A 72,089-nucleotide genomic window follows, 5' to 3' on the forward strand; every position below is an offset into this window, starting at 1 on the left:
ATCTTTTCTTTATATTGCCCTGCTGTTAAGCCCTTTCACCTCATCAGCAACAGTAGTCTTCAATTACTCTCTGAGAGTCAGGAACACAGATGAGTCAACCATTAGGATGCAGACCAGGATGATGGCCAGGGACCACTCTTACTTCCTCTTAGACTCATGTCCTACCTCACATCTGTTTCCAGACAAAGCCACTAGCAAACTCTTGCCCATGTAATGTCTGGGATCAAGCCTATCCTTTAACCCACACCAGTTTATGCCTATTTACCTCCCAGATATATTTTGGGAACAGGCCTTATTGACAGAATTTATTATTAGTGGTGGCTATGCCTTAATTTTCACACAAAGGAAAAGTGGGAGCCAGGGCAAAAGGCAGCTGTAGGGAGGCACTGTGCTGAGAAGCTACTCTGATTTAGAAAAGTGAGAACCCAGGATCACAGCCCAAGGTACAAAGCACATCATATCATGGTCAGAAGTTAAACTAAGAGTTTAAAGGCTCTAAATTTTTCTGAGAGCTCCAGAAAACTACAGAGGAAACTGAAGAACACATCACCTGTGGAGGGAAGATCACTGACAGCAGGCATCTGCCCCAATTCACCTTCCTTCTCCCAAGAGACCAATCTCTTCCTATTCCCAATACCTTCCTACAGTTTATCAGAAACCTGTGGAGCCAGATTTTGTGTGATGAGGCACAAAGTTGCTTTTAAGTATTATGGCATTGATTTCTTGACCAACAAGTGTGCAACTCTTGGAAATTTGTAATTCACATTTCTAATAAATCTCTAAAATTATATGAAGCATTATGCTCATTAACATTTACCTTTAAAAATACTTCCAAAGAGCAATCTGATTCAAACTTTTAGCAGCTGTAGGCTTGAAGAGGAAATTACTAATTTAGGGCCTTACACTACCCTCAGAACCCCTTTATCTGTTTTATGATTTCTTAAAAATATTAATACAAAGGCAGGCATGTGGAACTCTAATTGGAGAGCAGCAGACCCTTGCCACACTCAATAAAACCTCTCATGGGTGCAGTGTAACTGAAATAATACACAGAGAGCCCTTCCTGAAAATTCCTCCCTGTGGATTCCTACCAAAACCAGAAAGACTAACTTAACTTTTCCCAACACAAAATGAATGGGGGTTGACCAATCTGTAATTAGAATGGGGGTGTTTTGTGAATGAATTTGTTGTTATAATTAGATCTAGTTCTTAAGACACAAAACTGTTGTAAGTATTTTTACCAGTGGGGGTTTTTTTTTCTTTCAAAGCCAAGCCTAGGAAAAAAAAAGTCTGATAAATGTTGAGACAAATTTACTAACTTAAATTCCTCAGTAGTAGTAGTATTTATATGACTAGAATTTCACTGCACAAGGCAATGCTTGAAAGAACAGCAAACACAGGAAGGGAGCACGGGAAAGGGAAATAATGAACTTTTTGGTGGAGACATTACATCATTTGCTTTGCAATGTATCTGTATTTCACAGCCACAAGAATATCAGCCAGGTCCAAGATAAGGAACATGTTTATTTAGCGAATAAATCTACTTCAGATTTCATCATAATGTCAATATTTGCCATATTAATACTACAGTTCCTGTTAGTTAACACTCAGTAGTTAATAATATGTTATATGCAAAGGGAGAAGATCTTCTGAATGAGCTGTGCACATAACCTGAGAATTGTCAGGTTTGGAACGTGGTTCACTCCACTTTTGGAGGGTTCTTTCATTGCTGGGTGCAAGGAGAAAAGAACAGACCTTCACCTGGCAGAAACCAGTTGACTTCCATCTCACAGAGCTTTGTTTTATTTTCCCAAGCTTTTAGTACCAAACCTGACAACTAAGACAAATTATCAGGCTCCTGTCAAAAACTGCAGACAGTCCAACCAGGCCACTGCAGGCCATTGCGGCAGAGACTTGTCCTGCCCTGTGGTATCATGCAGATCAGTGGGAGGCTGGGGTCTGGTAATCGGGTGTTGGGGCTGGGCTCTAGCTGCAGCTGCTTGGGGAGTAACTGCTGAAGGAAGAGGGGCAGCAGCCAGTGAAGCTGCTACATGCACATGTTGCAGACACTGCAGGTGGAAAATATGGTTTTGGCCAGCACTAAAATCTTGAACCCATTGTATAGATAATGGGGTTATACTTCATCAAATGTGGGTGAAAGATAGAGATAACCCTAAGAAACGTAAGTTTCTCTAAGCCCAAGGAGCAACATGCTGATTGCTACTCTGCTAAGCCCAAAATGAACAGATGACCTCATGGTGGGCTGCTTGCATTATATTTTCAGTGCATTTATTGCAATGCATGCTGCCAAGCCTTGTCTCCAAAGGAAGCATGTGTTTCTGCAGTATGCCCAGTTACAAGCACATTAAGTGGTCAGCAGTATCTGGTCCCCCTCACCCAGCTCACATGCAGAGTGTGGGTTTGTCCTGTTGTTTCTGCTGCCCCCAATATACACATAAATTACTCAGAGGGCTCGTAACTTGTTCCTCAGCAGCAGCTCTCCCCATAACCCTTGACAAGGTGGGTTAAGGATGCCTTCTGACTCTGCATTTACCATTGCCTGGAAATGACTTTGTGACGGACGATCGACCTGCTCCAAGGCAGTGGCGTCCCCTTTGTGAGCCCTCAGTTTGCATCTTCACTGTGCCCCAGACTGGAACTTGCCATCTGTGCCTTTGGGGTTCTTCCACTGACACAGATCTCTGCAATGTCCCTCATGCTAGGACAGGGGACCTCACTAATAGCTCCGGTGATCAAAGCCATTGCCTCCCATATTACTGACTCTGTCCTTCAGATCTTGGTGTTTCTCAGGAATTAGAAGCTATGAGGTTGACTAGCTGGCTCAGACTACCCTTGCCTTATCTTCTCTGTCAGATAAGTCATGTGTGGCCCAGCATGGCAATGCCCATGCTGTGCAGTGAGCTCAGGACATGCAGAGTAAGTCCCCAGACCACCATCCTCAGCAATGTACAGAACAAACAGAACTGTCATAATTCACAGGAGAACAATGGCTGATAATTTTCTGCCTGAATTGAACACTGTGTCGTGAAGTTCCATGGCTCACCAAATAGAAAATAATCCAGACAATTCTGTTTATTGTTGTATTGGTTAATTTTACTTAGTTCCAAACTGTCCTTTATTTCAGTAAGGTTCCTAGTAATGCAAGTATCATTCAGCTTTATTCAGATAAACCATGTCAAGTGCATATGTTTGGCAGAGAAGTGCTGCCTTCTGTCAAAAAATTAATTCTGAATTTGTATAATACTCTTTGTGAACAAACAATGTTTTTATTACCTCTGTGGAATGCATCTCCCCTCTACAGAAAATATGGCTACTGACAGCACAAGAGATGATACGGAATAAAACTAAATCTAACATTCAAAACAATAATGAGTATTTCTACATATTAGCATTCATACCAAGCTTAAAATCAGTATTATTTGGATCACAGATGACTATTGAATGCTATGGCATAGTAGCTATAAAAGCAATGATAATGACAATTTAAAAATAGTTAACAGTGTGAATTGGAAGATTTAATACGTTTTCTTCTTTAATACATTTTCTTCAGCCCATTCCCAGAATTTCACTGGACCATGTGGACAGACCAACTGTCACAGCTGTCTATCAAGGCTGAATTAGATGAAGACAAACAATACAGGCTTTGTGGTTCAACTGAAGCAGCAGGCTCAAAAGTTTCCATTTCTCATCTGTGGGCACTGTGGGAGCATTGTCTTCCCCCTCTCTGAAAAGAGAATGGAACAATTATGTTACTGAAATTCCTCCGCAGTGGGTCTGAAAGACTGTTTATGTCCAGCCAGGGAGACAGGGAAAACTAAAAGCTGGGATTTCATGACAGCAGGTGGGAGCAGTTTCAGGGTATATACTTCAGTGACATAATGGTACTGATTCTTCTCTTTTAGGGTAAAGCCAGTGCTGCAAGATTTACTAGCAATGGAGGAAATGGCAGTAAAAATGCGAAGTTAAAGGCAGTGGTAAAATTATTAATTTGAAACAAAGTTTTACAACTGGCTTTCTGAATCAATCTGGTAATTGATTCTAACCTGGTGCTCATGATAGTAAACTAGAAAGCAAACTACACTGGTCACAGAGAACTTTTTACCATTTACTATTTTAAGGGCCTTACTAAGTGAAGTGCTGAGTACCAGCTCTCACAGGAGTCAGGTGGGCTCAAGGGATAGAAAGCAATCACCAATAAGTAATATTCTTATTCATTAGAAGCATTAATCAATACTTGATTTCATGCAAACACATATTCATGTGCTTTGGCATAACCTTAAGAATCCAGGTGCTCAGATTGCGCCAGTGCTCTCAGTTCAGAAGCAATAGGTATGAGAACGCCAAACCACTTCATTCTGTTGTACTAATAATTTGCCTTTTTTTTTTCCCTGAGGTTATTTTAGTGCTAACTATAGCTCAGTATATACACACAACCAGTCTGAAAGTGCTTGTGTGCAAATGGTCACCTGGGGCTACAACTGCTTGCAGGAAGAGTCAACATATTCTAGAGAGTTCCCACTCTGGTCCTGACAGCAGAAGGGAGAGTAGAGATTTTTAGGTACCAGCAATGCTGTTAAGAAGTCAGTGCCTACCCACAAGACAATCAGTGTTGTGATTTCCACGTACTCCCTGGTTATCATTCAATACCCCCCAAAAGTCATGTTGTCTGGCAGCAGCACCATTTGATGGTCCACTTGAAGAGCTTTCTACCAGCTGCCTCCTAAGGGAGGCTGTAAGGCATTCACAGAGCAGCAGGTTTTACACTCCACATAACAGCACAGAGGATTCCCAGTTCTTCCTGGGGCTTGGTATAAAGGTGTAACATAAAAAACCAAACAACAACCAAGTAATAATAACAACTAGTATTCTCCATATCTGGAAAAAACTCTTGGCATGTTTTTCAGTGGGCTACTGACACAAGGGTGCAGGGACCAAACCCCTCCCTGAAGTGAACAGAAAGTTTCCATTTGCATGGCTAGAAGTTACTGGATCAGTGAATAAGACTGAGCAATCCGAGTGAGAAAGTCCAAAAGAAGCCAAAACCTTTGTGTTTTTAAGGTTCCGTTTAGGTAAACTAATGCTGTGGCACAGTGACACTTCCTCAATCTCAATTAGTGCTAAACTAATTAAGAAAATTGTTTTACACACTGCAGTGAGTAGTACCTCTCCTCTTTCTTGGATAATCCCTAGTGTGATATAAGGGTGATTGAGTATCTAATTACTCCTTAATTGAATGCACATTTTGTACATTTTTAGCTAGTTCAAGCTTAATGCTTTTAGTCCGAAAGTCAAAGTCAGTGAAATTAAGTTGAACTGGGATTTGGGTATTAATGAATTACTTTTTGAAAGGAGCCTAATTATGAGCCAGTCTGAAGATTTCAGTTGTGTTTGTTACAGAAATATTTAATGTATTGTCTGACAAAAGACTGATTGTATATATTGGTAGTGTTGTTACTCATGTTTACCCCTTATTCTTGTTTAACAATAACTTTCCTACCATGCTAAATCAATAGCACCGTTCCATAATATATGTGGTCAAGTAACACTCTATTCAGGCCAGAGGTTTATGTAGATATGAAGACACATGCTTCTCTTCTGAAAAGTTTTTGGAAATGCAATATTTCAGCTACCATTGTACAAATGGGCATGTGCATTATAACCACAAAATTCTTAGATGCCTTGTTTATAGATTATATTTCTGCCCCTGAAATTTCCTTTGCTTGGGTTGAGTCCTACATATATTTAGTAGAGACCCACTGCTTCTGGTGAAGTCCTCTATGAATCAAATAACCATTCCCAAAGAAAACCTTCCAGGATCAGTGCCATAAAGTATAAATACCTGCAAAATCTAAGAGTTCTTCACAATACCCATGGTTTGAAAAAAAAATATTAACAAAGTTAATCAAAACTCAGAAATCAACCTCAGAATGTAAAAAAATCATTGTTTTCCCAAGAAGATTTATATCTAATTCTTTCATATAATAGTTTTATGTACCTATATTCTTCACAGAGAAAATTTGCTTGTACAAAACTGAGATAAATGCAACACTATAAATCTTATCTCTGAAACAAGGAGCAGAAGCACAAGCAACGATAAGGAGCAAAGCTGGTATATTTCTAAGAACCAAAGGTCCCAATGTTCCTATAGCAATAGAGAGAACATATTTAAAAGAAGATATAAGAAAACTTTAGTGAAAAGAATTATTTTTCAAAGTCTTCCAAAAGTGTTGAGAAAGTGCAAATAAAGAGACTAAGGAGAAATTAAATAGGATGGCCACTATAATATGTCTTTCCATCAGATAGGGAGGAAGTAAGATGTCCCACTGCAGCAGCTTTAGGTCAAGATCACTACATAAGATCAAAACCTTTATTCTGGTGCTTAAAAGGAGGCAATCTCCTTTCTGGAGAGCTTTTCCACCTCTTTTGTCTTACCATATTCCTTACCACCAGTCTCACACAATGTCCTATCTTTTTCTTTACAGAAGGATCTTGCCTTCTCCTCCTTAATATTACGATAAATCAAAATGTTTAAGAGTTTAAAACAAAATCAAAAGACATGGGGGGGCAAAACCAGTATAATACTGATAAAACATTACCTTTCTCCTACACCTTCCTAAAAACAGCACCTGAAAGTACAGCCAGGAGTAGTTTTGGAGTGTATCAGAAAAGAAAACTGAGTACCTTATCAAACCTTATCTTTCTTGAAACGCTTTGCATTCCTTCCATGAAAACGTTACAATTTATTTCATCTACATCAAGTTCTGTGGGCATTTAGCTACATCTAGATAACTAAAATACACCTTTGTTTGCCTTGAGCTATGGGGATGCATAAATGTTTTTAAATGAAGTTTTATTGGGTAGCACTGCTCTGTCATAAACTCTGGTCTTATCCATAAAACATTGCTGACAACAGTCATTGCTGACATTCTGTTTCTTGAGTGGCAAGTGTCAGTTGCAAAAACACTTTCAGTAATCCAAATAACTTGGTAGTTTCAATTTACTATTTATTTACAAAACATGTCTGTCTGCTTAGCAAGAGTTTGCATATTTTTCATTGCATTGTCTTTATCTGTATGAAATAATCAGAATTAAAAATTCCAATAAGAGTAAGGATCTGTGACTACCTGGATCTTCAGTTTCAATGGAGTAATTATCTTGTGCTTGAATCTGTGTGATTTCATCCAGGTAAAACAGAGTGCACTTCCAGTGCCTGACTTGTATATCATTGCTGAAGGAGGAGAGCATATTTCAAGCTCTCTTCTCTGTAACATACAGACACATGTACCTACATGTCCTCCTAGTACCTTTGACATTTGAGAGCCTATTACATTATATTTTATATGCACTAATCTCTTTTCCTAAGAATGGGTATAGTTTTATCAATGATGATTTAAGCTTCCTACTATTTTGACTCACCACTAATTTGCAGCATTTTCCCCATATGAAAATACCACGGCAGAGTTTCAGTGCGTGTTCAGACTCTAACTTGTGTGTTGTGATTGCTAATGAACATGTTGTGAGGGTGTTTTGTATGACTGGCACTCCTGGCTCTTGGCTCCATTATCAGTTCCCAAATAGAATTCTACAAACCATACACGGCTTATGGTAAGCAGCTGGAAATTATATTCTCAAAAGTCTTTTTATGAGAAGCTGATGATAACAGTGAATTATGAACAGGAAAGAATGTGTGATGCTGATAGAAACTCACAGGTCACAAAATTTAGGAACACTTGTCAGCATGAAGTATCTTATTTGAAGCATAAGTAGGGATCTGATTCCTAGGTGTCATGGGTTAGCAAGCACAGTCCCGGAAGTGATGTTCTTGCAAAGGGGTGCTTACAGCTTCCTCTATGACCTGACAGAACCTATCAGCTGGCCAGCTTGAATATGGACAATTCTTTAAGCCGCTTAAAGTTGTGACCGCCTCTGTGATACAGACTTAAGAACAGGGAACTCTGAGGCAGAGCCTCTCTGTCTCGTTTTCCAGTGCTGGGACAGGTGGCTATGGGCCCCATGTGGGGCCAGCGGGCCCGGCCCAGGCCCTGCTCGGGCCAGGCTGGGCCAGGCCATGGCCATCCTGGAGCTGATGGGCCCTGTTCCACCCACAGAACCCCGCCACAGCCCTGATGTGGGCAGCCAGAGCGGCTCGGCTCCCCCCCCTCCAGTGTGGCCAAGATTCAGCTGAAGGTGCCCTGCTGTCCGGCAAAGGATCATGTGACCAACAGCGATAATCGACATTCCAGCTGCAAGGCCGAGGTGAGATTTACCCTTTTAGTGCTGTGAAGAGCTGAAAACCTGAGGGAGAAGAAAGAGGAGATGCTTAAGGCTGAAATTCTGTTGTGAAGCTATGATATATCAGAGTATCCCGTTGTAATTTCATGAAGATATGGTCGGTGGAGTGTTCAATTTGTACTTGTGAGCAAAAGCACCTGCGCTGAGATAGGCAGATGCTGAAGCTGCTGTAATTTCATGAGAAGTTTGAACAGGGGGAGATGGAAGCGATGAGGACCTTTGCTCCAAATGGAAAAGGAGAAAACCTCAGTTCCTAGAGATGCTCCCAGAGATAGTCTTAAAGATGAAGATGAGGAAGACCCTTTGCTCCCAGGGAAGGAGAAGGGCCTCTGTTCTTAGAGATGAAATGCTCCCAGAGATGGGTGAAGAGAACTTTTGTTTCTGAATGGCTCAACCTTAAAATTTTACCATGGTAATTCAAGAGTGGACCCTTGAAAGCAGCTGTGGGAAAAGCTGCAAGTTGGGGGAAGGGACTCTCACATGTGAGCAGAGAACCAACCCGGGCGGCTGTCTCATTGTGATAATGTTTCCATAGCATGGGCAAGAGAGACTCCTCTTCCAAAATGGACTGAACAAGGTTATTATGGAAGTGGTAAACAGACTGAACATCTCAAGGGTTGTCTTTTTACATTGTCACTGGGAGAAGGGAGAAAGGTGAGGGGAGGAGAAGTGTTCTGGAGGTGTGGTATGATTTTATTTTCTTCTTTTAGGTCTGTTAATAAACTTCTTTATATTCTTTCAAGTTTGGTGCCTGCTTTGCATTTCTCCTAATTCTTATCTCACAGCAGATAAACAGTAATGAGTATTTTGGACCAAACCACTACACTAGGCTCCCTTATGACTTTATTAGCTTTGAAAAGGAAGCACAGTAATCTTTTCTCCATGCTTCTTTACATGCTAAGGGATTTGGACCATTTTCCATTCCTCCACAGTTTGTGTATTTCTAACAAGAGCTCAGTAAGGAATTGAACAAGGACAATTCCAATATGATACTAACTCTAAAAACTCAGAATGGTTTTCTTTCTCATTTTAGGGCTTGATCACTTGCTATACTGATGCTCTGGCCTGGACACATAAATACCTACCACAGCAAGGACCAGTCTATGACTCTTGGCTGCCTCTGGCTACCAAGTTCCTACATTCTGGCCCCCATGTCAGGGATAGGTCACATAAGCTACAAAAGTGTTTTTCTACTCACTTATTTGAAACATCAGCAGTGGGAAAAGAATTTAGGCTGATATTACAGGGTTCACTTGCAATCTCAGTGTACACCCTACTCCCTGGTACTACAACGAAGTAGTGGAAAACAACCTGAAAAGGCACTATTTTTCAGCCATTCCTGCAGCTTTTGGTTGCCTGGAGACTCCAAAAGTTTTGTTTTGTTTCCAGTAAGCCTCTGATTATGGTGTGTGGCTCACAAGCCAAAGGTGTTTGGCCCTCTGTCCTACAGTCATGCACTCAAGTGCAAGCACATTCTCGAGTACTCTGAAGTGGCAGGGGAGGGTTGGGCAGTGTACATAAGACCTTAAATATAGAAGAACAATAGTCAGTTTTGGTGATAACATAAAGTTGTTTCTTTAAAAGACTGAAACTTAATTAAACCAACCACCTTTTAAGCACAAACTCTAAATTTATGGAGACAAACAATAACCAATAAAAAAATTGCTCACTTAGAAGCAGCATAAATACTCATATTTCAACAAATCTAGGAAATCAGTGTTTGCATTTCTAAAGAACTACTGTTAATAATCTTTGTGTCAGGTTGATTCGGGTTTTTTTAAACAGGAAAATGATAAGAATGGTCATAGTAGCCTAATGATGCATGGCTGCTGACAGCTCATTCCAGCTCTGGATCTACACAACAGGAAAGGATAAAATCCCCAAGTGTTAGAACTTCTGCAGAGCAACTTGTTTGTGAACTTCACAAACTGCAAATGCTACTAGTAACTGAGAATAAAGACACATGGATTGCTAATGTAAATGTCCATTAAAACGTAAATTTCACTGAGATCTCTTTAAACATAGAAATACAGTCCACAGCATTGTATCACACTTCCCATTTCTCAAAGGCAAGGTTCAGCTCCACGGCTCTCTCTGTGTTTGAATGTTCCTTCGTATTCTATGATCTGTTACCATACAATTGACAATTCCATAAAGGGAAGAGTGCACCACTACCTGTTTAGTACTAGTTCATTCCCACTGGCAACACCATATCCCCTGTTCAATATTCTGGGGGAAGGGCAACATAGTTTTGGTGCCACAAGAGCTGCTCAGCAGCTTCAAAAGCAAGGAATTTGCACTATCCATTCACAAAACGCATCAGATACAGTCACCACATTGCCCTCTCTCCTTGCTGTGAAACTAATGCTGTACCAGTTTCTCCGTGTCTGCTCAGACTTCTCAGTATCATGCAGAGAGTTTCTGCAGCATCAGAAATGCAGTCCCTGTTCCTCCCACCCTACATTACACCTTCCTGTTCCCCAGGCCTAGCACAACATTGCTATTTTAATGATGTCATTTATTTTTTCTCTAATCGTGAATGTACAACTAGGAAAATAGTAATTATATTAAGAATGTTCTTAACCTGAATTAATTTCTGCTATCATAATTTACAGGATATTGGATAAACTTGCAGCTACTTCCAGTCTGAGGTGTATGTATGAGTGTGTATATGTAGTTGCATATGTAAAAATTGATGCTTTCTCAGGAATTTCTGAATCAGTCACAAATGAAAAAATGTTCAGGAGAACTTGAGTAATGTATGTATGTAGATGGAGTAGGTATAATACATCATCACACTTGGAGGATAATTCTTTATTTATGAATACAAAATAAATTGTGTCTGAGATGGGGAGTTTTGAGACAACACACTGGAAATCAAATTCTTTAGTTTATTAATTATTCTCAGAGGAAAGCAAATTAAAGTTTAGGACTTTAAAAAGAAAATATTCTTTCAATATAATTTTAGTAAATTATTTTTTAGAAAAAGCTCTTACTGTCTTCTATTAAAAGAGCCTCATGGATTTAAATGACTTCTGTAACAGGCACCTATTCCTCTTAGAAAATAGGAGCAATGCCATTTACCTACTCCATGTCTGGAATCATGTGTATACCCCTTGATGTATAAAGGGATAAGAACATTGTAGGCATGCCATACTGAATTCACTATCATTACAAATTCAAGTTGATATTCAAGTGTTTGGGATCAGACATCTTGTTCATTCACATATAAAGCTGTTCCACTGATGTAAAAGAGAGGAAAGGCATGTCTATCACAGCAGCTACATGTAAAGCAACAAGAATTAAAGAGGGAGTGATAAATCCATTGGAAAACACAAATAAGGCTGTCCTCAGTGAAGAATGCAGTACTGGAAAAGTACTTATCCATTAGGAAAGGCAGTAAGCCCCAAAATTCCAGCCAGCCTTCTGGAATACTCACAATTCACATACTGAGAAATAGTGTGTCAAGCCTAAAACTGTCAAAAAATTAGCCTTTAATGAAATGGGTGATTTAAGGTTTTTCTTATTTGATTTCTCGGAGTGGTAACATTTGTTGTCCCCACTGTGAGGCTTTGCTGTATAACAATAAGAACTATAAATCTTATTCCAAGATCATCTGAAATTATCAAGAAATAGCTCGATGCCCATAGCGAGGGTTCTGAGTCAAGCAGGAAGTATAAAAGAAACTAGTGTTAACACTGAGGAAGTCACAATGTTATCCCTTCTCTTTTCTTTCACAAAAGGACCTGGGAGTCCTGGCAAACATCAAGTTCTAGTCAGTAATGCACCCAAGGCAACAATGAAGTTCCACAGCCTTCTGGGCTGCACCAGGAAAAGCACTGCCAGCAGGTAGAGGGAAATGCTTCTACTCAGCACTGATAGAACACCTGGAGCACTGGGTCCCATCCTGGGTTCCCCGGTTCAGAAGAAACACAGACATACTGAGATCAGCAACAAGCTACAAACATGGTAAGGGATTGGAGCACCTGTCATACAAGTATGGCTGAGAGAGCTGGAACTGTTCAGCCTCCAGCAAAGATGCTTCAACAGGGATTTTATCAATGTGTATAAATACTTTATGAGAACAAGTATAGAAGGCGGCACCAGACTCTTCAGCTGCATCCAGTGAAAGGAGAAGAGGCAATGGGTACAAACTGAAATACAGGAAATTTCATTTTAAATGAAGAAAAACCTTTTTCCCTGCAAGAGTACACAGGAACACTTTGCTTAGAGAGATTAAGGAGTCTTCACCCTTATGATATGCAAAACCCAGCTGGACATGGCTCTGAGAAACCCACTGTAGTTAACACTGCTTTGAGCAGAGGATCAAACTTAATAAATCTCCAGAGGCACCTTTCAATCACAACTACTCTGTTATTCTATTGTTCTTCACTGTATAAAGCTGAACTCAATTTTTTAACCTTCCATGTCTGAAAGCAAATCTGTACTGAGCTTTTCCTCCAAACTCCTTAACACCTGACTGGCTCTATTGAATATGATTTTAAAAGGTTAGAAAATTTTTAAATGGCTTTTTCGAAAGAAATGTATTTGAAAACTTCAGCAACTGCAGAAGAAGAAGGGTGAAAAGGTCATTTAATGGGACGTGATTGGGACGCATTTCAAAAACACTACCAAAACGGAGTCCAAAAAGTCATTAACCCCAGGCTATATGAGAGAGATATGTTTTCAGCAGAAAAAAGCAGAGCCAGATGAGGCCAACTAAATAGCAACAAACTTATTCTAAAACCCACTGGGTTAAAGACAACAGAGAAGCTACAAAGTTCTGTTTTGTAATCCTGAAGGCTCCCTTTAGAGGCTGGCAAAACTTTGTCTTAGAACTGGAGAGAAGTATTTTGAGATCTGGGCTTTCCCATGATGGAGGAACATTAAAAAAAAATAGTTCCTTCCCTGGTACTACACACCATGATATTCCATGCTTGTGTCAACTCTGCTTCTTTTTCAACAAACTAGAACAAATTACATCAAAGATCAACATATGCCATTTGATCATAAGCCACAAAGAGTCCAGTTTTGTCAAGGTTTAAATCAAGGCTGAGGAGCAGATGTTCTGAAGCTTTGGGAGCATGGTGTGCATAGAGCCTGCATTCTGCTTCAGTCAAAATTAATTAGACCTTTCAAACAACCCCTTTCTACTCCTGTGGCTACACTTACAGAAACATTTGTCTCCTTCTTTCCCTGATAGAGTAATGAGGTCATGGCAAACTAACATTCCTCAAGGTTCTTCAAGTGGCTGGTGCCACACTGGCTTGGAATAAAAAAAAAAGTGTTGAAAACTTTACTGACAGGAGTTCCAGCAGCCTTGGCAGAGAGGCATTGTGTAAGAAAATAAGTCAACCAGTGTGTTCGTAACTGTAATATTCAAGACATACCAGAGCTCTAAAATAAAAGGTAATCTGCTCTTTAAAAAGAAAAAATGTTCCTCTTGAATCACTAGGAAGATGCTGCTCTGAAAATTATTACTTCCTCATCTGCTACTGAGTCTTCATAGCAACATTCAGTTGATGCCAGCCGTCCCAGCTTAAGGGACTTCCCTCATTCCTGTGAAGGAAGGAATCTTTTTGAAGATTTCTGAGGTATGTGTGAGGAGCTACTGTTCCTCAACACCTTCCTCCCAGAGAGGTGTGAGGAAATCACTACAAAGTAAGTAAGATTGTTTCCTTCCCTTTTTACCTCTTTGCATAGAAGAAATGCGAACAAAGCCATGTGATTTCTTTTTATACTTCATTTTTTTCAGCTCCCTAAACTCAATAGCAAGGATATATAATGAAACCTTGATTAGTTCAGTGCTACTTGGACTGATGCACACAAAACTGAAAGGACCTGACCAAATGAATTTCTGATAAATAATTCAATCAGGTGCAGAGAAACAAGTGTCATTTCTTCTGTGAGCTACACTGTGCCAGGAGTCACAGTTCTTCCTCAGTGCTTGAGTGCCCATAATTAGCATAGCCCTACAGTGAGGACTATTACTTTGTATTAAAAATTCCATCATTTGGGAATTAAAACTGCAGATTATTTTGTGAAGCAGGGCCGAGATAAATCTTATTATATAGAACAAATCTTTATAAGTATTGACAAACGTAATAAAATTTCAAACATGAAAGCAAAAGGGAAATTTTTACATTTCTATTCCAACATTGTAAAGGAAAGTCTTTCATGCATAAAATTCAAACTCAGCATGTCAAGTAATTTCACTGTTACAGACTTGAATTACCTGCACTGGCCTGAGGGCATTTTTCACTCTCTGAGAAAAATTGTACTTTAATATTGCCACGATTTTCCCGAGTAATTTTTATGCAGAAGCTGGGATAAATTTGAAACATCCATTTCAAGATTAAAGCAACAACAATTGGTTACTGCAGAGAACCATGCAATTGAGGACTGGGCTTAGGGATAGGCCCAAAATTAAATATGAGAATGAGAAAATAATATTTAAAAAAGGGATCAGTGTTTTGGTTTTTTTGTTTAACTTCTCAGATATTAAATTGGGTTATAAAATACAAATAAACCCTTACTTCCAGAATGTTTAGATGCAAACACTATATTGAATGTTTATGCTATATGGAAAGACCATGAAATTGCTGGTCACTGTCCTAGCCAATGTAATAATTTCTATCATATGCAGGAAGGAGGATAATCTTCTTGCTTAGTTTTAATGGGTCCATTTTTTGGAAGCATTGAATTATCAATCTTTTTTGCAGGTTATCTGCTGCCTGGTCATTTGTTACTTCACATGAAACTGGGGACTGGACCCAGAGCATGCTCTGATGGGGCATAACTCCACAACAGAGCCTGACATGAACTAGAGAGGGCAAGAATTTAAAGAACACATAAATATCCTTACCCAAAACTGTTTATCAAAAACCTTTTAGCGGCATGCTTTCCAGATGAAACCCTAGATGAATCAGTTATTTTGTAGCGTTGAAGAAATGTGAAGATAGAAAACCTTATGCTTTTATATGGTGTATTTCAACAGTAAATAGGGTAATGGGGAGTACCCAGTGTTTTTATTATTTAAATAAAGTTTTTTTTAAGAAACTAGATGAAAAATTTTACTATGTTAAAAAACAGTAGCATTTATTGAAAAAAGCAATCATACAGATTCTTTTCTTGAAGATTTCCCAGATTTGCTGTCTTATTTTTTGCATCAAGGCTGGGGCACTTCATTTCAAAATCAACCATAAAGCTGGTGCCTCGACTCACTACTTTCAAGGCAACAATTTGTCTTAGGATCATAGAATTGTTTAAGCTAGAAAAGACTTTTAAGATCATCATGTCCAACTATTAACCCAGCATTGCCACGTCCACCACTAAACCGTGCCCCTAAAACTCACATCTACACATCTTAACTGCCTTCAGAGATGGTGACTCAGTTACTTCTCTGGACTTTAATTCTCTTTGAATCTCATTGCCAGGTTGTTCATTACAGTAAAACATCCATTAACTAAGTATAACGAGGTTTAGGAGTAACTAGAGCATTAAGGGGATTTATTTTGTAACTGATAGAGGCTAGGGGAACGTAACATGAGAGGTTTTAGTAACTGAAGCAGGGATAATGTAGGTTCACATGTGCATTACTCTTATGTCATCCTCAAATTCTTGCTCTGTGAGTCAATGAAGGTGGGAAAGAAGCAGCAACTACTTAGATGAATGAAATATGAAAAATTAGCCATGAGAGAAGTTAATTTGTTTCCTCCTGTATCTTCACTGGAGTTGCCCAAAATTTGGTCTCGTTGGGAAAGAACAGTATCGTAAAAAAAAAAAGCCTCCTTTTAGAATTAAAGGCCTCCTTCCAGAACTACTACCCTGCTTTTTTAACGGAGTAAAAAGATCCACCAACGACTGGTCTTCTAGAAACATGGTAAGAAATCAACCAGTAAAACTCAGTACCTGGGGAAATATATCAGATAACCAAGGCATACTGTGTTCTTCCTCACTGCAGCAGGAGAAATTTAAAGCTACAAGAATTAATTGTGATGTAACTGTGCCTCATGATCCACTGCCTGGATGGTGATGAATGACCTTCTTGTTTTGTATTGCTTCACTTGCATGCATGGCTGTTGTTTTACCTATCACACTGTGTTGCCTCAGCCCACCAGTTCTCTCACTTTTACCCTTCTGATCCCCTTTCCCATCCCATAGGTGAGAGTGACTGAGCAGCTTGTGGGGCTTGGTTGCTAACTGGAGTTAAACTATCACATAACCAAACTATTATACCACAGGATGAAACAGAAATTAGTGTCAAAATTTACAGTAGTGACAATGTATCATCAGCTAAAATTAAGGGCATTTTCTCCTTTAGCTAAATTATTTCAAAGTTTTGATTTTTCCATTAAGTTTTTACTTACCTGACTGAAGATTTACCATTCTTCCTCCTCTGCTACTGAAATGCAGCCCTGATGACTCTATCACTAAGTGGCTGAGTTGGTCTGAAGTTATCTCCTAGGATTCCATCAGAGCCCTCTAAAAGTTCAGCACCTTTAACATGAGTCCTCAGTCTTCGAAATTCCTCTATCTGAAAGACAGAAAAACAGAAATGAAGAAGCTGAGACACATTCTTCACTGTGGGACTAATGATCAAACCCAGCCTTGTCCAGCCAATTCTGCAGCTTTGAAAATTGGAGTGTTCGGGTACCGTATACTAAGGTCAATATACATTAATAACATTTTAAAATAGTTATCAGCACTGTCAAAACATTTGATATAGAGAAAGACAAGAACTCTTATGCACATGGTTTGGCAAATTTATCCTTTGCCTTTTCACAACTACTTTTAGGATCTGTAACCATCTTGGCCATTGCAGATTACATCCTATGAATCAACCTTTCTCTTGTGTGTTGAGAGTAGTAATTCTTGTCTTCTTCAAAGAAGTGCATTTCAGGAATAACTTGCTTGACTATAAATTGTTTTGAAATTCTCCTGGTGATTTATTTACTGCCTGAAACTGTTGTTATCTTCTAAACCGGAAGAATACTGAACAGATTCTTAGCTTTAGTGGATGTCTGTTGACATTTTATATGAAAAAATACAGTTTTTGTGATCAAAACAAAATACTGCTTCAAAAGATCTGTAGATGTAGATAGTTAGAAAGTCAAATACAGTAAAAAATAAATATAAAAGGTTTCAGCTGAGCCAAAACAAATATGTTTTTTGCTTATAGACTCTTTTTAGAATTTTCTAAATCTAATATGGTGTAGGGAAGAATATGAGCACCTTCCATCCCCATCCCTGGTATTAGCATCAAGTGCTGCATGATAAAAAACTTTACCTTACTGTTCACCAGTGCCATTTTAAAGAGTCTGGTATTTTAAATAGTTACAACTACTGGAAAAATAGTTTTTTCTTTGACATATTCACAATCTGTCTTAGCTGGATATGGCAAATGTACTTGATGGCTGATTCCCCTAGCGTCAGCCTTTGTACTTATACTGACCCTGTGATGCCTCACGATGCAGTTCGTTTCTAAGTTGAAACTGCAAATACACATAAAGCAAAATGGAGCCTGGAGTATGCAATCATTTTAACATCTAGGATATTATAGAGTTAATTTCTCCATGAAAAACACCCTAGGAAATATTACAGGGAGAATGTAAGCATGATTCCAGAATTAAATTAAATGAGGTACTAAACAGCAGGTAATGGCACTTTTATTCTTATTCTGCCTACAGAGAATACTTTCTTACTGCAACCTGGAAGACAACTGCCCTCGTTGTTTTCCACTCTACTGCAGTACTGATACAGACTTATTTACTTGATTTAGAGGCTAGCTCATGTCTGCTTCATTTTCCTTAAAAAAAACAGTGTGCTTGGAAATCAACACTCAGCTTCTGGCAGCTGAGATATAAGGCAACAGCTTAGACTGCAAAAATGAAAAAAAGCTCCTTGAAGGTGCTTTTAGAGGCAGAATCCTGTTATGGAAGATTGTTGTTGTTGTTGTTTAAAGCAAACTGAAAACAAACCCACTACCAGCTTGGAATTGAAAAAGTCTTCAGAACTCAAGGACTGGTAAATCACTGAAGGAGTTTTGTAAAAGCATCCTCTTCTACCATCTGAGTCAACTCTGGAAAGTCTGAGATAATTGCAGTTTAGGAAGGAGCACTTTACAAAAATGTGGCTTTTGTTTGATCTTGTGAGAATGAGATACTTCAAACAAACACAGATGAAGGAGAGGGAAGAGCAGACTCTCTGCAAAGCTGGCATTTGTGAGCTGCCTCCTACTGTAACTACAAATGCTCCGTCCCAGTTCCCACAGTGAAATCTTTCTCCAGGAGGTACTCCTCACAAAGCTGCTTCCAGTTTCTTCAGTCAGGAGAGTAGAACTGACCTGATCTCTGTGCCTGCTCTTTAGTCTTTAGGGAAGCCAAGAACTGTAGCCCTGCTCTGAGGGGGAATTGCTTCTGGGCTCAACAGCCTCCTGGTTTAGTTGTTCCTTCCATGGTTAAGACTGCCATGACACATGGTGGTTTGCTCTACTCTGAAGTAGTTCTGCCAGAAAAGGACACTAGCTGTGCCAACACTACTTTCCCTATTAAATTTCCGTGTGGCCAGGTAATATGTGTGCCCTGCTCATCCTGTTTCACTGCTTACCATCTTCTCCCAACCCTTCATAAGTCAATGCTGTGAAGTACACCCTGCAGGACTACCAAGGAAACAGATATTTTAGAGGCATATGGCTAAGCACCCTTGGATATTCACATGCTTTTACCAGGAATAGTCATTTACAAAAGTTCTTCTCATGCCCAGCAGACATTAAGGATGACCTAAGCCTGTTCACACTGAAATTCAGGATTAAGTTCTAACCAGTGTAGAGGCAAATCCACAACACGAACAGTTGCATATCTACTGAGTGAAACCATTTATGTTCACATTTTCTAGAATTTTTTTACCACTCATTGTATTCAGATCCTGACCACTGCATTCTTCTGTTTCACGTACATATTTGCTGAAAAATAGAGCACACAAAACTAAGAATTTGCATGCTTTCTATAAACATTTATTCAATATGAGGTATAGAACCATTATCCTTCTGCTTGAAAATTTCACATCTCCATGACACCTGCCAAGAACACGGACCTACTTCCCAGCACCCAGAATACCATGAAGCTGTGAGTGCTTTATTTTACAGTTTACATAAATCTTGCACAATTTCCACTACAGCTCCATATGCTAGTTACTATTTCTGTCCTTTAGGAGTTTTTGATTCTGAATGAGGTAGACAAAAGGACTAGAGACCATGCCATTCAATACAAAACCAGTTAACTCTGACAATGAATACAGCAGAACAACAGCTCCTTCTGCATCATTTTAGACAATGTACTTGTTCTGGGCTTCAGTGAACCACAAAGCACATTATTCACAAATGTTCCATTGTTTTAAAATACAGTGGAGAGAAGCATGACCAAGTCTTTTTTAACTATTTCCTGCTCTTTACTGGCCTAATAGGAGGGAGTTTTCTCCCACTGCATTTCAGCAGTGTGCATGCATGTGGGAGGTATCTCACAGAAACAAACAACACAGTTTTTTCTGAGCTAGTGTATTTCAACATAAGTCAAGTGAGGATGACAAAAATTACAATAGGAGGACAGGAATACACACAGAATGACCCAGGAAGGAAAAAGCTCTTTGATGGAAGTGAAGTCTCATGGCAAAGAAAATTACTTCCAGTAAGGAAACAGCATTGGATTCCAGGAAAGCACATCCTGCTGCTGCAGTCCTGGACTGCTCTTTTGCTATTCATATAACCAGCACACTCAGAACTCCTTTCACTTAACATTGACTTAGATCAGTAGTATATCAACTCATCAGCTGAACTTTACTATCTGAAAATGTCTTTAGGAGAAAAAAAAAAGGTTCTCTACTTTGTAATGGTCAGCCTACTGTGCCTATGTCAAAATAGTTACTTCATTGTTTCAAAATAACAAAATATGAAAATATCTTATGAGTGTGACCATGAACTAGAATTGCAATTTTATTCATTTTTCCCTTATGACCCACAGTTTGTTAAGCTAATTAATATTGCTGTGCTAATTGCAGAAAATTAGTATCATCTCCAATGTATGAACTAGTTTGATCAGAGGAAAGAAATAAAACTTATTCTATATAATACTATCTAATTCTTTATTTACTTGTTATTGACACTCATAGCTTGATTATTTCATGGCCTGAAAAATGAAAATAGAAAGCCTTGAATTTATTTCTCTCTGTCTATAACCACAGATGCTGCTAGTATTTACATAAAGCACTTGACGTTTCATTAGTATTCCAAAGAAGGAAGTTCTACAAGGTAATGACACATGTAAAAATAATGTATTTAAACCCATTTGAAATGCATTTGCACTGAAATCTATGATTTAATACTAGAAGCTGTCTTAATAAAATTAAGTGCCTCTACCAGCCTTCCATGGAAGATTCAAAATGGTATATCCTATACTACATCCTCTTATTTTCCATAGACAAAAGCCCTTGCATTTCTAATCTCTCCTTAATCTCTCCTGGGCAACCTGCTCTAGATGAACCTGCTTTAGGAGGGCATTTGGAATAGATGATCTCCAGAGGTGCCTTCCAATCCCAATCATTCTGCGGTTCTGAGATTAAATGAAATCTCTCACAGGCACTCATGACAGCATGCACAAAAGAGGCCACATATTTCATTGAAGCCAAAAGGCTGATTACAATTTAAAATCTTGGAATTTTAGGCTATAGCAAGATATTCTAGAACCGCCAAAATCTTAATATTTGGGCATCATGGAGACCTCACCGTACCTTTCGACTTATGAATCCCAGAATCACCTCCTCTCACTTACCCCATATTTATTTTTAATTGACATCTGAAAGCAATATCTGATGAAAGATAATATTTTATCCCACCTTGGCAAAAGCCTTTCATGATCTTAATAATTGTCTTTCCTGCACAACTTTAACTTTTATGTTGCAATCATAAATATCAGTGAGGAATTTTTTTCTAATTGATGCTTATCTATGACAAGCATAGTGGATCATACTGGCGTAAGTCTGCTCCAATCCATCACTTGACTCCAGTGCCACATCTCACCCACATACAGTGCCACAGGGAGGGAAAAGCTCCTCCGTGACTTGCGTGCCCTTCATCACTGCAATGGTTTTGGACTGAGTTTATACCTATCAAAGTAATGCAGCAACACAAACCAGCTACCCCTCACCTAACATGGTTGTGAATCTCCGTCTTTGCCCCAGGCACTATGGTCACTCTTCCGAAGGCACAATATTTTTTCAGGAGCCTTATCCCCTTCACACTATATTCCAACATCTCGTTTTCTTGTGGTAAATTAGTACATAATAATACTAGCTAAAGTTGCATTTCCCTTCTTAATTCCTCTTTCGTTCACCCTCTTGCTGTCTCCCACTACATGTGGATGGCTTAAACTCAACTCTCCTCTGTGCACTGAGCGGATTAAAAGGGAACAGAGACTACAAAATCTGCAACCAGCAATATAATACTATGTCTCAGCTGCGGACTTTGTAAATCTGATTAAGTCCCCTTATTTATCAGTATCATATCTGGACAATTAGATGACAAGTTACAAAATGCACTGTCTTTAAAAGTTATTCTGAATCTAATAATGCTAACAGAATGCTGTTTACTCATTGCTGTAAGTAATGTTATAAGTAATGCATTTACTCGGTAGTAAGCAGCCACAAGTCTTACCTTTTCATAAATAAATAACACTTTCATGATGGGATGCATTTAAGTTGCAGCTACTAGACAAATAACTTACTGGGAGTTATTGCCTTTATCCTGTGATTAGACCTAGAATTCGGTTTCCATAAGAAAAGAAACATTGCCAATTTTAAATTGTAAAAGATGTTAAAATATTGGGCTGGCAACACTAGCAAAATTTTAAATGATTAAAGCTGAAATAATTTAAATCTGAATTTATCACCTTTTATACTTTTTTCACATGCTTCAGAGCAGGCAATGAAAATAAATGCATTCAGCTTCAGGGATTCTAGGTAGTTTCACTTAAATTAAACGCACATTTCTCCAGCTGGGATTCACAGACTGTGAGAGAATATTCATTGGGAGTTTTCATTGTTTTTCCTGGGATTATTTGTAAACAGATTTGAAAAGTTTTATGTAGAAAGGCTCACAACTGTTAGATTTAATTTAAGAAAAAAACCCTGAACACTTTAAAATACATACGTGCGAAATCAAATTTAAATAGGTAGTTTCTGTTTGACATTTATTATAAAACTGAATTTAAAAAGAGCCAGATAAATTAAATATAGTTCAATGCAATCTAGCCAGTCTGTACTACATTAACATTTTTCATTCTCCAGGACGTAGTGCCTCCTGTGCTTTTTTGTTCCTTTAACATCAAAAAGCAGTGATATTTGAAAGCTTACAGTTACAAAGAATTGAATTTCTTTTGCCCACTGACTTCCTTTTTTTCCTTTTCGTTCACTTAAATATAAGAATTATTTTAAATGCAGATGATAAATGATAACAAGGTTTTTCATCTCTGACCTTTGCGTTGCTTTCAGTGACTCAAAAGGTTTAACCTTTACTGGAAAAGCCATGTACCGATCTAATGGGATCTTTAAGGAGAACAGACATAACATTCTGATATATATATTTGCACGCTATAACCTTTAGCTCTTAACCATATTCCAAGGTCACTTTAAGCACAGCTGTTACCTGCACTTGGGACACAGTCAAAGGATAGCGAAATAATATCCAGGTGACACCTTCACTGCAGGGTGGAATGGTTAGAGAGCCCTCATACACCCAGTAGTCACGCAGAAGAGGATCTGAAATGAAAACAAATGTGGAATTTTAATGGCATTAAGGAAGTTAATGGTGTCTTTCCGTTATGACAGCTTATGACAGCTGTGGGCTCGTTCACATGATGAAGTTAGTAAGCAGCAAGCTAAGGTGTGAATTTATAACCTGCCAAGCACTGCCCACTACTTCCTCATATGAATATATATGAGCTTGTGGTCATTATATTACAGTAACTTTCCCTGCAGATGAGCATTTTAAATACAAAAATGCTGCTTTATAGGTATGGAAAATAACAAGTCCACAGCTCTTTAACACAGCAAATAAGCAATATTATGGGAATGAAAGAATTCCTGTTAATGTCAAAAGCTAAAAGAGACATTGAGTTTTGAAGGTAGAGGGGCTGCAGTGATCAAATTTTAACTGACTTCATGTTTAAGATCTGTCTCAAGAACTAATTTTTTTTTTTTTTTTTTTTTTTTTTTTTTTTTTTTTTAGAAAAAATCAATGAAAATTCAGCTGAAGAAAAACTTTTCACTTTGCAATTCTGGTGACATTTTTTGAGATGCACTGGTGCTTCCTACCTTTGGAAAAGTGAGCTGAATTTCAGAGCAGGAAAAACATCAAGGTTTACCTTAAAATTACATAATTTTTTAAGTTTATAAATGTATTAATAGGTTTATAAATAACTGTTAGAATAAACAGTTGTTGCTGAAGAAAATGTACAATATTTTGTCCATGCAGAGTTTTAACTCTACATTCAAGACATTTGATTTTAATTATTTTAATTTGTCAGAGATTCCAATCACACCACTTCATAAGTGGGACTGGACGGGGCTTTCCTTTGCTGCTGTAGGCCATACAGCCTATGAAGTATGGAGAGGAAACTGCCTGATTGCAAAAGAGGGGAGAAGAAACAAACCTAGAGGGAAAATGGAGACAAAGGGTGGTTAATCATGGCATGGAGAGCCAGGGGAAAGGTTGTGACCAGCTTAACAAGGACAGAATGGGAGGCTGGAAACAAGTAAACCTGCTTGGTTGAACTAACCTGTTGCTGTCTTTTCTCTACTAGCTCAGAGGAATACCACTAGAATTAAATCTTGCTAATGAAGCCTGTGATTGTCAGTGAATGGATTTTTTGTTGGTGTAATTTTCTTTCTCAGTTAGGAAATTATGTAGCAAATCCATTGACAGCAAGTTGCATTATCAAACACTCGAAAGTTAAGAACTGCAAGAATTAATTCAGCCCATCCTGTGCATGTATTTTAACACAGTGTTGTTACATGATCATGTGTGTCTTTTCTGGAGAACCTTTCATCATTTACTTGCAAAGATGGATGATTCTGTCTTGAAAAGTACATAATATTATTTGGAATTCTGAGTACAATATGAAGCACTTGGTCTTCTTTTTCCCATACTATTCAAATCCTGCTTGTAAGAGTATTTTCTCAATATTTTTCATATTTTTAATACACTAATTTCTCCAGTGCCTGAATTAATTTATCCTCCCATACCTTTTGTGGTGAGGAAGGACAGATTAACCCCTCACTTTAAAGCTGGGAAACTGAGGCACAGAGAAGTTAATGTCAAATGCATCTATTCATTTGAGGTGTTCAATATGGCATGCTTAGAACCTGATTTCTCAGAGTGGTTAACTTTTTATAGCACTTAATACAGTCAGAGCACTGCTCCCATTGACTTCTCTTGGAGGTGTAAGCACTCAGCACTTCTGCAAATCAGACCCCATGATCTCAAGTCGGGCACCTAGAAAATGAGGAACACATAGTTAGAGACGACTTGTGAAAATTTTTGTTTATGTGACTTGATCAGCATCAAACAGGAGCTGTGAGGCAGGGGTCCTGTAAAAAATAATTTATGGTCATGCAATCAGGTGATGTTTCATAATGGATATGCGTGAGAGGCACAGGCTGCCTTAATTCCTGCAATTCCTAATTGCTGAGCATTTGACTTTGCAATCTAGACAATATTCTTTTGATATAATTAATATAGTTTGATGTAGACCTGGGCTATTTTGAAAAATTAAAGATCTTGCCACTATGTCAGAGTTTAGCTCAGATGGATTCCTTGCAGAAACATTTCTTTTTAGAAATGTATTTTTTTAAAAGTCACATTTCTTACAGTTACTCTTTAACTTTTAGCCATATATTTGAATTTGCCTCCCTTTGTCACTACTCCTTCTATGCTACGCAACTCTCATTGCATTATGGCATTATCTTTTGATGCTGACAAAAACCACCTTGTTAAGTGGGTAGCCTTACACTTCCTATTTTATGCCAAAGTAGAGAAAGGAATACACACAGCTGGCTCTCTAGATGGGATGATAAATCCTCAACAAAGCTAGCCACGGTGTTGCCAGTGGTGCACAGACTACGGTATCGCATCCCACTCACATGGCAAAGGTGCAGATTTACAGTAAATTCCAACGGGACTTCATCCCTATCCCTGTTGGGATGTGCATTACCAAAATGCATTACTACCTTATGGGACACACTCAGGCTTGCAGTTTAGGCTAGGCTTTAGATTAAGATTGTCTCAGCCTCTGCAATCAGCTACTAATCCACACACGTGAAAGTAAGCAAAGGCACCTACCTGGCAATAAAGAGTTGGGATTAAAACAGGGTATTGTTTTCGATTTTCCCTGAAAAAATGAATACAAATCAATCTCGTCTCTAGTTTCTTATTAAAATGCTGATGAATGCTGAGATATAATGCATTCTGTGTTCTTATAACATTAAACCTTGAATTCCTGTGGAAAGCAACCTCATTAAGAGCCCCCATTTAATCATCATTGCATTTTTCCTTGCACATACACATATTTTTATTCTATTTTTTACATAATTTTTAAGCTTATCACAGCAATTTGTTAACTTTCTGCCTTTAGCACCTGGACTTCTTCCAGGACCCAGCCTTGAAATTCTCTACATGAAATTCAGGGGTTTCATACCAAAAGAGTTAAAAAAACAAGGGCCAAAGTGAGATTTTCCTTCACTGATGTGGATGACACTTTATAAAATAAAGCTCCACATATTTAATGCACAAAAGTGTTATGTATGCCAAAGTGTGTTTGATGCTGACCCTTTGAAAGTCACCATTATAACACAGTCACACAATGGTGAGGCCTTTCATGACCTTCCTCTGCTTGGCTGTTGTCTCAATAATGATATTACAGAGTCCATACACTATTGTTTTCCCTGTCTCTTTCATAAACAAAGAGTTTTTAATACTTAACATCATGACTCAAGTTTACCATACATTATTTGACTAAAAGATTTTTGATTTCTTTCCTATTTTTCTACACTTCAGCATCTGCTGAAGTGAATGGTTAATCTCTTCAGACCAATAAAAAAAGTGTCATCAATGCATCTCAAAATCCTTTTAAAGTCAAAGGTATGTATGATTATTTCTATGTTACAGATCATGAAGCAGAGATGGAAGTAACTTGCCCAAGATCATTTAAGATAGCATCAACATTTTGGAGAGCACTCATATCTCCTCAGTCCCGCTAGGATTATTATCTGTCCTTCAGGATCCCCACACACAATCCACCTGACAAGTCAACATTGTGTTTTTGCTGATTTCCCACTGCAAGTTAATATGGGTGCTCAGTTCATCTGTTCTTTTCCTCTACAAATTAAAACCAGGTAAGTTTGGAGATATGGCTTCTGGTGTTCACTAAGCATGTTGCAGTGCTTGCACTCACACTAACTCCATGAAAATCACTGTAAAGGTAGGACTTGCAATCAGTTACTGGTACAGATCAAACTTGCTAGCCACCAGAAAAGGGAAGAAGTACTAAAAATGTATATTATCTGAATACTGTAAAATGCTGAGGCTTTCATGCAGGCCACCAAATGATGGCTATTACATGTGGTTTTACTACAGTCACATATGAAATCTTTCTCTTGGCTCCATACAGACCCTTTTCTCACTGTCTCTCTAGTCACTGAAGGAAGCATTGCTTCAGAAACACCTTACCTTGTACTGGATGTCCTGAAGAATTTCAGTTACAGCCTTTAGGCCCACATGCTCTTTTCCTATCTGAAATACAGCAAAGCAAAGGTGAGTTTCAGTATCTTGGTATTTCAGAAACTGTGAGGCAAAACACAGGTCAACCAGAACAGTAAGTACTATAGCTGTTTTTAGTTTAGCTACACAACCTTGTGTTAATCAAATACACAGATACATGACAACTCCAAAAAATTAAATCATTATAAAACCACCAGCCAAAAGTAAACAGGGCTTAAATAACTTTAAAGCAGAGACAGAAACTTACAGAACAAGAGAAATAGTCATAATTAAGTCTGCTAAGTTTTGATTAACCCTGTTTTGCAGCATCCACTCTATGTGGAGTCAAGATTGTGCAGCATTGTGGCATATAAATGCCAAGGATACAGTTTGTCCTTACCAGTTTTTGTCAGAAAAGTACACAGAAAGGAACAGAGTGAACAAGCACAACAGACACTTTTTGAATCTGTTCCCATAGCATTGTAAATCTCTCCCAAGGTATCTCTGGAGCTCGGGGGAGTTTTTTCCTGCCTGCAGAGTGGAGAATGGCAGATTCCCTCTCTCCCAGCATCTCTGGGATTCTGCCAGCGAAAGCCAGGCTCCCGGCAGGCTGCAGCACTGCCTCTACTAAACGCCTGTAAGGCACAGAAAATGAGGCTCTAAAGAAACACACTGATATAAGAGATTCTAATTTTATATCAATGCTGCTCACCCTGCGCACTAAACTCAGCTGCTTCTGACTCAAATCACCCACTGCAGGACCCTAGTTTTGCCTTCAGAAAACATTGTCAAAATCATGAGATGCAGAGTGGCCTTCCACTGGATTTCTTTGCCAACATGTACATACATGAGGTGAGGAAATAAGCCAGCATGAGTGAGAATGGGAGAGCTAGACCCTGAAAATTTTGTTTGCTTTTTGTTTCTCTTGGAATAGAATGACACAGTAGCCACTGGAAGGAAACAATTGAATGTCAACAAAAGGTACTTTGTTATTTCTAGGAATTTAAGAGCATTTTCTTTTGTTTTAGAATGGAATTTCAATTTAAAACCTTCAAAGTGCATAAAAGATATTGAAGCCACTTCAAAGATGCTGCTTCTAAATTGTTAATCCCCAAGGGCTGTCACTTAAGTCAGTGAAAATATTTTCACTGACCTTAAAATAATGTATTTTGAGAACTGTGGTACAAAATTATTTTTTCGTGCCTTTACCAAGAAAAAAATGGTCACCAAATTTCCTCTCCCTGTTCCTTTAATAAATAGTTTAAATATTATTTTTCCTTGGTCAATTGTAATTATATGATGCCTTTCTTGGCTAATGAAAAAGTCTTTTTGGAATGCTTAAGACCACTGATGCAAGTGAGAGACCAGAAATGGAAAATGTATCATTGAAGTTTCAGATTTATTTAAGAACTTCTATGTAACTTTCTAACTGTCTCGAAGGTTACCTCTGCTGTAATGAGAAGGTGACTTACATAAGCAATTATCACACAGCCCTCTAGGACACAAAACTGAAGACTTTCTAACTTCCATTTTTAGCAGTTCTATCTGAGTGTTGAGGCAGTAACCAATGTACCTTTAAATTCAGAGGTAAAGCTCAAAGGCACTCATAAACTCATTATGAAATATGACAAATTAATAATATCACTGTGAAGAAAATCCATTTGATCTAAGCATGAACTCCGAACCTCTTCCTCCAAACCCATTTAAATAAAACAGTTTGCCATTTCTCATGAGGAAGATGAGAATCTCGTGTTTGAGAACTAAATCTGAAAATCTTTATAGGGTGCAGACCTTGATAAACCTTCAAGAGCAATTATATTAGTGCTAACTTCCCAAATTTCATTGTCCCCACGAAACTTTAAGCCTCCTCATTGCAGGCTTTTCTGAGGGTCTCTGGCAAGTCTTGTTAACACTCAATCTCTGAAGAAGTAATATGACTCCGCCTTGCATTTGTCCTGTGTGAAGAAACACACTTGTCCCTGTGTTCAGGAAAGCACAATTCTACTACCACTTTTCAGAAGTGCCAGTGGGTTAGTAGGCCTTATTTTTTCATCTTTCCTCCTCTCCTCTATTTCCTTCTCTCCTCTGTCTATTTCCTCAATCCCTGAACAGCAGAACTGGCCAGTAATAAAAAGAAATACATCACAGACATAGTGAATCACTTGTACCTCCTGAAAGCCCTCATCCTGCCTTCAGAGTAATGGAGATTGGATGTCTACTTATAGCCAGAGCCACAGAAACATGCCTAACTATGTATTATCCCTTCTTTAACTAACATACTTCCAATATCCTGTTTAAACAAGAATTAATTGCTTAGCTCACATATAGAAGACACGACTGAAAAATATCTTTCAAATAGAATACCAGCAGTCATACATTGTTTTCTGCTATGAAATCATTAAAAATTAAATAACATGGAAAGGACCTCATTACCCTCAGACAAATGGCAGTGCATTGTAACAAGTGTAACACAGGAAACTTACCTGCACAAACAAAGCAATAATTGCTATGCCGTGCTTCTTCCCTACTGCCTCATCAATGCTGCTGTACAGTGTGGAGTTCCAGTGCATTAGATGAAGCTAAAACAAAGCAGTGCAAATAGAGCAATAGAGAAATATGATTTGTAATTAGACACACCAGAAATTAACATCAATTAACAAAGCCTCAGCATGTTGTGTGTGCACATGCATGACTACACATATGTGTATGCTCATGGCTGTGCATGTAGGGATAAGTGGATTTACTACTGTAAATATCAGGAACACCAAGATAAGACACAGATAAAGTTGCAGATAAAGTGATGTGCAGCCAGTTACTAAAAATGCACATCAAAGGTGTGAATGACTATACTGTTGATGATTTAACAACTCCTTCAATCTGAATTCTGAAATAATGTCAGCTAATGAAATCCACCAACACTGCCTCCCAGCCAGCCAGCTCTCTCCCAAGGTAGGAGAATTATTATGGACACAGGCTGTCCAAACACACCTTTGACTGACTGACTGTACTATCATAACGCCACTTGTCTCACACACTACCTCCCAAGATGAATCACTCAAATGTCAGTAGTAAGAGTAGAAGCGATTTCAGAAAAGGTTAAACATAGAGAAAGTCAAGCAGAGAAAAGTGGTTTGAGGACCACCTTAGGGATAATGCTGAAAGAAAGGGATGGTAAAGAGCAAAGGAGTTAATGCATTAATACATGGGAGGCAGTAGACACTGGATAGTAAACACAAAGTCTGTTCCAGTGAAGTGTCACAGCATGATTTGGGAAGTGGTGTTTGAGAAAAGTGCTGCAAGACAGACCAGCAGGAAGTTGGAAAGGGAGGAAAGAAGGGAGGGGAGGGAAGGAGGAAGGTGGGAAGGGAGATGGGGGAAGAGAGGAAAAAGAATAGTGCTGGAAAACAGAGTGACAGCTGGAAAGAGAAAAAGGGAAGGAGAGAGGGAGGGAAGTACATGAAAAAAAGTCATTCAGACAGTGAGGTAGCAAGGAAGTAGTAAGTGTTTGTAGTAAAGTGTGTGGGTTTTTTAAACCATGTTTTATCCTGTGTATTTGTGGTTCTCTAGAGCTGTTCTTTTGTGTGTTCTTTTTTATTTGTAATAGAACATCAGATATAAACATCAGATAACAGTTTCAAAAAAAGATGGCAACAAGTCTACAAACACTACAAAATCTGAAGTCTTGAGAGTACAGATCACAAACAACATGGCCTATAACTCTTGTTAATATTTATGGGAATCAGATGTGCACAAAGACCAGAGTACTTTCACAAATCTTGAAATTGTCAATGTGATATAATGCCCATGCACATGGACAACATCATATCCATGAATCTATATCTCACAACTAGGAATAATCACAGAGGCTATTAATGTCCTATATTTTGTTAACCTTCACTTTTACATTTATTTGAGACACCTGTTTGAAAAGTGCACACTCACAAGTGGTGCCAGCCCCTGATATGAACATAACTATGCAGGGGTTTTTAAACAATCAGCTGCAGTGCGTTGGCAGCTTCCCATGGTGTAGTTTTCATTCAGAATACAAAGCAGCCACACATGTCAGGTTGGCAGAAAAGGCTCTGCTCACCTTGTGCGTAATGTTTTGATACTTGGTAGTTATGATGGTTCTACACAACCAAAATGAGTCAGCTACGCTGTTACTGATTATCAGTGGCTGGCTTGACATGCCAGACAGTTATTTTTACAAAAACATCAGAAGGCAATCAGAAAATCCTTAGCACTCAAAAAATCCACTTTTCTCTTGAAAAAATAATAATTTTGAGCCTTTTAACATTACAGCTGTAATCAAAGAATTGTAGCAGCAACTTCTGTAAAATCAGATAAACTGAAAACTCATGAAGGCAAATGATAATAAAGTGCTGATAAAGTTGATTTTCTCTGTGAACAGCTGGAGACACTCTCCTACACAGTGAAGATTAAGAAATCATTCCAGGTAGCAGAACAAACCCTCTGGAAGGATTATTCTGTATGGAACACATTCTAAGAAACTTCTCAATCTTCATCCAGTCCCCACTCAACCAAAAGACTACTGAACCCAATCCTTTTTTAGGAAAAGCTGACAGACATTAAGAAGGGGCCTGTCTCAAAACAAGACTTTCTCATAACTGAGTAAGGACCTGAGATTCTGGCTTTAAAATCAATAAACATTGATCAAATGAAAACCCTACCCCTTAAATCCATTCCTTTCTCTACCACAGAAATACCTTCTACGTCAATATGAAAAGGCTTGATAGAAGATTTTTATACAGAATTGGAGTCCTGGGATGACAGATTTCAGCAGGAATCAGTCTCTCTATATGACATAGCACATTCATCAGTTCTGGAAACCAGTGTCTCTCAATAAAAAACACAGTTACAAAAATGTACATTTTTTCCCTGTCTGGGGCACTGACTACTCTGTGGAAATCTGCAGGGTCTTAAACTCACCAAGAGCAAAAATGATCTTTTAAGCTCTGTTGATGACCTTACTTTCCCAGCTCACACATAAAATATATAATGACAGGATAATTTATGTTGGAAGTAACCTCTGAAGTTCAGGTGTTTCGCAGCAGCACCAACTTCAAAGTTAGCTACTAATTCAAAGTCAGGTCAGGTTGTTCAGGTCCTTGTCCAACTAACTCTTGCATATAGCCAACGATGGAGGTCTCCAGATAACCTGTTCTGTGCTTGACCTCCCCCATAATTTATTTCTCCTTCTACCTAATCAGAATCTCTCCTGTTGCAACCCGTGTCCCTTGCCTCTTGTTCTTTCACACTCCTCAGGATTCTCTGTTTGGGAACCCAGGCATGAATGGTCTGTGCCTGCCAGATTAGCATCTCTTGATTGCCTCCTGAATGATGCCTCTATCTCAGACCTCCTCAGTCATCCACCAGTGTGAATGGCCATGTTTCACCTAAGCTTACTTTCAACTAAGCTTGCCCAACTCTTACAATGTCAGGAAAGTTGCTACTAGCTCTGTCCCTTACTGTGACATGCTGGTGTCCTTGTGTCACCCAAATGTCAGACCAAACATGACACAGGCTAATTCCTTACAGGAACACATTCTGAAATAAATCACGGCTCATCATCTGTTATGACGTATCTGATTAATGGTAAGAGGAGGAGAAAGACTCTGCTCCAACATTTCTGCACTCTTGTATGATCTTAATGTCACGAATTTGCTGTAAACCTGCTCAGTCTGAAATGTCCTGCTGCCATAAAAAGCAGCTCATATGCTATAATTCCTTTCTTTATGAATACTTACTGCTAAACTACTGAAACCCTAATTTGCTATTGGGATCCCTATAAAACACTGTTCACTGTGCTGTGTGTCCACTGGCTAAGTCAGGCAGTTTGGAACAGAGCACCAAGCTCACGCTCCATAGGAGTCTAGGGGAAATGTGCCAATAGTAGAAAGTGTCCTGAACCCCTGGCACCAGAACCAGGCTCTACAGGGGCCTGAGAAAACCACTGGCAGCTCAGGCAGCAAGAGGCAACATGAAACACCTGCCCAACCTGGATGTAGGTCCTGCCTCAACTTAATTGGCAACCATAGCCCGTATGGCAAGAGCTTCTGGCATAGAGGATTCTTCTGTTTAACAGGCTCTTGTTTGTGCTCTCTGCACAGTAGAAGACCATAATTTTTAAATAATTCCTCTTTAGATCTATTAGAATATCTGATTGGGACACAATCTTCAGTGGGCTTGCTTGAATCTATGCAGCTGGCACAATCACCCATTGCATTTTTTCCACTCTCTACACTCTTGACTGAGAGGCTAATTATTACAAAAGCTTCTTTCTTCAGTGCATACTGCATCATGTGTAAATTAATCTTGTAGTAACCTTTGTTCCTTGCTCAGAACTAGGATATACAGCTATTCCTTGTTAGCTGTGCAACCAGCAATTACAAGCTCCAGAAAAGTCTGCTTAGTCTAATAATATTACAGGATAGAAGGCGCCTCTCAACAAATCTCTCAAGGATTTTGAGAAATTTTTTTCTGTCACTGCTGAGAAAGAGCGTAGCTGAAACTCCCTTTTGATTCCACGTAAACACCATCTCAGGGATAAATCTGTATCTCTAAGGTAAATTAAAGCAGAATTAATTTTAGAATTTCTCTGCTAAAGATTGTGGAGATAAGAAATGTTCTCCTGGACTCACCCAAGTTTGCCAGGGATCAGTATATTCCAGTTCCAGTCACAACATGCCATAAAAGTGGAGTAGGGAACAGTAAAAATGGCAAACTCTGTCTACTAACTAGGACCAGCATGAAGGCTTTTCCCTGGATTGAGGGGGATGAAACGAAGCTGAGGATTTTAACTAGTAATAATGGAAGGCAACACAGTCTAGTTGTACAATAATGATGTGTAATTTCAACAGCACAAATATTGCGTAAGCAACATCTCAGGAGAACAAAATGTGGAAAATTGTGTCTTGCTATTTTACATGTGCACAAGAATTTATGAGTTGATACTTGACCTGGCACTGAGTTGTTTCAGGAAGCAATTGACTAAGCTGTTGGCAGTGACCATAACATACAGTAATTAAGTTCAAAATCCTCACAAGGAGACCAAACCAAGGATATGACCAGGGCACACAGCTTACAGAAAAGTGATTAAAAAACCAGAAAGTTAGTTATTAACAGCTTGAAGGAGAGGTTTAGGAAAATAAAGTTACCGGAATTGATACACAGGCTGCTTGAAAATATCTTAGGAGAAGCAAGAGTAAGTGTACATACTTCATGCCACAAAACAAAGAAACAAATACCCATAAAGTAACAAAGTCTTCATGGTTAAACATTACAAGTTCAGTCAAAGTAAACATGCTTCCTTTGAAAATGAAAATGCAAATAGAAGATAATTACTAGATCATGAACTCTGGGCAAAATGAAGAAGAAGAGGATGAGAATGTCATTAGGTTATAAATAAGTGCGCTTGGTTTATGCTTCCAGACTTGAATTTTTCAAGGCTTCTATAGTGGATAGGTGCCAAATTGCCACTGAATTTCAGTATAATTTAAATCCTCTTTAAAATTCCATACACAGATGATTGTAATGAAAAAATTACGTCAAGGGAACTCTTTGCCTATCTGTGAAAGCAACACTAATTTCACCACTAAGAGACACAACTGAAAGCAGTGCCAATGAAAACAGATGACAACACTGTTAGCATTAAAAATCTCCTGACTAATATAATGTAGAAGAGAAAGCACAGTTTCTGCTGAACTTCTGCTTGTTATAATTTATTGAAAGTGTTAAAGATCGAGCAGATCTAGTCTGCGCATTAATCGTCAGGCTCCAAGTATGTTCAGAACAAGATGACATTCCCTGAACAAAGAAGTTTGTAATCTAAGATCAGAGAAATTAGGTGCACATAAATCAAGATGGAGCAGAGCACAAGGTATCCTGGAGATACTGTTTAAACAGCTTTGCAATCTCAGTGTGAGACACTACATGTTTCAGGTCAAAAGCTAAATTCACTGCTAAAACATGCTGAACAAATGCTTGACTGGGACACCAGGATAGTCCAGAACCTTTGCTGACTGGTGCTCCCCTCTCCATGAACATCTTTGAAAGAAAGAAGAACTGCTGTAAAAAGAGGGGTTTTTGTTGTATCTTAACAGAAAGGACTGCAAAGACACCTTCCAAAATCCATTCTCTTTCCAAACGAGCCAGCCAAGTGAAAGCAGAAGTAGTCTAAGCAATTGTGTGGCATACCTTCAGATGTGCCACTCAAAAGGTAATGAATGGTGGGACTATTGAATTATTTTCAGCATCTCAGGAAACATTATTGCAGTTTCTTTTGGTGAACTCACTAAAGAAGGATCGACATAACAGAATAATAAAAACATTGCAACATCTAATATTAAACAGGAATCTCTGTTCCCTTTGAAAAGTCTAATCACACACAGCATCCTCATTTCATTTTACACAAAGAACTACTGGTCCATTAAAAAAATGAAATTAACAGCAGGAAGTACTGATGTACATGGAAAAACTCAAAACACAACAGCTACAAACAGTAAGCTAAAAAGAAAAGTAATGGGAACCATAAAAATCCAACAAGTGCTCTTCTTTCTGTTCTGGGAAAAGAAGCCAAAAGGTTTAAAAAAATAATAAACAAAAGAAGAATATTCATGGTTAATGCAACTGCAACTTGCCTATTTCTTAGGAAAATCACTGGCAAAACCATCATAGGGTGTAGGGGAAACTGAGGATACATAATTTGTCATCTGTGTGTATTTATTTTTTCTTCACTTTTGAAATTACAAGCACAGCTTGTGTCTACTGGCACACACAGAAGATTAAAATAAAACAGGAATTAATCAAAATTAATATTTTTCTAACAGTAATGTAAGTATACAAGCTAAGGGAAGGACTGAAAAAGGCCAAATATCCCTGTCTCTATGCTGCCAACTTTCAATATCAACCTAATAGTAAGAAACTAAACAGCTACACAGTTATTACTGTCAGGCTCTTCACTGTGCCAAGTTTCTGCTCAGTGTGTGAAGCAAGGAGCACCACAGCAGCTTATTGTTCCCTGATACCATGTTTGGCCCCAGCAAACATGTAGGCTGAAATGCCCTGGGTCTGCCTTTACCTGTGCTAACAGAAACAAATATACTTTCAGGCCTTTCTTTTTCCTTCCTTTGAAATATGAAAGCCAGGAAGGAAAAAGCAAAGGTTTTACTACAGGACTCTCCATCATACCTTCAGTCTGGGTTCTTGCCAGCCTGAGGGCATGCATGTGTGTGTCTGCATGTGCTTTTGTAGCTCCATAGTTAGATAGGGTGAGGCTTGGAAAAAAGACCGGACCTTGATGGATAGTTGATGATATTACAGACTAGCAATATCATCAAGAAGACAGAAAACACAAAGAGCTATAGGTTAAGTATTTAATTCTGGAAGTGTTATTTATACGACTAAGCATTTAATAAAAGCATGTCCAGTTCCAAAGTGTTGCCTGCAATCTGTTGTCTTGGATTTAAAACCAGACTGTCTGTATGTGGAAGGTTTTAAACCACCAATTTAATTTTCAATGGTAGATTGTCTCATGAAGGCAGAAAACACTCCCTCCCTGTTAATTTGCCAAGTTTTGTTAATAACTGATTTGAATCCCAAAGTTCTCTGTGTTTCAAAGGTAATGGTCTGTCTTAAGATATGAGAATGTGCAGCTGCATATTATCTTCTTAAGTCATAATCTTGACTGTTATCCAGTGAGCAGTGGTTCTTCCATAGCACACTCCTCTAGGAAACTCAGTCAGGTTTTTGTTTTCCTGTAACGTTGGCTAAACTTCCTTTGAAATAATAAACTTTGTTATGCTTCTCCAACAGTTTTCTCTTGAATTTCAGTGTTGTGGATTGCATAATAGTGTGCTATACTTTTCTCCCCTTCCATAGTTCCATGTACTCCACAAACTTTGCTAACCTTTAGCTGTTCCCCAGTTCGGTTCATTACATGGCTTAATGATGGAACAGTAAAAAGGCAGGAATGATCAGTATCTCATTGACAACAGTGTGGTCTATGGACTAGGGCATCAGATAGCCCTGTGGTTAAATTACTGAACCCGGATTTACAACCCAAGTTAGGTATTCCAACACTACAGTGTCTGAAAGTCTTACTAGAATTTGAGCATCTAGGAATCATGAGTCAGTTCTCCCTCATGTGTGACCATGGCCAAACAATTTAATCCCTTTGACCTTGTTTTCAACCAGTTCCTTGGCAATAGCAGAACTCATCTCCTTTGCACTGATGTTCTAAGGATTACATTATTTGTGCTTGTGACGCACTCAGGCATAACAGCAAATACTTGTGGAAGCCTCCCAAGGTTTTCAGCTTTCAGATGATCTACAAGTTTCATCCTTTACCTCTTGAGGGCCATGAGTGCACCATTAGCACAAATAACACAAAATTTGGGGTTATCATCAGAAAGCTATTACTTCTGTTTTTTAGAGTATTTACTTATACATTGGGGCCAGTCTAGGAACTGGTCCTGACCCAAGCATGCAGCATGGAAAACAACAAAATAAGGACTCTCCTTTCCCCATCTTCAACAAGTGATAAGTTTTAGATAGCAAAACAGCTAGGCCTAGTGGTTAGGGCAAAGTGCCAAAGAAAACCAAATAGGAAAACCAAGACAGCAGGAAACTGAAGCAAAATACATGCAGAATGCCAGCAAAGATCATGGCAGAAGTTAGAAAATTATGTACAGCTGCAGCAAATCACAGCAAGGGCACACAGCCAAGAAAAGTGGCAAAGACTTGAACAGCAAACTTGTTGAGCTCCAAAATAGGTTTAAATCCTGTTCTGAAGTCCCCTCTTCTAATAGGCTACACAAGGTCTTCTCTCACAGCAGAAATAAGTACGTAAGCTACATAAGCAGCCATTCTGCTAGAGTTGGGGACAGTTTTCTGTAAGGGTTGTCTGATAGCACCCTCTATATCCACACATACAGGCACTGTCAGCAAGACAATTGTGTAAGAAAGTAGAGCAAGGAGAAGGCAAAGCTGCAAATCTGCTCAAGGAATGGAAAAGAATCACATATTTTTAAAAAGTGTCAGAGTCTATATTGTTGCTACCACAAACAGGGTATGCTAAGAGCTCTTCTGTCCAAGGTTACACACCTGTCTCCACAAGGATGCAGTGCCACCAAACAGGCTGCAACTGAACATCTTATCTTAGCCCAGCAGGGCTGCAAGAAAATTTGATGCAAAACCTCTATTACAGGCAGAACACAACTACTTGAGCTTCTGGAAGAATTAAACCAATAAACTGAGTTTAGGTGGAACAGGGAGCCCAGAGAAGGGTTGCTCTCTTCAGTCGCTCCTCATTGTCTTCACATTCTCTCTTCCTTCACCCAACTTTTCTTCACTTGCAAATTTTTTCCTATTAGTTTGTCCTATTCTGCTCAGTCATTTTGAGTTTGAACTCTATTTCTTCAATGAATACTGAAATTCTCCATCTTGGTAGAAGTTACAAATCACAGACAGTTGCAACTACCACCTCAAAAGTGGTTTAGGTGCATATGGGCCACAAAGCTTCTCCACACAAAACTCAAATCACTCTTAAAAAACAGACACAAAGATAAAGAGGCTTCAGTACACACTGTTAACACCACTCTTCTTTGTCCTGGTGTCTGTCAGCTTGTATATCTTCCACAATCCAATAAATATATTGTAGATTTTACACAGAAGGGAAATCACATTTGCTACCTCTAAAGAAGTGTACCTTTTTCCACAGGGCTTAACTTAAATTTTTTTCAGGTGTTAGACAAGATAAAACCATGTTTGTGCTACTACATCAGCCCATTTTTGCACCTACTTTCAAGAATTCACAATAGAAAGCACATAGGTGCATCCCTGAAAATTAAAACTATACGTGAGTGCGCAAAACAAGGGCCAATCAAAGCTCATAATGGCAAATTACCCAAAACAAAAGTATACTCCAGAGACTGCATGTGCCTACTTAGGTCAAATTAACCTTCAACAACAATAAAAATATAACACTGAAAGAACTTAAAGCACTAGCAATCTCAGGAGTCATAAGCTGATCATGTGTGCTTTTACAATGATGGTAATTTTTTCTTTATCTCATTGCTGGTTTCATGTTTCCCTGTATATTGGGAGGAGACAAAGATCTCACAGTTTTGTCCCACTACAAAAAATCCCAACAGAAGTCACATCAATTAGAGGATTGCAGAGTGTATGGTACATAGAAAAATGCAGAAAAATACTTAAACACCTGCACATTTGGGGCTAGGATCCCACATAACACAATTCACTGACAGTCCTGGAATTGGTGCTAAGACAAATTTTGTCCATGGAGTGCTGTGTAAAGCTAAGTGTTATTATTACATTCCTCAGTGGCATCCACACAACATGTAAAAAATTGCTTTTGTAGAAATCACTGAGATTTAGAAAACAAAACTGGAAACATCTGTTTAAATATTGGCATGATTTTCCTGTGTTTTTCCACAATTCTGTCCTCAAAAATTAGATACTGTCCAATGAAAATATCTACTTTAAACAATTATTACTCTTATTCATAACCTGTCAAGGATATCACTATTACACGAATGTCATCATTTCCTTATAAGGCACACTGTGTTTAACCACAGCTAAGAGTGTTCACCTGCAATGATTCCAAAATTTAGAAGATCATCCAAGACTATTAGTAACAAGTTAATTTTCCGCCAGAAAACTTGGACAATTTCTGAGCAGAGTTCCAGACCTCAGAATGATGCTACGTAAACTCTTCTGGAATCTGTTCTTTTTGCCTCCTGTTAAATTCATGAGTGCCTAGGCAAGATATCCTTCATTCAAAGGTCTTGTGCTGCCAACATGAGTGGAATTAATTATTTTTTTCCACAAGCAGGCAATCAATGCAACCAACTAATGCAACAGGATTTACTCCTCTGTTTATCTTTTAGAGTTTATTACTTGGATCATAGTCCTATTAAAGAAACTGCTGTCATCATGGTTTAAATTCTGCTTGCCATTCACACCTACCCAGTCTTTCTGCAGCTTGTAGGTCTCTGAATAAAGAGGGAGAGACAGGCTGGAAAGCACACTGTTTCCCAGGCCTTCCATTACAGTTACAAATACTTTAGCTTCATTTTTTAGCCCAGATAAGGTAATAAGAAAATGATTAAAAGAGATGGCAAGGTTAAACAGCATCGGAAAAGAATAATAAAAGTTGGCAAAAAAATAAATTTCTGTGTTGAAAGCATGATACCTTCCCTCAAGAAATGCCAGAAAAGGGGTGTACTGTCTGCAGATATCTGATTTCAGAGCAAGGCACAGAGAAAACCTCATGCTGAAGACTGTAAAGACTTTAGTAGGTAAGTGCAATGTTAACAGCCTAACCGGAAGCCCTAAAGCTTTAACTCTGTTAGATGAGTACTTTAGGCACCATTGCTCGTTAAGAAAGGAGCACTTCATGGTTTAAATCAAATCGAGGGTAGCATATGTGTTTTGCATAATGTTACCTTCATTGCAGCAGGTATTTCAGTTACTCTGAAAGAGTCTACTGAATTAATTAGTCTCCTCTTCATTATGCAACAGAAAGGAACAGCTTTTATTCCTGTCCAGAACTGATTCTGGTCCTTCCAGCAACTAGATTTTCTTCTGTTCTACTCAAAAAATGTAGGACGGACAATAATAGTTTTTAATCTTCCTGGACATCTTGGAAACATTTTTTAAATTATTTTCTGCCAGCCCACTTCTACTGCGAGCTTTCACATGGCTCACAGCTAATGTAATCCTACATTTTAAAGAGGATGGATTACAGAGAATTATCCTCCTTGTTATATTGCAAGTGGTGAAAGGAACCTTTTTATTTTCCCTGATACAGTTTTATTTCAGAGCAGCGGCCTGGAAAAAAATGTGCCATTGTGGTCAGTTTGTGCCTTTGGTCACATCACCACTTGAGTAACTAAGAGGAAGAGGCAACTTTAAGGCATATTTCTCCCTGTTTCCCTTCATTTCAGAAGTAGTGAAAACATTTTTTTTTTCCATAAACCAGTATTGATGTTATCATGTGTTTTACTTTCTCCTGCTGGCTTTCATTTCTTTTTTGACTTTTCATTCAGCCCAGCACTATAATATGCTGTGTTTATACAGAGATCAGATACAATGGGAACTCATTTTTGCTCCCATTTCAGTTTGTCAACAATAGAAATAAATAGCAGAAATTTGCAATTCCTGCCCTCCTCTATCTCCCTGTTATATAAGGGAAAGAGGTAAGGGAAAGAGTCAGTTTCATTACTTCTTCATTTGCTTTTCCTTCTTCTCCAATCCATACCCTTGGCATCAAGGAGAAGAATAAAGATGCCAAATGGTTTCCTCTCTATCCTACACCTAAATCAGCTTCAGGTAAGTCACATGTGCAAATGTGGATGTCACTGCTCTGTGGAAATTTGTACTGTAAAGCAGAGATATTTGGTACCCTGTTCCATTTGCTGGCAAGAAACAGTCTCTCAATGTTAAGACCATTACTAAACATTTAGCATATGTCGTGGTCAACGTTACTTTGGCCAAAAGGCAAAGTAGCACTGCTTTACATGCAGTAGAGGTACTCGGTGAGAAGGATTTCTGGAGAAAGTCACACAAATGTTTCCTTCCAATTTCTGGCCAAAGGGCAAGAACAGCCTTCATGCTCTTGTTTCCATGGGAAAGAGAGAGGAGTATCGGTACATACAGCACTCTGCTTTTCCTTGGTTTAAAAACAGGTGTTGCCGTACTTACTTTTGGCAACTATTTATTGTTTTGTCCTGCTTTCCAGACTTACTGCAAACACAGAATTTTCAGTGAAAATGAAAACACTGGCATATCACTGTCTACATTCTGGTGTCTTCAGTCAAGGAAGGTGGAAAGCACATCTTTGCTGAACCTCATATAAAAATTAAAAAACAACTCAGCCTCCAAGCCACATGAAGAACATTTTTCAACAATATGTATTAGTTCAAGAAGCTATTCCGGAGGTTACACAAGCTTTGTAGTCTAACCAAATTCCCCATCAACCTATATATCCTAACTACATGCAAAGGCCCCAGCTGTGTAGTAAGAAGTAATGGATTTTTGCACTTAGAATCATGGGATATTACCCAACTAATACAGGATATTGCCTAACGTCTATAAAAGAAGCTATGGTCCCAAAGATGAAGAGAGTAAGGAAGTAATTGAAGATTGGTTCCAAACTTTGAAAAATTACACTCTTTTTCAAAGTCATCTTTTACAAAGGTCATTACACTGATAATCTGAAGCTGTTACACAACTATTTTGTCCAGTGTAATAAAATAAAGCTGTAGGGTCCTCAGCCCTAAAAAAACCAGACTGCTGCTCCAGTCAATAATTAGTCTTAGATAGTCATCTCAGATCTCTTCAAACTAAAAGCTGATTTCTGTAGGACTGCTCAGGTTTTGCATAGCAGAGTGTATAATCTAGGCCAAGCTGTTGTGTTGTTAATGTACCTACTTAAACCGAGCACTTCCATTTTCATATAACTGCTTATTCCCTTGTTTTCCTCCCATAAAGAGAGGAGAACCCTTATCATTTGCCATGGAAATAATTTCTAGTTCCTTAGGAAAATGTCCTACTAGATTTGTTACACTTGAAAAAGACCCAGACATATGCACTTGGTGCTCAACATATTTCTAGGCATGCACTGATTCACAAACAAATGCCAGCTTATTTTGTACAAAAGCCTAAACTACACCAGATTGCTTGGATGTAGCCATAATAGGCATCAATTGCTGTTTGGGTTCAGTAACCAACAAACTTAGCTCAGCTGCTTAGAGCATGGTACTTATAACACCAAGATTGTGGGATCAATCCTCATATGGGTCATTTATTTAAGAGCTGGACTTGATAATCCCTTCATTGAGTGATGTGCGTCCCTTCCAAATGAGGATATTCTGTGAATCTGTGAAACCCAGTGAAAATCAAGGCAAATATACACTCAGAATATTTCCAACAAATGCCAATGTCAAAAGCTAAGAGAATAAGATTTCCTGGTCCATTGATCAAAGCCACTGTACAAAAAAAAAAAAAAAAAAAAGACTATGCCTGGAATGGAAACAGTAAAGTTTCCATTCTGGAGTCTCAGGTGTACTACATAAACATTCACAGTGGCTACAAGCACCCATTTTATTATTGCTCAAGTATAATATTTGATCTGGACAATTTGAGAAGGAATTAATATAACAGCTCTTTGTGCATGCAGCAGAAGGAAATGCAGTTTATCTGTCAAACAAAGTGCTCTCCACTTTCTTGCAGCTTGGGGAAAAAGGTGATGAACTGGCCATTTTCTACCATAAGAATTTTTCTGTTTACAAAATGAAACATTCACACTGTACTTAAAGTGCATTATGAATCAGGTTTTTTCTGCTAGAGAATTTTTGCATCAGTAATTATTTCTTGGAAATTAGAGTTTAGTTGAAAGCTGCTTAGATGCAGGAAACAGAAAAACACTGGCTTGCTCACCTCCAGGTGATGTTCTTCAACTGTGCCAGACTTCTGTTTGTGCAGCTGTTGTACTGCTTTTAAAGTAGGTGAAGGATGAAATCCCTTCATGACTTATTAAGTTTGTTGTTTTCTATCTCTGGGTCAAGCATATTTTTCTCTGGACTGATCTGGAGTAGATAATTCTAGGTTTTCTGCAGATTATCAATAGACTGTTCCCAAATAGCACCAAGACTGTTTCAAGTGACCCTTAATAAACAAAGAGACAGGAAACCCTGATAGACTCCCAAGTACAGTGCTCAGCATAGTTCATCTCAATATTTCCCAACCACCACATGCCGGATCAGCCTCGAAGAAAAGCACTAAGCAGAGCTGTTTCATAATGAACTGGCTACTTCCAGCCTCAGGGGAACACTGCTGTATCCTGAAGGTCTTACTGCCCATGTAAATCATAATGTATATATTATGCCAGGTAACCAGGATGCAGAAGTCATTCCCTTGTCTTCCCTTCGGTTGATGAGTCTTACCCATTCAAGCAATTCTGCATTTCGAGGACCTGCCTAGAATCAACATGCAGAGGGGATCTACACATAGATGTGGCACTTAGGGAGATGGTTTAGGGGAGGACTGTGGCAGTATTAGGTTTCCGGTTGGACTTTTTGACCTTAAAAGTCTTTTCCAATCTAAATGATTCCATGATCTGACTCAATTCAACCTGAAAAGCCCCTATGAGTAAATATATGGGGAGTTGTGATGGACCAGCACAAAACAGCGAATAACAGAGACCAGAATTTGACCCATAACTCTGAAAGAAACTATTTGAACATCCCTAAGAATTAGATTGATGATGTAAGGCCACAAGATTTTTACACTTAGTTCTGCAGTAGTTGCTTTAATGTTCTTTAATATCTTTATATTCTTTTCCATAAGACAGTTGTATTCCAGTAGTCAGGCACTCATGAACACTACAATAATAAATTTCCTAGCACTGAGCACAGTGAAAAAAAGAAACAGTTTCAGATTCATGAGGGATTATGATAGATAAATAAGGCAAAAATAACTTAAAGAACTCTGAAAAATCTTGACTTTCTTTAAAACAAATAGTGCACAACAAATGAAATAAAAGATGCAAAGCTGAAATCATCAAACATCAGGGTTGGTATCTGCTAAAACTAGTCTTACAGCCCGGGATCTAAGGGATAGTCCAAGCCATTCCTTGACAGGTGTAAGCAATGGGACAGTGGGAAGTGAAGTAATATGACAAACCACTGCTGGAGGGCAGGAGAAATAGGACCAAGCATATTGTGTTGCCTATAACATGAACCCCATGAGCAGCTGAAATTTTTAAGACTCTGTTATCACTTTGCTTTTATTTCAAAATCTTGTGCTTCTTCGAGATCTTGCAGAACATACACAGGACTATCACATAATCTTCAATTTTCAATTGTGTAAAGCTGTTTCATGAACAAATTGCTCTACACTTACTCCAAATTGACCTAAATTGTTATTACTCACCTTGGAAATATTTCCAGTGGCTAGTTCTCCCCATCTACAGCTATTAGTCAAGGTGACATAGGAAGTGTTGAAATGGCAGATCTTGTTAGAACACTAATAAGAAGTTAATAATTCTGCAAGTTAACTTTACGACCAATTAATCATACAATGCGATGAGTGCTGGAGGCATTCTATTCCAGATGCATATCCTAATTTACCTGCATTAAAGCACACCTCAGGAAGATAGCTTTGCAGTTGAAACAGAAAGCATGCTGAGATAAAAGGAAATTGCTTTGGGGTTACCAAGAATTCAGGCTATGAAGTAAAATCTTTTGCATTTCATGGGTGTTATACAGTGCAGTGCACTCTTACCTCCATGGGAAAGGCCTTAAAATTAACCGTGTGTTCAGAACCACGCTGGTTTTCTCTCCCCCAATGAAATCGAACATCATGTAGTTCAAACTCATGTCCCCGAGGTAATGGCCCCCCTATTAACACTGGGAAAGAAGATAAGTGGTAAAGAACTTGTCTTTCAAAGCAGACAAGCCACTGAATATATTCTCCAAATACAACAAAGAGATTGTGGCAGTCTTCTACATTATTAGTGGTACCAGAGAGGAGAAGAGTTAAGTTGACAGACTTGTCATCACTACTTCTGAAGAACCTTGCAGGTACAGAACATGAACTGAGGCAGTTATGAAAAACAGTAAAACTGCTGTCATACTGAACTCTTTGTTTTATGAGGCAGAACACCAAATAAAAAAATTATGCCTTTACCAGTCAGAAGAGGGAATGTTTATTGGTCTTATCAAGACATTAACCGTGTACTCTAAACAGATGGCAGGGGTTCTGAATTGAACTGGGAAGTTACCTCCAGGCTGTCCAAATGCTTACCCTCCATCACCTATATTTACTATGGGTCACAGAAATAGATAGAAAACTTTTGATTGCAAATATTTTGCTAGGTAAAGGTGTTCAGTCGTATACCACCTGTCAGGCTTCTGAGATACAGAATTCCTCCATACCGAAATATAATCAAACCTATTCACTGGAGCAAAAAAACATGCCTCATTTACTTAAAAACAGCTTCTAGGCAGCCAAGGCCTTTCCTTACTCCATTTTTTTAAACATCTGGAATTTCTTAAAAGCATCTGTCCACAATCGCAACACATACACAAAAAATTTTATATAGCAGCTCAGTACTTTTGCATTAATAAAGAATTCCACCATAAGTAGTAAAAGCAAGCAGCTGTGAGGCCCAATCTGCTATGGAATTAATCAACGGGAACATTTTGCCCAGGGATTTCTGAATCTGCTTTAGATCAAATATTACACCACAAGCTGGAGGTAACTTCCCACTAAAATCATTGAATACGGGCTTCTAGGCAGGGCTGAGTTTTATTTAAGGGCATTCACAGTCTTCCCCAGAATCCATTAAATTCCACTTACATTTCATAGACTTGGAATTAATCTTTTACAATCTCTGATAATTGATAAGGATTATTTAACTGCATGAAATAGAGCCTTAGGGATTTGGTTCCATAATATATAGCTATTTTGACACACAAACTATACAGCCTGAGTTTGGAGCACAAGACATAGTGTAATACTAAAACATAAGTTAGCAATTGAACCATATTACAACTGTACAAACATAAAACCAAAGGTATGGAACTATAAAAAAACTGAAAGAAAACATATCAATTATGGTTTTCATAAACAATTATGTTGGAGGGAATAAAAAGTCAATATTCCAATTAATCCTTTTAATAATTCTTCATAACTAATCTAACAGCCATTAGAGTTTCTAAAATGAAATGTCCTAAATGTAGTTATAGATTCAGATTTGCATCTTAACCTTATCTGTATTCTATCTATACTTATATCTCCTAGAGGGGAAATCTACAAATCTGGTGAACACTCAGGGAAACAACCCATTGAAGTATTTAAGAAATCTGGACAAATGAAAAGAATCGTGGTACTCAGTTAGGGCTCAATTAGGATAATATAAAGCATCATCATCATCATCTCAATTAGGAAAATTGAGCATTTTCTCTGTTTTAAAACATTGCTCTGAGAAAAACTGTAACGAAAACAAATGTTCTCTATATGATGTAGTTCTGGATCTCCAAGAACTTCAAAGAGTTTATTTCCAAGGCTTCAGTCAGGATACTTGATCCCATGATAAAACTATTTCATAGCTGGTCATGGTTCTTCCACCTAATGCACAACACATATTCCATCATCAAAATGAAAGCAGCTGTGAAAATGTTTGCAATTAAATAGTGAGAAGGATTTGGGAATTCCATATGGACTGTGTGTCTCAAATTAAAGGATAAAATCAATCACAGTAATGACAAATTTATTTTTAATGTGTATTTTAATCAGTTTACTTTTTTCCATAAAGAACTTTTTCTTTGACTGTTAAAATTACAGTAGATGAGGATCTCTTGTACATTAATTGGACAGAGTTTCAAAAGCATTCAGTGCTCAATAGTTCCCATCAAAATAATGTGGCTAAATGGATTTGTCATCAGAGATCCCCTGTGAGGAAAAGAAACTGCAGGAGTTTCTGCAATACATGAAAAATGGCCAGAATACTAGGCCAGGTTCAAACACAGCTTATTAACTCTTTTCTCCTCTTGGTAGGTTTAAGAAATGTTGTCTTTTCCCTCTCAAATTATTCCCAGTTTACAAATAGAGAATGGGAAATTACATAACATGAAATCTAAGGAAAAGGTGAAACTAAACCAAGATTTCCTAAATCATCATTCCATACTTCAGTCGCAAACTTTCTCTATTTCACATTTTCTTATCATTTAAGACTCATTTGTCTGGCATCACACTGCACTCAAGTATAAAAAGAAGTCTTTCATTTTTTCTAATTCTCTTAATGGTTTTGCAAAGGCATTTAGGTGCGTTGGTCCCATCTCATTAATTATCGCTACTAAGTTTCAAACTGCCCTTGGGAAAGGTAGGATGGAAGGAGTTGCATTTTGGCATGCAAGTGATGAGGTCATTTGTGGTCACTCTCACTTCCTCCACAGGAGAATTCAAGAATTTCTGATCCTGCAGGGAGAACCTTATCCCTTGGGAAAGAGCTCTGATTCTGAAGAAGGCAGTAAAACTGACTGGAAGTACAACATCTCGCTTTTATTGCAAATCTGCAAAATTACGTGGAAATAAATGTTCTGTGTTGAAAAATACAGGGAAATTATCATCAAAAGGAAATTATAAAGGAAAGCATCATTATTAAAATAACAAACCCTTCCTTTCTAAAAAACTGTGTAAAACTGAACTGACTCCCTCACTTAGCACAGCTGTAGTTCCCAGTATTACTGAGTTCTCAGAAGGAAACAAAAGTTGGAATGTCTCATGGTTTGACAATGTTCAGCTGTTTAAATGCCCCCAAAGGGCTGTTACTAGCTAAGACTGGTTGAAATAACATGGAGGTTCTTCCAAACACATGGTAAGAACTACTGCAGTGCTGGAAAGCAAAATGGACTTTTTTCTCCCTACTTTCTTGTCTCCTTCATATAGGATATTTTCCCCAGATGAAAGGTCTGAGTAAGATATTGCAATTTCACTTATGTTGGAATTGTTTATTATTTGCGTCTAAATCATATTTGATGAGGGACACCAAAAATGTCATTGTTTAAGAAATGAGGACTGCCTTCTACTTGGTCCTCATCAATATTGTGAGCATGTTTAACTGGTGTATTTATCTTAAGCTGTCCAATTCCGTACTTAGTATTCAGAACCCACTCAAATTAATGGGAAAAAGCACTTTTAACTTACATGGTCTTTGAACCATGAACAAATCTTGTCAGCTGTACAGAACAGTTTGACACTCCACTGTCTTAGCAATAGTCTGTACTGCTTCTGAATGCAGACAGCTGCTAATGCCAGTGAATTGGATACCACCATCACAAGAGGAAATTCTGGACATGCTTCAAAGCAATCTGACTGACCATCCAGTCTGGCATCAAAATCTGCAACTCCCATTGCAACACTTGCTCCTCTTCCTACCAAAGTCAACAGCAACACTCTCACCGGGCATAGTCCATGCTGAATGGGCACAACTGCTCGCTGCTGGGAAAAGCTGCTTTTCCTACACTCCAGGACGTAAGTACAGTGAGTCTTCAGGCAACACAAGCTTTAGCCGGGAAAACCAAGGCCATGTTTCGGCATACCTGATTTTGACTTCAGGGCAATCTGAATCGAATGCCCGTCGTTGATCACTTCACAGTCACGACACACCACGTAGTTCGGTGACAAACGCACTTCCAGGAGCGAGGGGTCATATTTAGCTTCTCTCGAGTTCAAGTTAATGGGCGACTGGTACTCCCCGTTAGCATCGGGGAAAATCAGCCCCCACTCCACTCCTGAAGCACAAGGGGAAAGTGGTTACGGAGGCACCCGGCAGCACGCGCTGCGGGTCAGACAGACCCCGTCCGGCCGCTGCCCCCGGGAGGGAAGGGGCTGCCCCGCCGGACCCGGCGGCTCCGCGGCCGCCGCCCCGCGCTGCCCTCCCGCCGGCGGGGACGGACCTGCGCCCGCTGGGGGACGGCCGGGGAGCGAACCCCGCTGCGCTCCGCCGCTGAAACCCCCGCACCGCCTCCCCCTCCCCGGGCCGCGGACAAAGTTTCTCCCCGGCGGAGACGCCGCCCGCTCCTCACCTTCCTCGTAGCCCCACTCCGGAGCCTCCTCCCGGCGCGGCAGGGGCTCGGCGCCCTCGATCAGGCTCCTGTCAGCCATGGGCGGGCGCCCCGGGAGCGGCCGGGCGGGGTGTGCGGTGTGCGAGCGTGTGCGGGGCGAGCCGGGCTGGCGGCGCTCGGCTCCGCGCCTGGACCTCCCGCCGCCCTCCGCCCCCGCCCGCGGGTGTCGGCGAGCGCCGGGGCAGGGGCAGGGCCGGGGGCGGCCGCCGGGTGACACCGGGAGCCCGTCGCTGTCCCAGCGGCGCGGCGCGATGCGGCGCGGCGAGCGAGAGGTGAGGTGGCAGCGGGCGTTCCCGGCGGGACGCTGCTCCCTGATCCTCCCTGCGGCTTCCTCGGCGTCCTCCGCAGGCTGCTTCCCTCGCCCCGGTGGGTGTGTGTCTCCACAGCTCCTGCTGCCCCTCCAGCTGGGCACAGGCGCTCTGTGCACCCGGGGACACCCAGGGAGAGCAACTCAACAAGGGGAAGGGCAGAGCCCGGCCACTGGGGAGGAACAACCCAGGCGCCGGGACAGGAGGGGGACTACCTGTCTGGAAATGCATTTGGGCATTGGGTGGGTGGCACCCATTGTGGGTCGTGGTGGGGCATCAGGTCAGACATGAGCCAGCAGTGTGCCCTTGCCGCAAAGAAGGTGAACGATACCTTGGGCTGCATTAGGCAAAGCAATGCCAACAAGTCGAGGGACGTGATCGTGCCCTTCTGCTCAGCTCTGGTGTGGGCACACCTGGGGTGCTGGGTTCAGATCTGGGTTCCTTCAGTACAAGAGAGACATGGACGTACTGGAGAGAGTCCAACAAATGGTCACGACCATGGTTAAGGTGCTGGACCATCTCTCCTATGAGGAAAGGCTGAGAGAGCTGGGACTGTTCAGCTTAGAGAAGAGCAGGCTCAATGGGATCTCACAGATGTGTACAAATACCCGAAGGGAAGATGCAAAGAGGGTGGAGCCAGGCTCTTTTCAGTGGGGCCCAGTAACAAGACCAGTGGTGAGGGGCAGAAATTGAAACATGGGAGGTTCCTTTTGAACATCAGGAAACATGTTTCACTGTGAGAACGACTAAGCCCTGCACAGGTTGCCCCAGGAGGCTGTGGAGTCTCCATCCATAAGGGTATTCATCTGAATGGTCCTTGTTCTGGGCAGCCCTGCTTGAGCAGATGATTTGGACAAGAGGATCTCCAGAAGTCCCTTCCATCATCAGACATTCTGTGAATCTGTTTACTCCTCACCACAGAGCACTGTGCCCCTTCTATAGAGGAATGGAGACCCTCAGTGAGGATAAGGAAGCCACTGAATAAGGAAGGGAGCCCAGTTCTGTCCCTTCTGTCCTAAAGGAAGAAGTGTGGCATCAATTCCTACTGCAAATTATACAAAATGGAGGGTTTGAGGAAATTCTCTCCCTAACATGAAGATGCCTCAGTGCAAGGTTATGAAAGGACTCTTCATTCTCCTTTGAAAACAGCCGTGTATGGAACTAGAGAATATTCATTCTGTCAAGGGAAAAAAGGACAGAAGGGACCTCTGTTACAGAGATCTCTTCTAGGCAATGCCCCAAAAACTTGCATCAGTGACAGGAAGGGAAATGGGAATGTAGTACTGACAGTCTGCAATCCCTGACAGCAATCAGAAAAGGTAACAGAAGCAGTCAAATAGCATTGCTATAATGGTAAGAAGTGCCCTTTGCTTACCATCCTAGTCCACTTTAAGACAGTGCCCAGACCTCCCTGAATTCTGGCATCCCAAGAGGATAACATCTTGATCCTGTGCTGTTGATCCACAAGGTTTGATCTAGGTGTGGAGCTCATTGTGCTTCAGTGATCCCCAGCTCAGTAGCAGTACCTGTGTTTCCTGTGCAGCACTGGCAGGGGAGCAGAAGTTATCATCAGTGTGAATGTGAGATGAAAAAAGAAGGACTGAGATGAAACTTCATTAATGAAGCAAGAGAGTATTGGTTCATGTGCTGCATGCAAGGTGAAAAGAAAATAGGGCAAAAGAAGTAAGGCTTTACTGGGTTGGGTTTTTTCAAGAGCAGAGAAGAAACACAGGTTTCCTTCTGCAGTATCATACTACCCAAATTAAAATATGGTGCAGTTTATTGAAGAAAAAAATCTCTAACAGACATTTTTCATATATTGAGCACCTGACATTAGTACAAACAGAAAACTCAGATATTTTTAATGGGCATTTTAGTCACATGAGGTATCATGTTGTATATGCACACCCATCTCCCATAGCCAACTGGCTTTATTAAGTTGTTATGTTTTATCATCTACTCACTTCTAAAAGACACACCTGCTGCTTCTATTAATGTAGATTCATTTGAATCATTGTTCAACCACATGGGGGAAAAACCATACATTACCCTAAATCATCACCAATTCTGGTCCATCTGACTGGAAATTAATTTTCTTCTTCAAAAGGAGTCTTATATTTTGGAAACAAACCAAGCAGCCCCAGGAGGCTGGGTTCATTCCCTCAGTTCTTGAAATACAGTATTTCATTCATTCATGCTCTCTATTAAGTCCTTTCCTGCAGTAACCTTCCTGTGGGATGTCTGTTCTAGAATTTCACGCTTATGAGGGGCAACTTTATCAGACCTGTGAGTTCTTGTCTTGCAATTAATACTTCTCATGGCTTTGCCATATATTTGTTGCCCTTCCTTTTAACCTTTTGATTCTTTCCATATCCATCAGGAAAATTAGGCATAGCAGGTAAAGCATTACTGAATAGCTGACATTTCTTTATTCCCATATGTGTGCTGAGTAGTTTTTGTGCAAATATCCTGTTTCTTCCTTAGCATCTGTCAGGCATTGCATGATCTAACCAACAGATTACATTCCACTGAAGATTCCAGGGACTTCTTTGATGGTGAAGTGTGTAAGTAACATAGGAGTTTGCTTCTCCACCAGGAAATGGAGCATGGGACTGAGCCCTCACATTAAACTCCAATCACAAATGCAGATATTGACCTTACCAATCTCTGCACAAGCCAACTCACTCATTTATGGACTCAGCTTCAAGTAAAAGGGTTGAAACAATCACATGGAGATAGTAGTATGATCTAAGATTTGTTCAAGATCAGTGGGATTTGATCTCCTTTAATGATGTAGGCAAATGTAAAATTATGTAAGTTTGTGTAGAAGCTCCCAATAGTTGAATTTACTATGAAAAGGTGTTAAATGTATAACTATAATACATATAAGTGCTCTATTCTGTAAAAATGTATTGCTCATGATGTTTGCTACATTGGCTCAACACACTGAAAAAGCTATAGATAGGTATAGTTATGGCCCCCAAGCTAATATCAAATTGTTGGGCTAAAAGTAGGAGAGGCTCAGCCAGCATGACCTTCATAAGTGATATAACACCTCATCAACAGAAGCAGGAGAAGGACACCTCTCTCCTGAATCCCAGTTCAGCCTTTGATTCTGTGGAACATGCTGACTTCTTGTTTAACTGGGATTAATGATCACACCCTTTGATAGTACCAGGAATAAAAAGCTCAGGCACAGATCTGGGGCTTAACAGTTCCTCTTTGAACTCACACAACAGTAGTTCAGAAGCAGTGTAGTCTCTGACATTCCTTTTGTCAAACGAGAAATGGCATTTTGAAACATGGTTAGTAAAATACTCAATCCTGATGAGATTCCAAGCAACTATTCTTCTGTTTTCTATATCTAGATAGACTTATTTGTTCTTCATGATTTTTTTTTTTTCAGAAGATAATATATCTTCCCCAAACACCTTAAAAAGTGTACACTGGGAAAACTGGGCCTGAACCAAAATTCTCCATCCAAACACTGTAAAATTTGTATGTGTAAATTGTTATTAATGACTAGCAATATTTTTTTAAGAGGTTACATGTCCACAACTTTACTTACTGCTTTCACCACTCTGAAGAGAGTCCAATGCAGACAACTGTACAGGCTACTGAGAAATCTATAGGGAAAAAAAAGGCAGAATTACATATTAATTATTTTAGACTATACATTCCCACCTGCATGATTCTTTGCAGACACAGAACTGACAGTTATTTCCTCTGTGTGAGGGGTGAGAAATTCAGACTCTGAGAGGATCATATTTCCTTATTATCCACATTTTTCTTTATTACACTGCTGCCAGCCTAGAGTAGTTGAGGGCATGCAGGATTTAATATTTTGATAGGGAGGGAATTGTTCAATGGAATATTAGAGCATTCCATTTGGGGTAATTTAGAGTCTATTTATGCTTCTGCAAGCCAGATCTCAGTTCTTGCCAAGGTGTCCTGAAAGAAAAGGCAATGTCTGTACAGCACGACAGGCAGCTGAAGGGACCCGGAGCATCTAGTTTTTCCACTGAATAGGGCTTCCTATTTTGCTTCCTGTGTTGACTATGAGGTTGACCAGCAAACATCTCCCACGTGGTCTTGTTTCTATCTTTATTTCTTGCCAGGTTACGCTCTCAAATAAGTTTGATTCTTTTCCAAGTTTAGAAGTGTGAGCACAGAGTTTCTGCATTTGAACATTAAAGCACAAGCTTATTTGTAATATTGAAAACATCTCTGCACATTTTAAAAGGAACTGGTTCATCAAAAGGAACAATATTCCAGTATTCTTGGAATAATAATAATATTTGCCTATTTTTATTTTCTTCATCTGTAGTAATGTGTTACAAAAAGGAAAAGTTTGTTTGGGTAGTTCAAACAGTCCAAGATGAAAAGGTAAAGGGAGATCGTTTCCAGAAAGGGGGCATTCATAGCAAAAAGAAACTATTAACAGTGAAGGCCACTGTATGTTTGCAAGTCAGATTGACATTGGCAAATGATATACTGCAAATACTGCAAAAATATGTCAGCTGAATCCCAATTTCCCCTTACATCTACACCAAAGGGTGGTTTCCATGGCCTTGTGTGTTTTTATGGTCTGTAAGAGTAAATTTGTGCTTCCTGGTTTTGCCAGGTAATAGGATAGACGATTGGCCCTGCACACACTTCACATGTTTCACTTTACAATATGCATGGTTTGGGTGGGGAATTTAAGGATCAACATATTGATCTGCAAGTGTGTACAGAAGTTCTTCTACAGTATAGTTATAAACCTCTTACATGCACAAGAGATCAGGGGAAAATGGGAACAAGCTACAAACCTATGGGCATAATTGTTGTGTAGTCCCCCTGTGTTCAAATGTGTAAAACAGGACTATTATGGCTGCCCATGAGAATTTAGACATACAGCTAGAGGACACTAAAACTACAGCAGGATAGTTTCAAGTTCTTTAAAGAAAACATAAGGAATAGGAAGTCATTTTTGAGAACTGAAAATACTACCATCAAAAGGGAACTGAAGAAATTATAAAGTACAACGTATTTAAGGGCACACTAAAAAATTTAGACAGTAATCTATGTAGTCTCCTGAAGCTTTTCCTTCCCCTAAAAGGATCTAGCCCTGGCAAAAAATATGTGTAAAAATTACAAAAAGTGGTGGACACAGCAGGAATTGCTGATGAAGTAAAGTAAGCACAAAAGTAAAGTGAATTCCTGAAGACAATAGAAGACTAGAAGGGAAGTGAGATTTTTTTCTGTTACCAGGCCAAAAGGAAAAGAGTGTTAAAGGATGAAATAGGATGTCTCTGAAACACAGAATGCAAATGATTATCAAGGGCCCTGACATGGCAAAACTCCTATGTAAATAGTTCTTTATTCCTTTAGGAAGGAAGCAAAACTAAAGATACACCCAGATGCAAATTAAAGGAAGAAGATGGGAAGCTGAGGGTGAAAATCTGCAATAAGGAGATGATAAATGTGTATTTACCTAGCTGTAATCATTTCAGATCTTTAACATTAGATGAGAGTCTTGAAGGATTATGAATTTCATATAATGGCTATCGAAAAGGAGTGGCTCTTTGTCAGTGGAACTGAAAGACGTTAAATCCACCACTTGCAAATTAAATGTTTCAAAGGGAAGTACTGAATCAGGGAAAGATATAATACCTTCTAGAGTTTAAATAAAAGGAGAGAATGAGTTAAATAATGAGCCTGATCATTTTTTCACTAGAAGAGCACAAGCAGGTGTTGGCTTACAGGGGTTGACTTTTCATCTGGGAAGCTTGTGAGAAAGAGGAAGCACTGATCAGCATGAAGTGGCAAGGGGATAACAACATATTTGAGCCTGTAAAATGATGGTGAAAGGAGTGTCAGTTCATCATTCATTCTACTAAGTTTCACTTATCAATGTGCCAACACCCATAGCTGGCAAAGTGCTCATGTGCCCTGTTCTGGAAAAGCTATGAAATCATACATTCAGAGTGCAATCTGGCTTCCTATATCACAAGCTATTACATTTCATGCAATTGCTCATGTATTAAGTTAATTATTTGGCTATCAATAAATAATAACTTGTGTTTAGCCACAGCACATTTTTCAGAAATGCCTGACTTGAAGACGTCAAGACATGAAGAATTCATTATTTTGAGAGCTCGTTCCAGTAGTTAATCTCTTTCAGTGTTAACTAATGGGTATTCAATTCTAATTTGAATTTTTCTGGCTTTAACTTTCAGCCTCTAGCTCATGTTATGCTTGTTTGCCTTGACAGGAGAACCTTTACTGCTTTGTGTTTTCTCTCTAATGTGCTCACCTGCGGTCTAATGTGGTCACCTCTGTGAGGCCTAAACAAAAGGAGCTCATTAACACTTACTAGAGGGTTAAGATCAGGATATCTTGGGTTTAGCTTTTTTCTGCACATTTTCCCATTTTCCACATTAAAAATATGGACACTCTGTAGCTTGTTTCACCTCTATGTACTCATTTATTTCTTTTTTTTATCTGCATATTTAGGATTCACATTAGTCTTTTTTTGCTGTTGAATCAAATATTGCATCTCTTGTTTGCTGCAATTTAGTATAAATAGTAAATCCACTTTCTGAGTCAGGGCATCCAGGAGCCAGTCTACAGGATGTGGACACAGACTGCATTATCATTTTACGTTCTGTTGACCTAAAATGCCATTCATTTGAATGAGCCCTAATGTTCCTTTTTAATCAGTATCTTTTGCACTAGTAAATCATATGCCTCAACAAATCTGTAATCTCATTATAAGTTTCTTTGACAAGACACACTTCTAGTAAAACTATTGTCACTAGCATTAGTCCTCTACATCAAGTTTTTATGACTGTAGTCCCATATTTTTTGTAGTTTTCCTGCTACTTTTGTCAAACCAGAGAGTAATTACTTAAATTATCTCATTTCTCTCTCTCTTTCTTTAATATTTACATAATGATAACATTATTTAGGTCTTTTAACATCTTCTTATATTTGTTAAACATAAAATAATAAAAAACCCAAACAGAATAAACTTTGGATCTGTTCAGCCAATTCTTGTAAAATGCCAGGGTTCTGTGAGAATCTGGTAAGCACCTATCTAGGTGCATGCATTTAAATGAGATTTTAAGGTTATGATATTGCACAATACCACTTAGCTATTAATAAAATGCAAAATTCTTTAACCACACATGATGTAAGCAGATGATACTCCTCCCCAAACATAAAACCCCCAAAATATTTATGAATATTTTATCTCTTTATCACCATCAACAAATTCAGAGTCTCAGACAGTAATGACTTCAAGTCTCTTCTCTAATTATTATAGTTAAAAAATTGTTACAAATTTGTGTGAAACCTGGTTATTGATTTTTCCTGAAGTGTTTATCAATATTTTTATGGCCTGAAATTTCTACTACATATTAATATTTGTTTACTCTTTTTTTACTTATTTCTACTCATTTTTTTCTATTCACCACTGAATCAGCATCAGATTTCAAGTACCACTGCTCTATTTTTGGGTACAGAAATGTGTCACACTTTATAGTCAGTAAAGAGCTCCCTATTTTCATTGACATTTTTCTACCTTTTTCCTTTTAAGTCATGATGCTTGTAATCTTAGTGACAGATAACAAACCGTATGATTTCAGTGTATATACAGCAGGAAACAAAAGACATGGAAAGCAGTTTGCAGTTTCAAAGTCCAGTGGCCAACTGCAGGTAATAATTATGAAGGAACAAGTACTTAAAAGGAGAACAGGCAGTAAGTGACAGGCAGTGTGTCACTGTAATGCTGCTAGAGTGGCTCTTAGCTCATGTCCTCAGTTTGGCAATTCAAAACTGATCAACTGGAACCTTGGAAGAGGAGATATTTCCATTCAGATTTATATTTTACCAATCGTTAATCATTGGTAGATAACAAGGAAGAAGCAACTGATTGTGTTCTAATTTAAATGTTTTGTATAGAAACATTGAACACTGATTTTTCTTGGATTAGTATTCTTCCAGGGTGATAATATAATCAAAAATAATGTAGTAATATTTGGCTCCAATTAGATGTGTGGTAAAAAGAACCACAGCCTCAAGAATTGACATCTTGCACAGACATAGAAATGTTCATATTCAGAAATGAAAAGGAACTGGTAACTTTCCAAGCCACTGAGCAACTTCAAACAGCCACCATTAAAAATAAAAATACTTTCCCACACTGAATATGAAATATTTTCCAAAAATACTCCAGATTTCTATGCAGTAATTTATCCAGTGGTTCTAATACTTTATCAATGTCCTACAATACATCTGTGTACTGCAGTTCTGTATAAAAAGGGCAGGGGGGAAGGCATCAGAGAACATTTATTCATTAAAAAGAAGAGTTTGATATCAGGCTTTTTATTCTTGCAATTGGATTTTGTATTTCACAGTCTTCACCCTCCTGTTCAAGAATCTGAAAACAGGCATTTGCTGGTTTACGTTGAAACACAGGAGTCTTCAGCTGCTTCTTAATGTTTGTTCCACAGGAAGGGAGTTAGTTCATAGCATAGTGTGCTTTGTTGAATCTGCATCAGCAAAGCAGATAAGCTCAGCCCCTTCATCTGGAAAAGGAACAGAGGAGTAGCTCCAGGAGACAGTGCAATACTCCAGGATACTGTGAAGATTTCAGGCAACAAGATGACTTTCAGGTAAGCAGAAAAGGTCCTCTGCTACTTACATTCGTGTGCTGCTTCCCAGACTATTCATTTTGGCACTGAAAAACCCTGTATTGGGTATGTTAACATACATTTAAGTGCTGGGTATTCCCTTCATGCAGAAGATGGCTCATCACCAGCTGTTCTGTGTGACACACGTGGACTGGTGTCATATGGAAGGAGCCAGCAGGGCTTTTTCCTGAAAATCTGATGCTGAGATTTGGCTACTTATGTACTTTGATTACACTACAGTTCTCTCCATAGAGACCTTATCACATGAAAGGGCAGGCTCCTTGTGAGTCCTGGCACATTTTTTGTTTTGGCAGATCCCTCCTTAGAATTCAGGGAGGCAGAAGATACTTTTCAGGTCACAAGGCATCATTTATAGCTTCTTGGGAGTTTTCCTGGACTGTTTACACTAGCACTTAGTAGAAGGCCTGCTGCAGCAGGACTGATGGCACTAAATCAAAGCATTGACACAGCTTCTAAAGTAGAATTCTTCTGTGTGCTTCCTGTGAGCACTTTCTCTCCTACTCTCTTTTACCATCTCTGTTCAGAGCTGAGCTTTTGGCACAGTCATTGACACACAGCTTTGTCAAGTTGCAATTTACTTAGTAAAAGTGAGGAAATACATGATTAAAAGCTTGTTTATCACAGAACTTCTTTGCTAGCTTAGGGCATCAAAGCAAGTTGTTCCATGGCAGTGCTTTTTCAGTGTCACGGGGAAAGTGAAATCCATGGTAGACAATGCAGTGCATCAAGCCCAGGAAGCTGCAGGCGTTTTTCTTGTAAACTCCTTTCATAGTTAAAATCCCAGGCACTGTGCAAAATCCCTGCAGTGTGGTGTTTCAAATGAGGTACAGCAAAAGTGGCAAAAAAAAAGTAGGCATGCTTTGCTAATGAGGGCAAATTGTGCCAGCTCCTTACAAAGAATAGCGTGTTTCCACCCACATCAGACTTGATAGATGTGGAAAGAGAGGCTATAGGGCTACTTATTCCTTTCTACTCACCTCAGTCTGGTGTCTCGTAGAGACTATGGAACATATCACGTCTGATCTTGCCCTCATTGAAAAAGGACACTATTTTGTGGGGAAGTTGGTTTGCCTAAGGGGGAAAATGGCAGTAGCCAGATTCTCACCACACACCCATAGTATGCTTTCAGACTACACTGCTGCTGGCTTTAACAGCAATAATATCATTGCCAACAATCAGTTTGTGGCCTTCATTAGGTTCAGGAGTCTGGCTGTTGTAAATTGTAATATTTTACAGCTACTATTCAGGGTATTTATATGCAGTTTCAGACAGTGATGCAATTTATGGAGAGCATCCATTTGGGGGTTTCCAGATTATAAGAAATTTTGTAGTCTATATAGCATTCAACTATGCCAGACATTTTTTCTAGTATTAGACATTTTTTTCTTAAGTACTTTCTGTGGTAACTTAAATCATTCCCAATATCCTCATGTTTAAATTATATTCCCATGCACACTGCATCCATCAGAGTTGATGACAGTGCAACAGTGCATGCTGTAACTTCCAAAGAGCTGGCATCTCACACCCTCATTAGCAGTAACGTATCTAGAAGCTATAAATGCTTTCTAAAGATCCAAACAACACAGCTCCCTGTGACTTATTCACTTCCTGCTTTCCTTCAAAAGCAGCTGAAAGAGGAACTCTGCACCTGCCTTCTCCTTGTGCTGACATCTGTTTGTAAATGAGAAAGGAGGCAATGAATGTTTTAAGCTGAAGGGACTTACTTTATTTATGATTGCAAAGATTCTTGGCTTGAAGAATCAGTTCAATTCCAGTGCCTTTCACCTTCCTTGCTATGCAGGGGGACAAAGAGAGCATTCATAGACACAACACGTGTGACATGGGGCACTCTAATGGCATTAGAACAGTTCAGTGAAACATTAATGAATTTACACACAAGCCAGGATCTAATCTGCTCTGTGCTAAGTGGTTTTCATAAGTAACCTCAAACACAAAAAACCAGTCAGGACTAAAATCTTTCCTTTTCTGACAAAATATAATCAGCTGTTTTTCTTTTGAAATCAGTAGCCATTCCCTTGCTTGCTGTGTTCCTGGTGTTTCTCCAGTCTGTGTCATTTCTCAGGTTCTTCTCACCAAGCTCAGATAAGACTTCAGTTCTTCCGAGCATCTGATGGTTCAAATATATTTTTGCCTGTAATCTTCTGTACCTCATGCTGCTTGCCTCAACAGGTGCTTTGAATGGAGATATTCACTTGCACAGAAAAATAGATGGTATGATCTTGTCTATAGCACTACACCTTTAATCCAACCTTAAATTCACATCCTTTTCTTCACCATGACTCCTTGCTGTCACATATCTGTGCCTACTTAAGTATTTGGGTGAGGTGGATGTGTAAGGTGTTAAGTCAGATGTCAGCAAGGCTCTTGAGATGAGGAAAGATGTGAGTGCTGGCTGTTTACACAAGATTTTATCCTGCCTCACTGACATCGAAAAGGTAATTGCCATTGACTTAAATGGTGACAGGGACAGAAACCTCTGCTATAATGTCCATTTCCAGAATCCTGAAGAGGAAGGTGTTGGGCTTGAGGAGATAAATGTGTGTGGGAGCTTCTCTTCACAGTCTACCCAGAACAGAGGTCACACTTTAACATCACAAAATTTTTCACAAGATGAGTAATTTCATTGTAGACATCCCCTTATAAGGAGAACTATGAGTCTGTACTTCAAGCAAAGCAAAGTACTGCCAGATTTCTAGAATTTCTGTAATTTTAAATATATCCCATGACATTTCTCTGAAGAAAAGGTGTTCTTCCAAATGATATAAAGATACAGATTATAAATCAATTCATCCTTTCCAAAGAAAATGGGTAATGAAACAGACAAGGAAGGGGACAAAGAGGGGAATAAGTGTCTGTATATTTTCAGGGATCTGTTAAATCTCACTGAAGCTGATTTCAGTTGCTTAGAGGAAAGGAGGCTGGGGTGGGAAAAGATGCTCTGCAGTCTGCAGTGTTCCTACAAAATGGGTAAATACAATGAAGCTTGCCTTCCTTTAGTATAATAATACCAGTAAAACCAAGCAGCGTAGACCAGCTAATTGCATAAATACCTAAAGGTCTGGAGAGACTGGCATAGCACAGCAAAGGTCTCTGTGATCTGTACCCAAGTCAGCAAGAGCAAAGGCAACTTTCAGAGCAGGCAGAGTTCATGAGTAGAGCAGTGAGGTCTGAGACTGCACTCCAGATGCACAGGAGCAGTTTTCTTACAGAAAATGTGACTCTAAGGACATTGTCATGAGAGAGGAACTACAGAAGCAAGGCAGAGCAGAAGTGCATCTGCAGAGGTTTATTTACTCCCCTGTCTGCTTGTCAGTTGATTTCAGTGGGAGCTCTCATGTCAGCAGGGATTGCTGCTAGAAGACAAATCTATCCTCTTTCTATCAGAAATGCTTTGAGAATCAGATTTACAAAAATGTATTATATAGGATTGATTGCCTTCATTAGCCTCATTTCAGTAACATTATTAGCTATAAATCACAAGACAATCTCTTATGGAATTACATTCTTATTAATATCACAACATCCTCATACCCCCACCAGTTATCACATTCATCTTTCATATGCTGGAAATACCAATAAAATTAGCTAACTGGACACTAATAGCATGGCTGTATCTTTCACTCTCCCATATGTTCTGTTAGCTTGTTTTTATCTTACTTTCTTTTTTATTGGTTTTTTGTTTGTTTTTTTTTCTAGTTGTCAAATTGTATTGCAGAGCACAGAATGCTTTTCTGGTCCTTACAATGTCTCATACATTAAAAATGCATTAGAGAAGATATCAGCTACCTCAATTTGCTTTAAAATGTCTTTTCTTCATAGCTACTGAAACTAAGGCTCATGAATGCATTAATCCTAAACAGAGTAAGTGGTCTAGGCCAAAATTTACTATTAAAAGGATGATGTAAAAAAAATATATAGCTTTCTTCTAATGCTTGGTGTTCAAAATAATTCATTGCTGATAATAGTCATAACAATAATAGGAACTTGGAGAGAAAATAAAATTACTTTGTCTAATTCAAAGCAGGGCAGAAAATTAGTTTTCCTAAACAATGAAAAAACTGCTTTCCAAGTGGTTGTATCTCTATGGAATTGGTACAAAAGTCATGCTGTTACATACTCCTTCTCTTCAGTATTTAAAAGACTGGGGGAGATATTTTTTCACACATATTCCCAGCCCTGCTCTATTCCCTTTGTGCTTTGTGAGATCAGCACAAAAGGTCTAGAAAGTAGGCTGGAAAAATCAGCTGCAGGTTCTCCTTGAGAGAAGGGCTCCTCAGGTGCCCCAGTGCCAGTGCTCCCTAGCTGCTCCCCACCAGCAGCTCGCTCCTCCTCTCCAGCAGACTGATGGAGCAAGGTTGTCATGCTCACTGTGCTCCCTACCTGGGGATGGGAAAGCCCAGCCTCTAAGGAATGCAGCTGGTGAGGAGCGGCAAAGCATCCCCCATCTATCCCAGAATCAGGTGCCAAAAGATCCCCGCTGTCTCCCTGGATGTCAGGATCCTACATGCACTTACACCCTGCAGGTTTATACATGAATTCTTTCTAGCAGAACTTACTAGCAGCAGAAGAGCATGATTACATCCAGACTGTGACATGGGGCTTCCTACACAGCCAACACTTTTTGATTTATTATATAAGCAATAGTTCCACAGAATGGCTGAGATTGGAAAGTAGCTCTAGAAACCAACTAGTCCTAACTCCCTGCTCAAGGTAGGGTCAGCTTAAAGCAGATTTTCAAGGCCATGTCTCACTGGGTTTTGAATATCTCCAAGGATGGAGAATCCACCACCTCTCTGGGAAACCTGTGCCAGTGTTCAACTGCTGTCACAGAAATTATTGTTTTTCTTACATTTAAGCGGAATTTCCTGTGTTTCATTTGTTCCGTTGACCCTTGTCCTGTCATTAGGCACCACTGAAAAGATCCTGACTCCATCCTTTTCACTCACCTCCATCAGGTATTTATTCACATGGACGAGATCCCCTCTGAGCTTTCTGATCTCATGGCTCAATCACCCCAACTATCTCAGCCTTTCCTGTTAGGAGAGACACTCCAGTTCCTTAACCATTTTCTTGGCCCTGCACTGGACTCTCTTCATTAGCTCAACACGTCTCATCTTGGGCAGCCCAGAACAGGACACAAAACTCCACATGTAGACTCAGCAGCACTGGGTGGAGGGGCAGGTTCACCACCTTTGAGTTTCTGGCAACTCTCTTCCTAATGAAGCCCAGAAAGTCCTTTGTATTAAAGCTGCTTTTCAGCTGGTTGACCCCACAGCTTTTATGGGTACCTGCAGTTCTATGGGTTCCTTTGACTTGGCATTTCTCTTTTTTGAACTTCAAGAGGTTTCTGTTCAGCATGTTTCTCCACATTTGGTGTAAACATTTGGTGTGGCAGCCACATGTTCCATTTTTCTATCATCTGTAAACTCGCTGAGGGAGCACTGTCCCACTCTCATAAGGTAACTTATGAATATGTTAAACACTTTTGGCCCCAATATCAATCTCCAGTGTACACCTCTGGTGAGTGGTCTCCAGGTAGACTTTGTGTAACTGATCACAGTGCTTTCAGCCCAGCAGTTCAGGCAATTTTCAGTCCAACTCGCTCCTGTTATCTAGTCTGTACATCGATTTACCAGGAAGGATGTCACAGTAGCCAGTGTCAAAAACTTTGCTAAATTCAAGATAAGATAACTTTTGCTAAACTCAGCTCCAACTGACCTGTAGTTCCTTCTCAAAGAAAGGAGTGACACTGGCTTTCTTCCAGTCCTCAGGACCCTTCCCTGATGGCATTTCAAGAAAGGTCTTGCAGTGACATTAGCTCCCTCAAGACTTGTGGTTGCATCCTATTAGGTCCCATGGACTTGTGTTCATTCCAGCTGTGTAAGTGTCCCCTAATCTGGTCCTTCTCCAACAATGGCAATTCTTGCTTATTCCAGATGTTTTTGTGTGTCTCAGGGACCTGAGATCCCTGGAGGTTGGTTTTACCAGTGGAGACAAAGAGAAAAGAGCACATTGGTCTTTCCTGTCTCCTCTGTCACCAGGTCACCTGTCCCATTCAACAGTGAGCCTACATTTTCCCCAGTCTTCCTTTTGCTGCTGATGTACCTGCAGAAACCTCCCTTTTTGCCCTTATCTATCTCTAGCTAGATTCAACTCCAAGCAGGCTTTGACTTTACCAACCTGATCCCTGCATGCTTGGTCACTGTCTCTATATTCCTCCCGTATGACCTAACTCTACTTCCACCTCTTGAATGTTTCTTTTTTACCTTTGAGCTTCCTGTTCATCCATGCAGGCCTCCTCCCACCTTTGTTTTACTTCCTGCAGGTGGGGATCAACAACTCTTGAGTCTGGAAGAGGTGATCCTTGAAAATCAGTCAGCCTTCCTGAACTCCTCCTCTCTTCTGCAAGATGCTGTCACGTGGGATACTTCCAAGCAGGTCTCATTGTTTGCTTTCCTAATGTCCAGGGTTGTTAAATTGCTGTCTTCTCTCAGGATCCTGAACTCCATGGTGGCCACATCTGCTCCTGGCATTCACATTCCCAACAAGATCTCGTTTGTGAAAATCAGGTCCTGCAGAGCATCTCGTCTCTTCACCTCCTTGGTCACCTGTATCAGAAATGTTTGTATTATTATCATTACCAGAAATTTTGTAATATTATTTTTGCATTATGGTCCTCTATGCCAATGCACTCTAGAGACCTCTTGGATTGCTTTTGTCAGGCTGTATCCAGCCATTGCAGCAGTCCAGCTCTGTGAGTTTGATTTGCCTTTTAATCAGAGATTTCAAAAAACAGGTTCCATCTACCGAAGAATTCAAAGGTGAGCATTTTCTCTTTTTTTTATTTCTTTTCCAAACAACTGGCAACAAACAGAAAGTCCATTTCTCAGTACCATTGCAAAGCACATGTGTTATGGTCAAATACGTCCTATGCTACTGTTAGTTTTGTAACAAAGAAATGTTTCTATCAAAAGGTGCTTATCACCAAAATTAAATAGAAATGATAAATGGCTTACTAATATTTTTCTGTGAGCCAGTTTTTAAATGGGTCACATTGTTCTTTTCTTTGTTAGCAACCTAAAATAGAAGTTATTATATCAACAGTGGTTTGCACATAATAAAACGCTATCTGAAATTTAGTTTGGTAATGTTTTCACTTGAAAATTAAGGCTAAAGTAATATTGTAAATTATCATAGTTTACTCTTTATTTTTCTATTTAAAAGCCATATTCTTGATAGCAAAAAATGCAGTCGGAGTTCTGAACAGAGAAAATGATCTTTTGGCAATAAGAAAAATAAATATTCCTGTTGAGAGTATAACATTATTGAGACTTCTTTTCCCTTCATGGGCCAAATTTTCTGCTGGCATATTTGATGCAATTGCACAGACTCCACTGGAACTTCACCAACTTTTGTTACAGAGAATACAGGACATTTTTTATTATTATTACAATTTTTTTTAATTAAGGATAAAATTGAAATAGAAGCATTGACAGCATTTTCTTTCACAGATGTTGGATTGGAGAGGCTATTTATGAACATCAAACTGTGGTCCATTTCTCCCTGGAGTATCTTGCAGATGCACAGCTGCAGCTCTTCAGCACCAAGGGAAGAATGAGCTATCCACAGACACCAGCAAAAAGCCAGGCACATTCAGGCCACACAAGGTACAGAGAGCCACCCAAGAATCACCAGCACCTCCAGGGGAGGGGATTTTTGTGCTCACTGAGAAACACTCTGAGAAAATGGAAATTCAGATGTGCACAGGATGCAAGTTATTTGGCCCAGCTCAGATTTGTGCATCACATCAGTGCTGGTGAGGATTGTTCTCAGGCAATGCCACATGAGGCTGTAGAGAATTCCTTCTCAGAGAATGGATTTCCTCACTACTGTGTAAGCAGCTTCTGTTCCCACTCAGCTCAGGATTAAAGAGCAACTGAGGGCTCCACTTTGGTGGCTTAAGTTAAAGTAAGGCTAAAATGGTCAAAGCCATTTGCAGCAATGAAAAGCGTAATGAGGGAAAATAAAGAGGTCTTTCCACCACCTGCTGAGGAGAGGGGAAGTGCAGGAGAAAACAGACTCAAGTACAAGGTCCTGACTATTCCTAGCACCATGTGTTAGACTCTTTGGGGATTCTTCAGAGAGGTGAACTTCACTTGCACTGAGATCAATGAAAACCTGTGCATTCAATCTGTTTCTTGTAAAAAAATAACTCTGAGTCTCTCCAGTGTGCAAGTCAGAACTGTCTGAAAGTCACAGGGAAATGAAGGGCTGAAAGGCTAAGAATTTTGTGCTTCTTTTTCTTTTTATACACTTTTTATTCCCACAGACCCTATGGGAAGCATAGGACTTCAGCACAGGGACAGCCAAAAAGATTCAGGGCTGTTAAAATAGTAGCTTGTTTAAATCCCAAGGTAAACTACTTGTGCTAAATTAATCTATGAACCTTCACATCAGATCTAGAGCCTCTGAGCAGTACAGATATTTTGAGATGATCTAATTGTGGTTGGAGAGAAGGGAGAGTGTGGGCACGAGTAACGCTGCGCTGTGTGCCGCAGTGGGGTTAACACACAGCACAGTGCCGAAAGCTGACATGAACAACACAGCCAGAACACCAGGGAGCAAAGATATCTAAGCATTTCTAAAAATTAGTTGCTGGAATAATCATAGAAGAGCAGATTTGAAATGCTTGCTAGGAAACTGAGGAAGGTGTGTAAAGAAAAACTGTGAGGTTTTGGAAGTGGTGGTAGGATTGGAAAGAGCAGGGAAGGATACTGCTGCCAAAATAGATTAATAGACAGGAATTGTCTCTTGTGGAAGTTTTTCCAGCTCTTCAACAGGAATCAGAGACACTTTGGGTAGCTTTGTTTTCTAAACTCAAGGAGGACCAGTTAAAAGTAGCGTCTCTCACCAGAATGAATTAGAGGATACAAGTACTGCCATCTTTAACACATGTTGGGAAGCCGGGGACAGGATTTGACAGGTGAAGGCTGCGCCATTGAGCTGAAGGAGATGAGCACTTGGGGAACACCAGGGTCCTGCTGGACAGCGCTCTCTTGTGAGTCCAGTGTTGAAAGACACTGTGGGGTGAGAGCACTACATCCATCCCCACTCACACTTAGCCTAAGAAAGCATCACGAAACACCAAAAAACATCAGGGTATGGTCAATATAATCACTAACACCAAACAAGAAGGCAACAGAGAAGACTTCTAATATACTGCTGGGAAATGTGGAATTTGTAGTGTATTGCTATATCCACCCTCATTGGATGGATGACATTTAAACACTGAAATGGATGTTTTTCAAAAATTCTGGGCACTTTTGTTTTTACCCCTCTGCACAAACGGTGGAAAACAATTTTTTAAAGAACTATACTGAAGACAGAAAACAAAATGAATAAGGATTTCACGGTTTCTGACTCCTTCAAGATGTGATTGATCATCCCATTGTCACAGGTCAACCTCTGCCATAGAAAACTCCAGATAATCTTCAGCTGCATTTCCTAAACCATTAACAGGATAGACAAGGCTAAGATAACAATGCACAATTTATTTTCCAAAAGCAGCTGACAGGAGGAAATGGATACCAAGTGAATTAACTCATTAGAACGGTACGGCACATTTGGAAATTCAAAACAGATTGCCTGGAATGATTTAAATCTAGCACGAGGTTAATGTCAGTCTCTTGCTTAGGCGTGTCAGTGCTGTAAACTAGTGGTCCAGTTTTAGAAAGGTTGATGTGTGCACGCCCTGGGACTTGTGCCTTAGGGTGGCCTGGACTTAATTAATTGCATAACTTGAATACCACCTATAGTGGCCCTCCACAGGTTGCATAGTATGTGCAAGGGTTACATTCACATGCATGGACACACAAAAACCATGCAGACATACCACCACTTTCTAATATAAACAAAAAATTCCATTGTTAGCTTGTTGTGAATCATTATTAAAAATAGCAGGTATCTTACAGGCTGTAAATATATTCTGTTTTTAAGGAACTGCATCTATATCCAGAGCAAAAACTTGGCAGTTGTCTCAAGGGAGCAAAGTTTCTCTCATGCCCGATTTATAACCAACCAAGAATTTCTCAGAAATTGGGTTTTAACATCTGTCAGCCACAAGTTGTCAAACAAGCCTATTTTCTCCTGGTAAGCTCCCACCTGTGTCTCTTTCATAGTTACAGCAGCATAGTTTTAGAAAATTTTGGACTTTTATTCAGCATACCAGACTCTATTACAGCACTGCTAAGGTAATATCTACATTTATAGCTGTTATTTATATGGTATTTAAGAGCTTTAGTCGCTTTTTTTCCTTCACAGCATAATAAGCTGTAATTAAAGGAGTCGGGGTCTGTATTACAGAAACATTTGCCCCCCCATGTGTAGCACAAAGATTGCTTTGCAAAGAGACAACTGGGAGCTAAAGCAGTTCAGGGTATTTCTTCGTATATTCATGACAATAGCACAATGGCACTTGTCATTAAAAAAACAACATTCTAACACAATGACTTGTTCAATCACTGTATCTGAAAATGGCTTAAATTTGATTAGTTTTTGCAAATAATGGGGACTAGACAACAGCATAAAAATGGCCCTGTTGATTTATATCTGAAGAGTCATGATCTACAAGCAGCAGCTGTAAAAAGCTCTTTGCTTTCCTTTCGGTGCAGAAATCACTTGGAACAAGGGTCATCCCAAAACAAAAGCAATTCAAGCAGCCTATCTGAGAGGAAGATGAGGAAGGAAGGAAGGAAGAAGACTTATTTCATCTTCTGCACTGCGGATCATTTTTACATCATCTCAGATTATGCAATATACCATGGCAGGGACTGTGAAGCAGGAGTTCATTGAGAAAGGGCACTTTCATTAGCACTGCTGCAGTGTGTGCTCTCAGATGTCTGAGGTGGAAAGGTCACAGCCACAGACTTCACAGCACCACGATCTGGCCTGTCTACACCCAGCCCTGGTTATCCAGAGTTATGAGGAAGGGAGGTTAAATGCTTTCATATGAGGTCTGTGTTTATCCTGGTGGCATACAAAGAAGAATCACGTTAAATTAAGTAGCTGCCTTCTTAAGAATGGCAATTACTGTGAAGCACAGATTAAAGTAAAATTCCATGAATTAGTCATCTAATTTCATTTGGCAATGATGTTTTACAATGTGTAGTGTCAAACACTATATAATGTCAATGACAAAGAGGGCACATGAGGATTTACAATGTATAATGTGAAATGTCTTTGATGCTCAAACTCTCACTCCTTTGTTTGCATGTAAACCACAAACTGGTTTGGCATAAGGCACAAGATTTTTTCTCATCTCAGAAAAAAAGGATCAGCTGTACTGGAATGAGGCAAAAGTACAAAGGTAAGGGCAGGATTACTTCAGATCAGGGAATTGCTTCATATGGTCACAACTCTTCCTTGAGTATCTGGATTTAGTATGATATTCAAATAATCTTGTTGTAAAAGAGAAGTGTTGAAAGTCCATTCTTTAAGCTGTATAGGTCTGTCCTTTAATTGAATTCCCCACATACATGTGGACACACACATGCACACACTCTTAACCCCTTTCATTATGCACCAAAAGGTTTTAGTGGCCCCAAATCACAGCACTCCTGAAATCAAACCTGTTGGTATTTTATGGAAGCTATCTTGCTCATTCTAGGAGAACAGATGTGTGATTTCAATTCATGCAACCTGCCAGCTCTGTGAATTGAGGGTCCAAATCATATATAGTCTTCTTCTTCTATTTTGTTCTGGCTTAAAACAGTTCTCTGAGATCTACCTCATCCATGCAACTGTCCCAAAGAGTATTGCTAGATTTAGCTGACAGATGCAAAAAATCTCATGTTGTCACAGAATTCCCCAGTGTCTACTCAGCACCAGATGTCAAAGAATGCAAATCTACAGCTGGGTCTGGTGTTCATTTGTACTCCAAATTCCCTCCCTCCCAGCTGTTGTTTTCCACTTCCATGTTCATAGAGTTGAATTTTCAGAAGCAGGAGATAGACACTCGTGGCTCCCTATATTGATTTGAATATACATGTTTCTTTATTTACCTGGAAAACATCTTTTAGAGTTGAAAAATAGTGTATTGGTGAGGGTATATTTGAGTATGCTTACCCTTCACTATTGAAAACATCCTTACTCATCTTACAAAGACAATCTCTTCTCAGTAAGCTCTCTGGAACTGGAATTGTCTTTCCGAGCAGCTGTTTAGAGGTGAAGGATAGGATTTGCTTAGGCCTCCCTTGCTTAGGCCTCCTGGGCACCATGGAAAAAATAAGCATGACCACAGTAATACACAACAAAAGAGTTATAGTCATGAGGAACTGCAGAGCAGTGTTTATTCAGTCATCTAGGGGCCCTTTGTGCCTATCCTTTGTTGTCTCTCAGGAAAGGAAGTTCTAGCCTGGGACTATAATGACTGGTTTTAAATTTTGCTCTCCTTCATGTAGATATTACCAGCCTGCACAGCTTTTGAAATATTGTCAGACAATAATATGTCTGCAAGAGGTGAACTGATTTTTCCTTTGTTTTTCCCTACCTAAACAGGAGGAAAATTGAAATAACAGGTCAGGGTGAATACAGCAGTCTACATTTGTTTTCTTGAACTTCCTGTAAATTAATTCAGCAGTTCAGACTTTCTAAGGTTCAACTGCAGTGACCTCTAGTGTAGTTTAGATTTCCTTTTCTTAAATGAAGATGGCATGTGTATGGAGATTGTCTCTTTCTACTTATTTGTGTGATGATCTTCAACTCACTGAGTTCTCTGTTATACACACAGTAATTATAATCTAAGAAATTATTTGGTTTATTACACTCCTGATTTTCAGCCAGTCAAGAAAGTTGGTTTAATCTATGGCTAAGGGCATATTACTGTGTTTAAAAGGGATGAGTCTTAAATGATGGGAGTGGAGAGTACTCAAAACACTGGTTCAAATTTAAAAGTACAAATTAGACAATCACATGTAAATTCCCGCTTTTTAAGCAAAGCATAACATGCACTTTACCATTGCAATATGCCTTATATCAGACTCCGGTGGTTTTCCAGAATGTTCACCTTTCTGCATGGTTTTTATTGCCTTCAGGTGGATGGGGACACTGTTGTCTTGGTTTAGCCCCCCTGCATGTTTCAGTGCCTGCACCAAATGCAATTCACCAAAGAGCACTGTCTCCCCAGCTTCACTGAGACCTGAGGAGGTAATGCTATGACCAGCAGTGCTGAACAGATTTCTCATCCAGTCAGTACCTGTAAATAGCACAGACT

The 72,089-nt window shown here is 39.3% G+C and overlaps 1 protein-coding gene and 1 long non-coding RNA gene across 3 annotated transcripts; one reads left to right on the forward strand and one right to left on the reverse strand.

The window, feature by feature from the left end:
• Window positions 1-1,504: 1,504 nt before the first annotated feature.
• CA8 (carbonic anhydrase 8) lies at window positions 1,505-49,925 on the reverse strand. 2 transcript variants are annotated; one of them, XM_039549747.1, is made up of 9 exons: window positions 49,753-49,925; window positions 49,267-49,458; window positions 45,446-45,570; window positions 29,602-29,697; window positions 27,089-27,151; window positions 25,703-25,751; window positions 23,009-23,121; window positions 16,683-16,849; window positions 1,505-3,745 (listed from the first exon to the last, which is right to left on the reverse strand). In XM_039549747.1, the coding sequence occupies exons 1-8, from the start codon at window positions 49,829-49,831 to the stop codon at window positions 16,715-16,717; spliced, it is 852 nt and encodes a 283-aa protein (XP_039405681.1). In that variant the 5' UTR covers window positions 49,832-49,925; the 3' UTR covers window positions 1,505-3,745; window positions 16,683-16,714. The 2 variants fall into 2 exon arrangements, with proteins under 2 accessions (XP_039405681.1, XP_039405682.1); XM_039549748.1 differs by lacking the exon at window positions 29,602-29,697.
• Window positions 49,926-58,617: 8,692 nt separating this feature from the next.
• LOC104690362 lies at window positions 58,618-69,944 on the forward strand. Its single transcript, XR_751965.2, has 5 exons — window positions 58,618-58,759; window positions 65,145-65,257; window positions 66,331-66,486; window positions 68,816-68,968; window positions 69,490-69,944. It is a non-coding gene; the product is annotated as an uncharacterized LOC104690362 (long non-coding RNA).
• Window positions 69,945-72,089: the final 2,145 nt, after the last annotated feature.

This window comes from Corvus cornix, chromosome 2 (genome assembly GCF_000738735.6).
Source record: "Corvus cornix cornix isolate S_Up_H32 chromosome 2, ASM73873v5, whole genome shotgun sequence".
Taxonomy (NCBI): Eukaryota; Metazoa; Chordata; class Aves; order Passeriformes; family Corvidae; genus Corvus; species Corvus cornix.

Excerpts from the sequence above, each read along its gene's own strand:
- CA8 (XM_039549747.1), bottom strand. The coding sequence starts at position 49,831 with ATGGCTGACAGGAGCCTGATCGAGGGCGCCGAGCCCCTGCCGCGCCGG. Across the intron at positions 23,122-25,702 it reads TCCCAACTCTTTATTGCCAG|ATCCTCTTCTGCGTGACTAC; the intron begins GTAGGTGCCTTT and ends TTTTCATTTCAG. Across the intron at positions 16,850-23,008 it reads TGACTGTGTCCCAAGTGCAG|ATAGAGGAATTTCGAAGACT; the intron begins GTAACAGCTGTG and ends TCTGTCTTTCAG.